The sequence below is a fragment of the Lathyrus oleraceus genome, chromosome 7 (assembly GCF_024323335.1).
Source record: "Lathyrus oleraceus cultivar Zhongwan6 chromosome 7, CAAS_Psat_ZW6_1.0, whole genome shotgun sequence".
Taxonomy (NCBI): Eukaryota; Viridiplantae; Streptophyta; class Magnoliopsida; order Fabales; family Fabaceae; genus Lathyrus; species Lathyrus oleraceus.
This window is the reverse complement of record NC_066585.1, coordinates 280,432,014-280,504,102: the sequence shown is the minus strand read 5'-3', so window position 1 is coordinate 280,504,102 and position 72,089 is coordinate 280,432,014. Positions and strand designations below refer to the sequence as shown.

General features: G+C 34.5%; 3 protein-coding genes across 3 annotated transcripts; 1 reads left to right on the top strand and 2 right to left on the bottom strand.

The window, feature by feature from the left end:
• Positions 1-27,698: 27,698 nt before the first annotated feature.
• Positions 27,699-28,471, bottom strand: LOC127106725 (auxin-responsive protein SAUR50). The gene has a single exon (XM_051044027.1). It carries the CDS (start codon positions 28,375-28,377, stop codon positions 28,060-28,062), a length of 318 nt encoding a protein of 105 aa, XP_050899984.1. The 5' UTR covers positions 28,378-28,471; the 3' UTR covers positions 27,699-28,059.
• Positions 28,472-32,043: 3,572 nt separating this feature from the next.
• On the top strand, positions 32,044-33,363 carry LOC127103442 (uncharacterized). Its single transcript, XM_051040700.1, has one exon. The coding sequence runs from the start codon at positions 32,044-32,046 to the stop codon at positions 33,361-33,363; it is 1,320 nt and encodes a 439-aa protein (XP_050896657.1).
• A 20,907-nt stretch (positions 33,364-54,270) lies between these two features.
• On the bottom strand, positions 54,271-59,160 carry LOC127106218 (transcription initiation factor TFIID subunit 14b). The gene is made up of 6 exons (XM_051043515.1): positions 58,911-59,160; positions 58,613-58,701; positions 58,299-58,520; positions 57,383-57,570; positions 57,114-57,235; positions 54,271-54,618 (listed from the first exon to the last, which is right to left on the bottom strand). The coding sequence occupies exons 1-6, from the start codon at positions 59,022-59,024 to the stop codon at positions 54,523-54,525; spliced, it is 831 nt and encodes a 276-aa protein (XP_050899472.1). The 5' UTR covers positions 59,025-59,160; the 3' UTR covers positions 54,271-54,522.
• Between the last annotated feature and the right edge of the window lie 12,929 nt (positions 59,161-72,089).

The window sequence follows — 72,089 nt, the reverse complement described above, 5'->3', positions numbered from 1 at the left end:
AGGAATGTCACAAAAGTTATTTGTGGCTAGGCATTACTATCTCTGATTTGGGGTCCGAGAAGCTGAGGACCATAGAACATTTAACCCCTCTTGGCCTATTTAGGACGTGGTGCGGAGTCTGTTCAAGTGTAGACTTGATAATAGTTGTTATGTGATACTACACTCAGACGAGTTTCTCTTGAGAATATTATGGATGGATGAGTCAGTCATCCTAACCTTTAATATCTGATAGATGGAATTAAGACTCTGGGAACTTTTTAGAACATGATCTACAGGTTTTTATCCTTAGTTCACTCCTTTGGGATGGTTCTTACCCAGACTTCATGCTCGTGACTCACAATAAACCCTTGATTCTTGGTTAATCCAATCAAGTCTTGTCAATATCAATGGAACTTGGGTGGTGATGAGGTGTAAACCATAATCCACCAAAATGGATGATTGATCTTGACAATGACTTGATTCATCCCTTGACCTTTGTTTATTTGCCTTGTGTGTGATCCCTTATCTGTGATTGTTGCATTCATGCATTCATGCGCATCATAACATTCATCACACGAAAATTTCAAGGAACTGAGGTATTATTTGCAAATATTTTCAGACCATGGATTATGGACGAAGGAACACTAAGAAGTACGGTTTCAGATGTCCCGACTTGAAAGAGTTAAGAAAGCTAGCATCTTTTGTATTAGATCCCTTAGACTTCAAGCAACATCATGGGAAGCTTCTATCTATTTTTTCTGATGATGTAGTTGAAGGACTCTTAAGTGTGTTGGTTCAGTTTTATGACCCTCTCTATTGTTGCTTCACTTTTCCGGATTATCATCTTGTGCCTACATCGGAGGAGTATGCCCATCTCGTGGGAATACCTGTTTCTAACAAAGTGCCTTTTAATGGATTGGAAGAGATTCCTAGATCTCATCTTATTGCTGAAGCTCTTCACTTAAAGAAGTCCGAGATATAGGCTCATTGGGTGAAGAAAGGGGGGGTTGTTTGGATTGACTTCTGAGTTCCTCATCAAGGAAGCTACTTCCTTTGCTCAAGCCGGTAGTGTGGATTCTTTCGAAGCTATCTTTGTCTTGCTCATCTATGGGTTGGCTTTTTTCCATAACATTGACGGTTTTGTTGATGTTAACACCATTAGAATTTTCTTGATTAGGAATCATGTGCCTACCCTGTTAGGTGATATGTACTTCTCTTTGCATTTAAGAAATTCTAAGGGTGGTGGAACTATTGTCTGTTGCATTCCTCTTCTGTACAAGTGGTTTATTTCGCACTTTCCTCAGACACCTGCTTTTGTGGAGAACAAACAATATCTAAGGTGGTCTTAGAGACTCATGTCTCTCACTAATGATGATATAGTTTGGTATGATCCTTCTTTGAGCAGTTTGGAGATTATTGATCGTTGTGGTGAATTCTCTAATGTGCCTTTCATTGGTACACAAGGAGGAATTAACTACAACCCTGCTTTGGCTCGTCATCAACTTGGGTTCCCCTTGAGAGACAAACCTAATAACACTTTGTTAGAAGGTCTTTTCTATAAAGAGGGTAAAGATCCCTAACATTTGAAGTAGAAGGTTGTGCATGCTTTGCATAATGTGCATAGGAAAGGAAGATCCGAGCTTGGTCCATGCAATTGTGTAGCTTTGGAAGCTTACGCTCTTTGGGTGAAGAAGAGAGCTTTGGACTTGAAGATGCCTTATGCTTGTGAAAGACCTATGTCGGTGGTTATGACTGAGCCATTAACTCTCCCTAACCAAGATGTAGAGGAGTTAGAAGACGCGCTCGGGAAGATGAAACAAGAGAAGGATATGTGGGAAGAGTGTTTCCATGCCTTAAGCAGAAAGCATGAGGAGTTGCAGCTTGAGTCTAAGGACAAAGATGCACTTATTGAGATACTTGTAGATCGAGTGACGAAAAGACAGAGAGAGCTAGAGGTTTCATCTTCCTCTAGTATGCCTTAGCCTTCCGTTGCTTTGAAGAAGATTGTTGATCAGCTTGTCCTCGAGAAGACTCAGATGAAGGCTTCTTTTGAGACCGATATCTGATGCATTCGAAGGAAGTACGCGCCTCCAACCAGATCTTCTGATGTTGTTATTAGGGATCCTTAGGATGACTAGTCTCCTTTTCTCATGTATTTTTTTATTTGGTTTCTGAAATTGTACTCAGTGTAATCCTTTCAATTATATAAATAAAAGAGATTTTTTATGGACATATCAAATTGTTGCAATTATTGTTAAATATATATATTTGCAAATAATATAGTAAGTTCCTTGAAAATAAAAATAATCAAGCATTACATTTCATGCATAATTCGCATAAGCAGGTTTCTCTTTCCCCAGATGTCTCATTGGTGTTTCTTTTATGCTTCAGCCAAGTTGACTCATTGATACAATACTCGCGCCAATCACTCAAGGATTATGGAGCATCTTGAACAAGAGAACAGGGACCTGAAGGATGAGATTTCCCGTTTGACTGCCATGATGGACTCAGTCCCAACTGCTCAGAGCCAGTCTTTTCCAACACCTGCAACTCCTCCTCCTCAGAGGACTGTTATTTACGAGGTGGCTACCTCTACCATTCCTGCAACTGCTGCTCACTTTGCACCCAACATGCCTGCCGGATTCCCGTGGGGAATGCCGCCTAATTTTGTGCTTGAAGGTTTTGCGCCTATGTTTGCTTCCATGCAGGCCTCTAGCCCGGTCATGTCTGTGCCACCACCCATTGTGCATAATCTACCCCGTGTGGAAGACACCATCTATCATTTTGAGCCGTCTGAGGGCCCTGATGTGTATGAGAAGATGGATGAGATGAAAGACCAATTTGTTGAGTTGTGCAAGGAATTGAAAACTTTGAGGGGTAAGGATTTGTTTGGGAAGAGTGCTATGGAACTTTGTTTGGTTCCAAATGTCAAGATTCTGGTGAAGTTCAAAGTGCCTGACTTTGAAAAATACAAAGGAAATACCTGTCCACTCAATCATTTGGTGATGTACGCCAGAAAGATGTCTACTCAAACCGATAATGATCAGCTTTTGATCCATTATTTTCAACATAGTCTGACCGGTGCTACTCTGAAGTGGTACATGGGATTGGATAGTGCGAGCATCCGCACGTTCAATGATTTGGGCGAAGCATTCGTGAAGTAGTACAAATATAATATCAATATGGATCTAGATAGAGACCAGTTAAGATCATTGTCTCATAAGGATAAGGATACATTCAAGGAGTATGCGCAAAGATAGAGAGAGCTTGCCGCTCAGATTACTCTTCCTTTAGAGGAAAATGAGATAACCAAGATATTTCTCAAGACCCTGATCTCATTTTACTATGAGCAGATGATTGTTAGTGCCCTCAGTGACTTTACCGAGATGGTAAACATGGGGATGAGGCTCGAAGAAGGTGTCCGACAGGGACGGTTATCTAGAGAGGAGGTGTCATCCAGCAAGAGGTATGGCAACAATTTCGGAAAGAAGAAGGAGAGTGAAGCTAATGTAATTTCAGTTGGGAGGCAAAGGAGGCCTCGGGTAGGAAGAAGTCAACCACCCCGTCAACACCATCATCAAGTATCATCAGTAATCCCAGTATTTTTAACAAATCAGTCAACACCAATTCAACAACAACAACGTCAACAACAAAAACCACAACAACGAACAAACACCTACAATAACAACAATACCAACAATCATCAACAATCCAATTTTGAAAGGAATACGGTCTCTTTTGACCCAATTCCGATGACATATGCAGAGCTATATCCGTCTTTGGTTCTCAAGAACTTGTTACAACCAAGAAATCCTCCGCAAATCCCTGAACCACTTCCATGGTGGTACAAACCAGAACTCCACTATGCTTTTCATCAAGGGCCCCCCGGACATGATATAGAGAATTGTTACCCCCTCAAGTATGAAGTTCAGAAGTTGGTAAAAAAATGGAATGGTGTCCTTTGAGGAATGTGCGCCGAACGTCAAAGCAAACCCACTACCTGCCCATGGAAATTCATCTGTTAATATGGTGGACGGTTGTCCAAGGGAGTTCAAGGTATTCGATGTCCGCTTTATTAAAAGGTCCTTGGTGACGATTCACAAAGATATTTGCTTGGTTAGCGATTGTGAGCATGACCATGATGGTTGTGCTATCTGCAGTGTCAATCCTAGAGGTTGTATAGTTGTGAAGAGGGACATCCAACAATTGATGGATGAAGGTCTGATTCAGATTGTTCAATCCCGTCACATAGATGATGATGTCAATGTTATAGTACCAGTTTTCAAAACTCCTGAGAGAGTAGTTATTCAGTATGACAGCATCAACAGTAACAGCATCAGCAATCGATCGGTATTGTCATTGGTAATACGGTTAGCGGGCCCAGTCTTGTATGCATCCGATAAAGCTATTTTGTATCAATATAATGCAACCATGTTGGAGAAGGGTCAAGAGGTTCCTTTACCTACGACCAGTTCCTTTGTGAGCATAGTTGATGTTACCAAGGTGACCCACAATGGTCGTGTGTTTGGGTTGGTGTTCCCAAAGAATGTGGAGGATATATCTGTTAATAAGAAGGTGGAAGTGCCTGAAGTAGATCCTACTAGCGCTCCAAAGTGTCAGCCTGGTGAGCTCAACAGTTTGAAGCCTAGTGATGATGATAAGGTACTTAAACTGATCAAGAAAAGTAAATTCAACTTAGTGAAGCAATTGCTCCAAACCCCCTCGAAGATCTCAATATTGTCTTCGTTAATGAACTCAGAAGCGCATAGAGAAGCACTGCAAAAAGTTCTTGAGCAAGCGTATGTGGAACATGATGTTACGGTGGATCAATTTGATCATATTGTGGCTAACTTCACTTCTTGCAATAATCTCAGTTTCTGTGATGAAGAAATCCCTGAAGAGGGAAGGAATTATTATTTGGCACTACATATCTCGATGAATTGCAAAGACGATGCTCTGTCGAATGTGCTAGTAGACACCGATTCCTCATTGAATGTACTTCCAAAGTCGATTTTGTCCAGGTTCTCATACCAAGGAGCGCCTATGAGATATAATGGCGTGATCGTCAAAGCTTTTGATGCTTCATGCAAGACTGTGATTCGAGAAGTGGACCTTCTAGTAAAGATAGGTCTGAGTGACTTCCAAATTACTTTTCAAGTAATGGATATCCACCCGGCCTACAGTTGTTTATTGGGAAGGCCATGGATTCATGAGGCAGGAGCCGTTACTTCAACATTGCACCAGAACCTGAAGTTTGTCAAGAATGGGAAGCTTGTTATTGTTGGCGGGGAGAAGGCGTTGTTAGTCAGCCACCTGTTATCTTTATCTTATGTTGAAGCTAAGGATGAGGTTGGAACTCCATTCCAAGCCTTATCTATTGCTGAAGAAAAGAGAGTTAGGGCACCCATGTCCTCATTCAAAGATGCATTGAAGATTGTTGAAGAGGGTCAGTCAGACCAGTGGGGGCAGATGGTAGAGGTCTCCGACAACAAGAGAAGAGCCGGATTGGGTTTCCAACGAGGTTCACCAGTAGTTAGATCTGAAGATATACAACTCAGTTTCCGTAGCGGAGGGTTCATTCATGGTAATGAACAACACTTAGTTGCTGTGCTAGAGGATGATGAAGAGAAAGACTGCACCAATTTTGTGACGCATGGAAAGGCTTGTGACAATTGGACCGATGTTGATATTCCTGTTATTATGCGTCGATCTAAGTAATTGCTTTTATTTGTTTTTGAAAATCCTTCTCCTATGCCTAAGGGGGAAGTGAACATGGTTGGGCATTTCAATTTGATCATCAATAAAATATAATTCTATTCATCCACATCTATGATGTTTTGTTTTTGCTTTTTGCTTTATTCTGAAAATGGTAATCACAAAAAACATAAATAAATAATTGTCCATCTGCATAATATTTGGTCACGAATTCACTTCTCTAAAATCAAAATATCAAATCATTATGCAGGTTGGTTTCTAACCCCATTGAATACAATGATCCTTATCCTTCTCCAAATTTTAAATTTCCTGTGTTTGAGGTTGAGGAGGAAAGCGATGAAGAAGTAAGTGATGAATTATCTCGTCTTCTTGAGCATGAAGGAAGAGCCATTCAGTCGTTCGAAGAGCATATTGAGTTAGTCAACTTGGGTTCCGAAGATGATGTGATGGAAGTCAAGATTGGGTCTCGACTGTGTCTTGATGTTAAGAAGGGGTTGATTGATCTTCTTCGAGAGTATTCAGATGTGTTTGCTTGGTCCTATCAAGACATGCCTGGGTTGGATTCTGAGATTGTGGAGCATATATTGTCGTTGAATCCAGGATGCTCGCCAGTCAAGCAGAAGTTGAGAAGAACTCATCCTGATATGGCAATGAAGATTAAAGAAGAAGCGTAAAAGCAGATTGATGCTGGTTTCCTTGTGACTGTTGAGTATCTGCAGTGGGTGGCCAATATTGTGCCTGTTCCGAAGAAGGATGGAAAAATTCATATGTGCGTTGATTACAGAGATTTGAATAAACCCAGTCCAACAGATGATTTCCCCTTGCCACGCATTGATATGTTGGTAGACAATACAGCTAAATTCAAAGTCTTTCCGTTTATGGACGGATTTTCCTGATATAATCAGATCAAGATGGCACCTGAAGATATGGAGAATACCACATTCATTACACCTTGGGGAACATTCTGTTATAGAGTGATGCCTTTTGGTTTAAAGAATGCTGGTGCAACTTACCAAAGAGCAATGACTACTCTTTTTAATGATATGGTGCATAAAGAGATCGAAGTTTATGTTAATGACATAATTGCTAAATCCATTGATGAAAAGGAACATGTTGAGCATTTGTTAAAGCTATTCCAGCGTTTGAGGAAGTATAAACTCCGCTTGAGTCCCAATAAGTGTACTTTTGATGTTTGTTCTGATAGGTTGTTGGGCTTTATTGTAAGCAAGAAGGGTATTGAAGTTGATCCTGCCAAGGTCAAAGCAGTACAAGAGATGCAGGCGCCCAAGACTGAGAAGCAAGTCAGAGGTTTTCTCGGCCGCTTGAATTATATCTCAAGATTTATTTCACACATGACTGCCACATGTGCGCCTACATTCAAGCTTCTTCGGAAAGATTAGTCTTGTGATTGGACTGAAGATTGCGATAAATCTTTTGATAGTATCAAAGAGTATCTGCTTGAAGCTCCAATTCTGTCTTCACCTGTTGAAGGAAGACCGTTGATCATGTATTTGACTGTGCTTGAAGAGAGTATGGGTTGTGTTCTAGGTCAGTAACATGAGACTGGAAAGAAAGAGTATGTTATTTACTACCTCAGTAAGAAATTCACCGATTGTGAGACTCGGTATTCTATGCTAGAGAAGACTTGTTGCGCATTGGCTTGGGCTGCTAAGCGTTTGCGTCAATATATGTTGAATCATACTACTTGGTTGATATCCAAAATGGATCAAATCAAGTACATTTTTGAGAAGCCTGCTTTAACTGGGAGGATTGCCCGTTGGCAGATGTTGTTATCAGAGTATGATATCGAATACCGATCTCAGAAGGAAATTAAAGGTAGTGTCTTGGCTGACCATTTGGCTCACTAACCGATTGAAGATTACCAGTCAGTGCAGTATGATTTTCCTGATGAAGAGATCTTATACTTGAAGATGAAAGATTATGATGAACCATTGATTGAAGAAGGGCCAGAACCTGGTTCCCGTTGGGGCATGGTATTTGATGGAGTTATAAATTAGTATGGTAATGGAATTGGGGCAGTGATTATTACTCGTCAAGGCATGCATTTTCCGTTTATGGACAAATAGAATTTCAAGTGTACAAATAATATGGCAATATATGAAGCTTGCATTATGGGGCTTGAAGAGGCCATTGATCTCAGAATCAAGTATTTGGACGTCTATGGAGATTCAGCTTTGGTGGTGAATCAAATCAAGGGTGAATGGGAGACGAATCAGCCCGGTTTGATACCATATAGAGATTATGTGAGGAGCATTTCAACTTTATTTACAAAGGTTGAATTCCATCATATCCCTCGAGATGAAAACCGGATGGCAGGCGCTCTTGCAACATTGGCTTCAATGGTCGTAGTGAAATATTGGAATGAAGTTCCTAACTTGACTGTGATGCGTCTTGATAGGCCATCTCATGTGTTTGCTATTGAAGAGATCAAGGATGAAAAGCCTTGGTATTTTGATATCAAGTGTTTCCTCCAAAGTCAGATTTACCTGTCTGGGGCATCTTTGAGAGATAAGAAGACTTTGAGAAGATTAGCCGACAATTTCTACCTAAATGGTGATGTACTATATAAGATAAACTTTGATATGGTTTTGCTCAGATACGTGGATAGACACGAAGCAGACCTGTTGATGATTGAAGTCCATGAAGGTTCCTTTGGTACTCATTCCAATGGACATGCAATGGCGAAGAAGATGTTGCGAGCAGGTTACTATTGGCTGACAATGGAATCTGACTGTTGCAAGTTGTGAAGAAATGCCAGTAGTCTCAAGTATATACAGATAAGATTCATGTCCCTCCGACACTATTGAACGTCATTTCCTCCCCACGGCCCTTCTCCATGTGGGGAATCGATATGATTGGCATGATTGAGCCCAAAGCGTCGAATGGACATCGTTTCATTTTGGTGGTTATTGACTACTTCACAAAATGGGTTGAAGCGGCATCGTATGCAAACCTAACCAAGCAAGTTGTTATAAGGTTTATCAAGAATCAGATCATATGTCGTTATGGTGTGCCGAGTAAGATCATTAGTGATAATGGATCAAACTTGAATAACAATATGGTGGAAGCTCTTTGCAAGGACTTCAAGGTTGCACATCATAATTCTTCTCCCTACATACCTAAGATGAATGGGTTTGTTGAAGCTGCAAACAAGAACATCAAGAAGATTATTCAGAAGATGGTTGTAACATATAAGGATTGGCATGAGATGCTCTCATTTGATTTGCACGGGTATCGTACATCCATCCGCACTTCAATAGGGGCAACCCCTTTCTCTCTTGTATATGGTATGGAAATTGTGCTCCCCATAGAGGTCGAGATCCCATCATTGCGTGTGCTAATGGAAGCCAAGTTGACTGAAGCTGAATGGTGTCAGACCAGGTTTGATCAGTTGAATTTGATTAAAGAGAAGAGGTTGACTGCCACGTGTCATGGTTAGTTATACCAACAAAGAATGAAGAAGGCATTTTATAAGAAGGTCTGACCTCGTGTGTTCCGAGAAGGTGACCTTGTGCTCAAGAAGATTCTATCTTTCAAACCAGATTCTATGGGCAAATTGACTCCTAATTATGAAGGCTCATATGTTGTTAAGAGAGCCTTTTCAGGCGGCGCTTTAATTCTTACAGCTATGGATGGTGAAGAGTTCACGCGTCTTGTGAACGCAAATGCAGTCAAGAAATACTTCGCCTAAAAAAGGAAATAATAGCTCGCTAAGTTGAAAACCCGAAAGGGCGGCTTAGGCAAAAATGAGCGTCTCGGTGGATTGAAAACCCGAAAGGACGATCCAGGCAAAAATTAGAGACATAAAACAGAAAGAATTATCCCGATAAATTGAGTATCCCACCTTGGGGAAATTTATGCAAAAATTAGGGATTATGGCAAGTAACTGCATCCTGCTGATCTTTGATTTTGAAGACGTTCTTGAGCACAACGGCCGATTTTGATTCATCGTCCCTGGTATAGCAACAGTCAAGAGCACCGTGAATATCAAGAGGCGGTAGAAGGATTAGTGATCATTGTATTTAATGTAGCCCTTTTCCATGTAAATTTCCATTTTCAACTTTGTAAAGATCTATGGAGTCTTGTCATTTACAGACTACCATTCTATTAAATAAAGTTGAGATTTTATCCAATTATTTCTAGTCTTATTTAATTTAGCCAAATAGTTTTAAATTTTATTATGATCGTTTTAAAAATTAAAGTTTTAATCAAAATCATGTGTTCTTAAACATATAAAAGCATTAATCTTAAGCAATCGATTTCATTTAAAAGGAATATCAACAATGGTTCGAAAGCAGTAAGCCCTAAGTGTAGAGGATTATTGGTTCCCCCCAAGCAGTAGGCGCAATTTCGCTTTCATCTCCAGCAGCATTATTCAGCACCCGGTATTTGTGGATTTCCCCAAGCAGTTAATTCTCCGTTGTCCCCAACTGAGTTGGTGTTGACTCCCAACCGACTTTATATTTGTTCTCTAACAGAGTGCAGATATTTTGTTGCAGCAGTTCGCATGATTCCGGCAGAACTTTGGTTCCTCGCAAGTCGTCGTCAGATTCGCTCCCAGTCAGAATTTCCTCCTGGTTTCGGAGCAGCTATCTGCATTTGTTTCCCTGCAGGGTTGTCTCCCATTTGATATGACCTAAAATTCCCCGCAGAGGTGGTAGCAGTTTCCTCAGCAGATCTCCTCCTTTCTTCCCCAGCTAGGGTTAAGCCGTTGGGATGTTGATCTCTCTTTTCTCCAGCAGTTGTTTCCCTCTTTTGGGGATTGGCCGAGAATTGTATCGATGATTCAAATCTGCGACATCCGTGTATCCTTTGAGATCGTTTTGTCAGCATAATCATCATATATACATAAACATATACATATACATTTATATTTTTCATTATTGCATCATTGCACTTGTTGACCCATTCTTGTGATTCTTATTCTCTGTTATGGTGGTACTTTATCCCCATACGGGTTTGGTGAGTCTGTCCTTCTTTCAATTGTAGAGTGTTAGCCCCATAAACAGAAAGACTTTAACCTTTCTCCTTAACCCACTGAATTGTTTCCTCGTGGATGATTATTATTTCAGCTTCCTCCCCAGTTGATTATCTGGGTGGAACCATCCCCTTGAGTTATGTCTTTATCGAGTTGAGTCTTGATTGACTTTTTCTTTCTAGATCTTACCTAGATAGATGCTTTTGGTCCCATGAGAGTTTATTACCTAGTAACTTGTGATATCCTTCTTAGTTGGTAGTTTGTTACTTCTTGCCCAATACCCGACAAAAGTAACCCTTTCTCTCCCTAGTGGATGCGTTTTCACGTTTCCCCATGAAGTATATCCTTGATATGTTCATCCTAATCGGTGACGAATATTTTCTTCCCCTGCTTTGAGTCTATCCTTGATATGTTCATCCTAACCGGTGATGGATATTCTCATCTTTGGTTTTCTACCCAGTAAAAAGGTAGTTGTAATCCCTATTTTGTTTCCCAAAGAGTTAATCCTTGATATGTTCATCCTAATCGATGACGGGTTTCCTTCTCTTTACGGTCTTCTGCCCAGTAACCGATAGTTGTAAACCTTGCTCTTCTCCCCTTGCAGAGTTTATCCTTGATATGTTCACTTTAACCGGTGACGGATATCCTCTTTGTGGTATTCTATCCAATAATTGATAGATGTAATTCCTATTCTTCCCCTCGGAGTCTATCCTTGATATGTTCATCTTAACCGATGACGAATATTCTCCTTGATGGTATTCTATCCAGTATTCGATAGATGTAATTCCTACTTTTTGTTCAGGTAGTTTATCCTTGATATGTTCATCTTAACCGATGACGGGTATCCTCCTTAACATCCCCAGGCAAGTTTATCCTTGATATGTTCATCCTAATCGGTGACGGATTTTCTTTCCTTTGAGTCTATCCTTGATATGTTCACTTTAACCAACTATGGATATTCTTTCCTTTTGGTCTTCTGCCCAGTAACCGGTAGTTGTAAATCCTATTTTTAGTTTTCCCCAGCAAGTCTATTCTTACCCAGTAATCGGTAATGAATACATCCCCTGGCGGCCCTCGGAGAGTCATCCTTGATATGTTTACCCTAACTGGTAACAAATGTCCTCTCTGTCAGATTTTTATCATCTCCTTACCCAGTAGCAGGTAGTGGATAATATATTTATGCTCCTCCTGTGTTGAAGTCTATTTCTTCCCCAGTTGAGTTGAGTGTGTATTTCCTTAGTGAAATCTCTTTTCCTGCATGGTTCGAGTACTTCAGTTTTATTCTGATCTACCCGTGTCCCCTGCAGGCATTCCTTGGTTTCCCCGGTTGAGTCTTTCCATTTTCATGGAATTTCTCTAGTCCCCCAATAATTTTTAAGTCGTAGCCTGGCCTACACATAACCCTTTATCCCCCGGAGTCTATATCTCCCCAGTGAGTTTTCCTTATGGAATGCATTACCCTCCTGCGGCCTTTCGGTCTCTCTGATTTCTTTTCCTTTGTGGCAATATTTCCCCATAAAGAGTTTATTTCAGCATTCATATCATATGCATCATGAGGTCTCTTAGGGACCAAAATTTGTTTCTATATGTTGTTATTTAAGCACATTCTACTGAGTCGATAATCGGCCATCATTTACACTCAGTTTTCATCATCTATCCAGCATGGAATCTTCATGAATTGGTAACTTTTGCGTTTTATTTTAGTGATTTCTTCAGTTTATTGCATTGTATGAATTTTCGTTTGTTTTATGTTTCATTAGTAGTTTTTCGCATTTTGTCGCATTTTATGCGTTTCTGTGTAGAATGTTGGTTTCCAGGTTTGATTAAAAGTTCTAAAGTGTGTACCGGAAGAAAGGAGGTTAGAGACTTAAGTAAAAGCGAAAAATGGACAAAACAGGGGGCTGACACGGTTGCCCGTGTCACCTGACACGGCCCGTGTCAGCATGTGCAGAACAGCCAGCAGGAACCCAGTAAAACAGTGGGCTGACACGGGTGCCCGTGTCACCTGACCCGGCCCGTGTCACCATGTGCAGAACAGCCAGCAGGAACCCAGTAAAACAGTGGGCTGACACGGGTGCCCGTGTCACCTGACACGGCCCGTGTCAGCATGGCGTGCTTGTGAGCCTACAGAGGAGCCAACACGGGCAGCAGTGTCACCTGACACGGCCTGTGTTGGCCATTTCGCTCAAAATTCTGATTTTTCTAATTTTTACTCCTGTGGACATCCGGAGGGCATTTTGGGCATTTGGCATCATTTTTAGTTGTTTGGAAACTATTTAGTTGGATGGGAAGCACCGAGAAAGGGACACTTTTTGATCGTGAAAAGAAAAGATACGAAAAGAGGAAGCAACCTTGCAAGGTTTGGAGAAGAGAAGAGATCTTCAAGATCGGAAGAAATTGAAGATCAACTTTCATCAACAACAACTTGTAATGTCTTTAATTTGTAATCTTTTGTCTTTGAATATTATGAGAGGCTAAACCCCCCAATGCTAGGGGGTGTCCCTGAATTGCTACTGTATGAATATTTTATCCATGTTCTTATAATGATTGATGTTTTCGTAATTCAAATTATTATACAACGTGCTTAATGCTTAATTTTATCAGACAAATGAAATTCTGATTTCTGGTTAAGGTTTAGGTCGGACAAACCGCCTTATCACGTGTTGTATAATAAAACCCGCGTTTAATCACTTAGGAATGAGGATCAAACTGTGGTTACCGTAAATTCTTGATAAAATAAATATTTCTTAACAGCAATTTGATTAACTAAGGAATTAGGAGTGAAATTTCCTGTTAAATGGTTTTGGCTAAGGAATTAGAGAAAACTACTCTGGAGAAACTGTTTTGAATTATAATAGCATCGATGTTATATGATATGGAAAAAATGGAATACACAACAATTCATACACCTGGCCTTAGCAATATTTCTTATATCGACTAAAAGAGTTTTATACGCTTTATATTTTTATTCCTTATCAATTGCGGAAACAATCATCCAACCCCATATGAACTTTTGTTTAATTGAATTATTATAAAAATTGATACTTTCTACGCAGTCCTCGAGACCGATACTCGGGATAACTCCCTTTTTATTACTACATTGGTGCAAATAGTACACTTGCTATTTTACCGAACCAGTCGATACAAAGATTTTAACCATCTCCTCCTCAGTTAGAATGTCCTTAAATAGGGGCAGCTGTAAGACCCCAATTTTGACCCTAAGATCCCTCATGATATCCTCATCATATGCATTGGCATTGGGATCATACCTAGGCTTTCTCCTTACCCCTTATTCATTGGGTTTGTTTTGGGAGAGATCACTAAGCACCATTTGATTGTATCATACTTTGTATTTTATCATTTTTTTACTAACCAAAATACCAAAAATATGTCTTTGCATAATCTAACTCTTTTGTAGGTAGGGTACATCCTCACCTTTGATCTATCAAGCTCACATCTAGAGTTTAAGACCCTCAGTGCAAGAAGTTCAATCAAGGAATGATCCACAATGGCTCTAAGCATCATATATGATTCCCCATTAACTTCACATGATATTTTGATCAAGAATTCATCAAGAGTTTGGAATTGGTTTGCCTTGGAAACCTTAGTTCATCTGAGTAGCTTGAGTAACCTCTTCAACAAGCTTCTTCATCGAAGGATCAAATATTTCAAGGGACACTTCAAATTTCATCATCTTATCCATATATGATCTTGCGTGAGTCCAAAAAGTCAAGAGAACTGCAAGTTAGCAAGGTGGTTGATGGTGGTTGACCAGAGGAATTCATTTGATCAAAACTGGGTTCCCCTAGACCCTATCTCATACAATTTTCATCATATGAAAATGATTCCAAGATCAAAGTTACTCTTCATGACATTCCAAACAACTTTCATGTTGAGTTCTAGATCTAGTTTTTCTTGGAAAGTCATTTTTTATGTTGAAAGATTATAGGTCATTTTGTCTAAACCCTAATTTGAAAGTCAACTTTACAAGGCCATAACTTGCTTAATTTTTATGATATGAAAGGTTTCTAAGTTTCACAATCAAATTCAAGGTGTCTACTTCAACGTTTATGTCTGGAGGAAGAGCTAACTCAACTTTTATGAGCATGTGATATGAGGATACATTATAGGTCTTTTTGGACCAATACCATTGAACAATTGATTTTCCTCAACTTCAAAAATGCATAACTCATTCATCCCAAATCCAAATAAGGTCAAATTTGTGACCGTTTTGAAGGTTTTTGAAAGAGATACAACTTTGATTAAGACAATTTTCTCATTTTAAGCTCACATAAAAAGTTAGCCAAGGTGGAATAATTGAACATATGGCTTAACACTTAGAAAATATTTTGACATGTTGAATTATCCAAACTTCCACATCAAAATTCATCATGATACAAGCTCCAAACGGAAAAGTGTTTAACATAAGAGTTGTTTCTATTGATCTAATCTTTCCAAATAATCCAAATTCATCCATTTTGGACAAAGTTTGAGGGGTTTGCGCATTGTCTAAACATGGCTGTATCAGTTGGCAAGAATCATTCTTCAAACATCAATACACTTTTGCCTTGCATCACAATTCTCGTTCATACTCAATCTCACTTGCATTTGGACCTAATTGAGTTGCTTCATGTGCCTATAAATGCCCATGCAAGCATGCACTTTACATTGCCAAATTTGGAAGAATTTCCAAAGGTGCAAATAACACTTGGAATTGTTATAAATAGAGGTTCATTGCATCAGTTTTGAGGACCCTTGCGCGCCAGCTTTGCATCCCATATTTGATACCCTCACAATTAAAAGGAAAACCTGAGAAATTTAACTTGAAATTTGAGTTTGAATCTCATTGTTTGGAGATTCAAAAACTCCAGGATCCAAAGCCTTGTACCATTCCTAACCTACTTTTACAAGCTCCATAAGCAAGATCAAACACGAATTGAAGTAAGAGAGATCAAGTTCTGCAGAGTATTGAAGGTATTTTTCCAGATTTTTCTTCTCTTCGATTCTCTCTCAAATAGTTGTGAATTCTACATAAGTCCAATTATGACTGCCTAACATAGCACTAAATTTTGACACAAAAGGCATAGTATTCTAATTAGTGAGATTGTAAGTCTCCCCTCTTTCATGGTATTGTGTGGAAACTTGGCCTTTTTTTCTTTCTTTGGAAGATGTCTTGGTTCAAGGATTCATGCTTGTGATAAGTGGGTTGTGTGTTCTCCAAAGAATGACTTAAACAAAAGCAACGCAAAAGCAATACTAACTTCTAATTCACTAACAACTAACATTTAATTTCAAGTCATTTATTTTTAATGCACTTTAATTTTTTAAGCCTTATTCATTTGCCATTATTCATACCATTCAAGTTGTTTACTTTAATGTCATTTTCACTTTGTCCATTTGGACCATATTTTGTGATATTTTGTGTTTGTATATATTTATTTGTTTATGTGGTCTTTTGACCTTAATGTACATAATAAGAACAAAAAACCTAAAAAACATCTTGTGTGGACTGTTGGTTTGATCTGAGACTATTGGACTTAGAATTTAGGCAACACTCCCTATGCAAAGGACTTGGCCAATGCCAACTTTTATGAAACCAAGTGCTTGTGAAGTGAACATTTATCTAATACAATATTGAAGATCCATTTGAGTTCATCTGCAACATGATCATTGTGAAGTTGTTATTTTAAACCTGTGCCTTATGCCATCTTTGAAGTCATTTGCTACATGGGCAAATTTTGAAGAAGATCATGAAGTTTCTAAGCTTGGATGAACCTATCTTTATTTGATGTCTTGCTCTTCAACTTGCTATCTGTGTATTGTTTATTGCTTAATTCTAGAGTTCAAGGGAAATTTGGGTTTCTATATGACATTCTTGTTTATTGGAATGCAGCCTATTGGTCAGATCTTTTCAACTCTTAACTTCTAAGTTAGTGCTTAGGATTAGTATCTTCTTCTCCTCCCCACTTCTTTAATTTCAAAATCTCTCCCTTTTTTTAAATCTTCTTTGCTTGTGTCTGTTTTTTTCTAAACTTTGACCTTATTGCAAACTAGAAACTTTGACCTTATGTCATTGCATTTTTTTAAAACCTTTTCTTAATCAAACTTTTAAATAAATTTAACTATACTTGACTTAAAATTTCAAAAGCCTAAAGAACTAACACTCATTCAAACCATTTTAGGCCGTTGTGCCTGTTAAACTTAAAACTTTGTTAAAAGCAATATACTCACTTTGAAATTGTTACCACGAACTACGAGGTTTTGATCCCTCATTTCTATGTTGGTACGTAGGCACAAGTTCAAAGGTCTTGTCAAAAACAAAAATATAATTAATGAGCTCTTTTCTCATCCCTCCATTCTATTTATTACAAACATCATTTGTACAAAAACACATATGGACACAAAAAAGGGCTCCCTAGGAGTACATTGGACACTTTGGGTGCTAACACCTTCCCTCTGTGTAACCACCCCCCTTACCTGTAATCTCTGGCATTTTATTAGTTTTGATTTGAAAACTTCTTACTTTGGGGTTTTTTTCATACTTTTCCCTTTTCCCTTGGAAACAACAAAAGCGCGGTGGCGACTCTGGTTTTATTGACGTCTAGCTTATCCATAGTTTGATGATCATGAATTTACCGCTACACTCGGATCATGTTTATATATATATATATATATATATATATGCATGTCCATTCCGTGATTCATAAGTGAGGGCTATATGAGGGCATTTGTCGTCTATCACTATTGGAGGAAATATCGTTCATATCCATTTGACCTATATTGATCAATTATGTATGTATATATACTTGTTAAGTTTTGATATTCATGATTGATTGATTGATTGATTTGAACTAGGTGGTTATCCACTTCTATGCTTGAATTATGCTTGAACTTGCTTAGGTATCTCATTTATCATGCACTCTGTGTTAAGAAAATTAGTTTGAATCTTATATCATCTAACTAGTAACACGGGTCCCAACAGGTCGACTGGTGAGTCGACTCATCAATATCTGTGTTTTCCTTGGGTCCCAACAAGTCAACTTGTGAGTCGACTCATCAATTTATGCGTTGTCCTCGGGTCCCAACAGGTCGGCCTATGTGTCGACTCATCAATCTCTATTTTTTCTTCGGGACCCAACAGGTCGACCCATGTGTAGACCCATCATATAGAACTCAATCCCAGTATTTTCCTCGGGTCCCAACAGGTTGACCTATGCGTCGACTCATCACTATCCATATCTACTTTTTGGATTTCAAACATCAGTGTGTCGACTCATCATACGTGTGAGTCGACTCTTCGCTGCCCAACACAGAGACTTCATTTATTTCGGGTCCAACTACGTCGACCCATGAGTCGACTCTTCGTTGCTGGACATAACACATATATCTCTCCATCTGGTCGACTCAGTTATCAAGAACTCACTTTTTTTGTATCATTAATTCAGTTGTTTACTCAATCTTCTCCCTTTCTCTATCTCTTTCCTTCATACAAAAACCCTAAGATCTTCTTACCAACAACACTCCAATGGCTTCAAAAGCATCTGGAAAAAGATCTGCTAGAGGACCATTTTCTCACACCGGGAATGCACCATCTCAATCACATGTTTCGGTAACCGCTCTATCCTTACTCTCTGATGATCTTGCTGAAATTTATGATAAGAAGTTCAAAAATAGAACTATTATAAAGCAATTCGTTTACTCACCGTTAGAGGCTGGACACATGCATATTCCAAACCTTGTTGAACATATTAGTTTTCAAGGAATTGATTTATTCTTAAACTGCATCACTGAGTATAATCAGGATTTAGTCAAATTGTTTTATACCGGCATGGCTGAAAAATTCGAGGGCTTTAGATTTACATGCAACATTGGTAATAATGTTGTTGAAGTGAATGATGACATGTGGAAATCTCTATTTGAGCTCTCTCCACTATCGTCTCCAAATGACCTCAAGATTACCGACAGTGTATGCTCCCGACTATGATTTTAGGACTGCCTTAAACCAAATGCTGAGGAAACCGTTTTCTTCAAAAGTTGTTCAGAGCACTCTATTCCCTATTAATGTGACTACGGGTCAGTTGAAGCCTCTTGACAGAATTTTGCACTGGATTGTGACGCATATTTTGCGTCCTAAACAAGGCGGTTACTCCCGAGTGGACAAGGCCAAAGTACACCTGGTTTATGTACTGAAACACAAAATAAAAGTAAATTGGTCGCACTACGTTGCAAGTAGGATCTTTGCTCTGAAAGAGTCAGGTAGAGGCACTGCTCTTTGCTATCCCTCATTTATTCAAAGTATACTTCATAGAGCAAATATTTCAGTTTAAGGAATTCCATACAAATCCATAACTGTACATCAAGAATTTTGTCATAAAACTTTGAGTCTAATGGGCTACACTTGGGATCACTCAGTGCGACTATACAAAACCCGTCAACCAGTTCTAGACACAAATGCTCGGCCTATGGAAGAATGACGATGATGATGATGATGATGATGATGATGATGATGATGATGATGATGATGATGATGATGATGATAATGATGATGATGATGATGATGAAGGTGAATAAGAGGAAGAAAATAATGAAGACAACTCTCAACCTATGGATCCCGACCATCAAGTCACTGACCATGGTGATTGGCTTGGTCCTACTCCCGGACAACATCCATCCATTAAACAAGGATGGGGTGAATGGCAACATACAGGATGGACCAGCAATCGTTCATCCTATATGCCTACACCCTTCTCCCAACCCAAAAACTCTGAAGTAATGGAAATGTTGAGAACTATGCAAATCCAACAGCAAAACTTCACTACACTTCAAGAGGAGAGGTTCACAGCCTTGCAGGAGCAAATTCATATTCAAGGTGACAATTTTGCATCTTTTGCTTCCATCCAAGAGGAACGATATGCGAACCTAAGGAGTCAATACCAAACTCACAGTGACATCCTTAACTCCTTTTCCTCTACCATCCTACAAAGGATTGATGGCTCAAATCGCGTTCTCGCAGGCTCCGTAATCACACTGAACATGAACGTCATTGAATTAACCAGCCTCTATGAAGAAGAAAGACTTGCGCATCCACCTTCCGGTTATAGAGGCAGACATGAACCGTTCTATGGACGACGACCTTAGATGATTGCTCAAATTCAACGCATTTCTATTTTCTTATGTGTGCATGTTATTCTAGTCACTTATTTGTCTTAATGTATCCATTGAACACTTACTGTAATATTATTTCCTTATTATGTTTTTCTCCATGAGAAAATTATGCCTATACTTCTTCCATTGACTGCGTGTTATCTGCATGGTTGTTGGTGATTATATGTTGCAAAGTCATTGTCTAAGTGATTCTGAATATTTTTATTTCATGTTGACCGTCTCATTGTCTCTTTTTGATGTTGTCAAAGGGGGATAAGCAATGGAAACAAACAAAACAACAGATTTAGCAGATGGATAATAGCTTAAGGTTCAAAGGAATGCATAAAATCATGGGGAGAATATCCATCAAAGTACGCGTTTGTGCCACGGTTTGCCATCATAAAAAAGGGGGAGTATGTGAGGGCAAATATGCCTAGTCCTTATTTTAATGATGTCAAACCTCTCTAGTTGCCCACAACGTGTATTTGGATAATATCATCATAGAATAGAAAGCATTCATCCTTTAACATGTTCAAAATATAGGTTCCGTGTGTCCAAGCATATAGGAGCATATCTTATATGTGAATTATGCACTTAATCATAGTAAATATCCTAGGTTCATAGGAGATCGGTTTAAATTGGTCATTATATGTTGCAAAACTTTTTTTTTGAAGTTTAAGCTCTGTGAGTCGACTCATGACTCGGAGCAAAACCTTCGGGTCCGAACAGGTCGAGTCACAGGTCGACTCATTCTTGGAATACCTGAATGATTCGATCATCCACTCCTTACGTCGACTCATTTCCCACTTTCATGTGAACCATATTTCCACGGGTCCGAACAAGTCGAGTCATAGGTCGACTCAACCTTGAAATAAACTTTGTTTGAGTTGACTGATCCCCTGTTTGAGTCGACTCATCGCCTGTTTTACTTAACTTTCTATTGTGTAACTTTGCAAAATATTTCTGTTCTGTTAGTTATTTGTCCATGCATCATATAAATATTCAAATGTCTCTTCTTCAGCAAAACAACAAGAAAAGTGAAAGATATACCCCAAAGTGCTCATCAACTTCATTCTTCATTGCATTTCTCAATATCACACACGATAATCTTTGTTGAGCATTGTGCATTGCAGCTGTATTAACGTTCAACTAAGATTGGATTATCTTAGTTTGGGTTGAGACTTTGTGTGGGTTTTTCTTGAATAAAACCCTTAAGGTTTTGTCCTCCAAGAATCGGGGTTTTTTGCACTAACCTTTGCTTCGCAGATTCATCCGAGTGAAACGTTTGAAGAACGGAAGGTTCGGTCAAACAAGTAGCGGTAAACGGATGATTCTAAAGAAAGCTTAGGGTTCAAGCGACTTGCATTCGAAATCAGCCGAGCTGAAGGTTTAGAGAACGTAGCGTTCTTGCAATAAGGTAGCGGTAACCGGAGGTTTGTTCGAAGCGCTTGAAGAATTTGGTTCAACTCGAATCAAGGGGAGAGAATAGAATAGGATCTGCAACAACTCTAAGGGTTTATTAATGGTGATCATTTGTTCTCTTGTATTGACTTTGCAACGTGTTAATAAAAACATCTCAATTCTAGATTTAGAATTGAGGGCAGACGTACCCTAAGCGAGGACGATAGGGGAACTGCCTCGACAAATCTGGTCTTGTTCTCTCTATCTCTTAACTCTTTAAATTCTGCATTAATTACGTTTTATGTGAAATTAATTGTAAAATCAATATCACTTGATTGGTGTGCATAGCAACTGTTTGATAAATTATTGTAATCACTTTGATTGCAACTGAGTAAAATTCTGCACATTCAATCTGAGTGAAATTGAAACTTGGTATGAAATGCACACCAAGTGTTCCATAAAATTAATCTCACACAAACTTAGTAATATTTTCCTTGATCTCTTATTGTATTAAGCATTATTAGAGGTAACGATATCAAGGATCATAGTGGTTAATCGATTGATTTAGATACGGGTTGATATTCTCTATCTTAAGTAATTCCATTCGGTTTCACGTATATCCGATCTTTTCATTAATGAATCGTTTAAACGATTACTATCTATGGTGCTTCCGCAACCGTTGAAAACATTTTTAAAAGCGCTAAAGTTTAAAACTGATATATTCAACCCGCCTTCTAGATCAGTACTATCATCTAACATAATGCAGTAGACATGCATCGAAGGAGGATCCTGCCAGCCATTATCAATGTTTTTATAGGCACTCACAATTGATGGGTGTCTGTCTGAGATCAAACATAAGTTAGGCTAAGGAGCAACGTGCAATTGGATATTTTTAGGAAAAAAAATCCATCCCCCAGTAGTCTCCCCCTTCAACTAGTGCAAAGGCGATTGGAAAAATGTTGTTGTTGCCATCTTGTGCCACTGCCATCAATAACGTTCCTTTATATTTCATCGCATATAACTGAGAGTTGTGTTTGCGATGGTCATGCATTGGGTTTGTGATTAAGAATGTGTGAACTGGACCCATATAACCTATCTCCCAAGAATCAATCATCTTCTGGTAAGATGGTGACAATCGGAATAGGCAGAGCTCATTTTGACAATAAATTTTATACCTCATTGCATTAGTTCAATCAACCCTATGATCAGTCGATAAGTCCATGTGATACTTTTTAATGGCTATGACACAGTCTTCTTTTGTGTGAAATATGTCTCCTTCTTTCAATGATCCTTGAATTTGCACATAAGGATTGTAAAATATATCTGACGAAGGTTCATTTGCACCCAAATTCAAGCTTGTCATGTGTTGAGGTGGAAAATATATATGACTAGATGGTAATGGCTCTTGCTGGTGGTCGACATTTTCATTGTTCACCATTTCATCAACCAATAATTCGTATTCTTCCTCCTCGTCAACAACATCGACTTCAGCTTGTTCTTCGTCATCACTTTCACAAAACACTTGTGACAAATCAACAAACTGAGACAATTGATTTTGTTGTGTTAAAATATATAACTCAATATCATTGAACCCATATTGTTCATGATTGAGAAACATATGGTAAACATCGTTATCATCTCGAATCTTCAATTGATAAAACTTAACTTGGTTGTTTGTAAAAAATACCATATTTTTGTAGATGATTTATCGCACTTGATTACACTACAATTTCTTTTCTATTCTTTGTTGCAAATGTGAAAATTTTGGTCGTCTATTTATTGTAAACCGAGTAACTTTTGTGTTACGAAAACAAAAACTGAATAACTCGCATTCAAATATTTCACCATCGGTATGGGCATTGAACATGTAATGTGGTGATAAAGCCATTTTTGTAAGACGCAAGTTTAGTGTTTAGTGGTGACTACATTGTTCACGTATTAGCATGCAGTTAAATAGGATAAATGGTGAATATCCATAAATCAAGGTATGCCCCAAAGGGTGTGGCGCATGCTATATGGTTTTAACTTAGACGCCATTTATAGTGGCTTATACAAAGAATCTTGCATGCATAAGCCTAGGGTTCAAACTACAACGAATCTCTTCCATGATTCCCTGCATGATTCCATTTTCACTGTCCAACGTATGTGCCCTTACCAATGGCGCATGGTCTTAGAAAATAATGCATGCGCCATAACAAGACAAGGCATGCACCCTGCATGATTCCATGCATGGTTTCCCTGCCCTAAAAGGACAAACACATGTGCACTTACCAATGGTGCATGCCCTAAAAATACATTCATGTGTCCTTACCAATGGCGTGTGTTCACATACATCACATGCAAAAGAAACTTTCACGTGAATGCAACTTACCCTCAACCTTACACTTAACCTACTTTCACATCTATATATACTGATGTTTATCAGCCTTTTCTGCAACACTCAATCTATCTACAACACTCAACCTATCAGCAACAGATACTCAAACACATCCAACAAAATGTCTTTATTGACCATGGATGATGAACATCGAGGAACAATCGACAATATTGCGACATTTGTATGTTATTACTTATTCTATATTGTTTATTACTTATTCTTATTTCTAACAAAATGTTTATATTGTTTATTACTTATTCTTACTTATTTCTTAATTATCTTTTGTTAGGACCCAAAGAGATTTTGATGTCGTGTACATGAATATGTACCATACGACCCTTTGATAGAACCATATCTACGAGGATGCGGTTTTGGTAATCTACTCAACATATTCTCATAATCAGTTGACTATAAATTTATTCTTGGTTTGTTAGAAAGATGGAGACCCGAGACCCACACATTTCACTTTAGGTCTACCTATCGATGGTAAGACTGTAAATGGTAGAGTTAACCAAGATAACTGTATATACGAGGAATTATTGGGTGCCCCTTTGTGTGAAGACAGAACTACAGGACAGACTTTGGGTCAACCTAGGGGTCAAGGTATTAATTGAAAATATCTTAAATAGGTATTCAAGTATAACATTAAACGAAGAATCTACTGAGTATGAAAAGATAATTAAAGCTCGCTGTTATATTATGATTCTATTTAGTAATTTTTTATTTCCTGAAAGTACATGTAATACGGTAAATATTATGTATTTGTCGTTGTTACGAAACATAAATAAAGTAGGCACATATAGTTAGGGTTCAACTATTTTATCCCGTCTATATAGTTCATTGTGTAAAAATGTCAAAATAAAATACTTGTACGTTTTATTCTTACTCTTATTTGCTACAAGCATGGGGTTGGTCAAGAACGTCGTCAATCGCCCCGATCAACGAGAAGTCATTCACATTCCCCTATGCAACAAAGTTAGTTTATCTAAAAATTTCTAATTTGTTAGATAGTTTACTACGATTGTAACTAATATATTTTCAATCTTTTCAATCTAGGTGGTCAGTTAAGGGGATGAACTACAAGAGGTATCCCAAACACGATGTAGTAGTCTATCGCGTTCTTTTAGACCATATTGGATCAGACGATGTATTACTACTAAACAACTCTACTTTTGATTTAAAAAAATTATACAATTACATATCCTTTAATCATGTCAAATTCTTATACAATTTATTTGAAGGTCGTATCTAGGTCTTGACCATCAAGTTAACCATTATGATGTTTCAATTTGGATAATAAAAACACCAATCATCCGGTTCACTACTATGGAGATGCACCAGAGTGACCATGTGAAAATACAGTTTGGCATACAACAATAAATTCCAGAACCTCGGATGTGTTTGGGAGATTGGCATTAATAAAGAGTCGATGGCCAATGGAAATATTCCGATTGGAGAGACTTCGCAAAAGAGACGTGTCATCATTGGAGGAATCGAAGGCAACACATCTTAAACGAACCAATCATACATGGTGCTAGACCAACTCAACATTATATGGTATGGTTTAGGTCGGTTACGACGCCACGGTTTGTGTTTGAGCCACGGTATTTGATTGATCCACGTCGACGAGTTTCGTCATCATACGCCCAACAACAAATCCCCGCCCAAGAACAATGTCAACCCACCCAAACCCAACAACCAACCTCATACCATCACCCTACCATATACACCTAACCACCAAACACCCAACCTTACAACCAATTCATATCACACACCCAAACTCAAAACCAGGAACCAAACCCTAACCACCAACAACCATACGTAACCACCACATCTGTCTATAGCCCGGATGATTCATACGATTCAATTTTATGCCATCATAGCCCCCACTTATGAACACTCAAACATCTCATCGCCACAACACCCAACCATTGTTTGACTTTATTACACCACATGAACCATTGCTTCATTTTCAAAACGATCCAATATCCCAATTCGGGCAACCATACCGTCCACAAACAACCTAACCACAACGACCGAACTACGACAACATGGGCACGAACTCAATTATGGCAGCGCCGTTGGTGGCAACACCCCGAGCTATTGGGGAGAAATGATGACAAATTTATCAAATACTAATGGACCTTCCACCGGATCTTCACACCAACCACCATTGCATCATGTCAACACTCAAAGACCCTAAACACCTCAGGAAAATCGTGGGAGACCTCGAAGGCAGACTAATGCACCAGGATGTGGAACAAGGGGGTGTTTCAATCGAGCGTGTCATTGATTATCTTGTCAATTGTTATGTATTTTAACTTGATATCATAATATTAATAATTATTTTTTATTTACCTATTTATTTTATTTATTTTATTTATTTATAAGTATAACATATAAAATTTTAAAAAAACATAAAATATAAAGCATGTTTCACATGCAATGATGCATACACTTGATATAATTAAGTATGCGCCAATTGCATTGACTTTACTTGCAAGCATCCGCCAACACCCTTGGCGCCTATGTTAAAAACCAAATTGGATGCGTCAGTCTAACTGGCGCATGCTTTAGAGGTGTACATGAAACAAATTATATTGGTAAATAACCTGAAATAATGGTTATTTAGGAAATTAAGTTGAAAAACTAGGTTATTTTTAAAAAAATGCCCTGAATTAACATAAATTCGATGTGTTTTTTTGCATATCATTCTAACTTTATTTAGTCAAATTTTTGAAAAAAAATTATATGAAAACTCAAATTAGGAGTATAATCGATTCGGTTTAAACAATTTTTTTGTCATAAATGTTCGAACAAATGATATCTCTATCAATTTGATTTGACTCGATTATTAATGTTTCTCAAAAATGGAATTTAACTAAAGTAATCGATTTGGTTCAGTTTGGTTAAACATTTTATAACATGTTTTATTTAAACATTGTATTCATTTGTGTATTCTTCAATATCATTTTTTCTTTCTTGTATTTTTTACTACTATTTTTTAAAATATGATATTTTATATAATCGATTTCATGTTCTACTTTTCAAACAACTTATAAATTGTACTTAATTCATGCAAAACAATGATATAATTTTCATTGTATCATGAGAGCAAATTTGTGTGACTTAACGTTTAGTTATTGGCTGTGTTTTTGGTTGCGTAAACAAAGATGGAGAAGAGTTTGATTGATGTAAAATTTGTACTTAATAATGTGTTGAATAAAAGATTGAGTGGGTAATTATAGTCATCGATTCAGTTTATCGACTTAACGGCTTCTAAAAATTAAAATCGAGTACCGAACCAAACCATCTCATTTTTCATCGGTTAGATTTGATTTTAAACGTACCTAACCAAGACAAATCAGTTTTTTTTTTCGATTTTGCTTGATTTATCGATTTTTTCGGATCCACTTACATCTCTATCTTAAACTTGTAGGTTTGTGTTTTTGAAGTGAATTGATTAACAATTTTTTATTAACTGTTAACAAAAAGAAAATTAATGATTTATCTAATATTTTATTCAAAATTTAAAATTTTAACTATATTTAACTTTTTTACAAGTATTTAACTTATTTCTATTTACGGATATTTAACCAGCAAAAGTCTTTTAATTCTTTTGACAGTAAATTTTAATAAATTATATGTATTTAATATCTTTATTTTAAAATTATCTTTGTATTAATTATTAAATTTTATTAATAGAAGATAATTTAATTGATGATATATTAATAATTGTGTTATATCTCTCTCATTAAATTAAAAAAATAAATATATTTAACTATATATTTTAATAAATATGATTTTTTTTTATAAATCAGATAATATTTTTTCAATCACTTTAAAATTACTTTTTTTTTCTTTTAAATAATATTGATGAGAGGAAATAAAAATAACTATCTACCCTGAAGATTAACTTTCAAAAAATAATAAAAATTATTAACAACTTTATTATATATTATACTATTAACAATGTAAATCTTTGTGTAACAAATTTTTCCAGGTTTGATAGTCTTTAACGATAAATAGTAATGGAAAGAAACACCAGAGCCAAGAACATAACAGAACAGAAACACAAGATCAGAACCTTAATTTCCTTGATTCACATTCAACAAACATCTCTCACAGGGTACCCACTACACAGAACCTCTGTAAGGAAGAAACCTTTTTACAATTTTCAACCCATGAAATAATCACAGGTAAAAAGTCAGTGTTACATAGTAACAACATTAAAAATAAAAATAAAAAACCACCAAAAATAAATAGGTTGTTGAAAATGAAACATCACTCCCAAAAATTAAAAAAGAATGAGAAGCCACCCAAATGGGTATGAAAAAATGGAGATTAAAAAAAGAGAATTTCTTCATCTTTGGTGATCTCATGGATCGATCGACCTTCTCCAAATTATCATAACCATATATATCAAACATTTTGTTCTTGTTCTTCATCTTATCATGGATGTTAGTGACTGAAAAACAACTTCTTGACAAGGAATGGTAAGACCCATATCATGGTCGAATCCAAATTCTTCTTCAGCTTGACGAAGAAGAGATTGAAACTCGGGGTGAGTTAAGAAAGAGATTGGAACAATATATCTACTACGGTTTTCACCAACGTAAACAGGGAAATGACCTTTTGGTACATCAATGGGGTATTCATTATCGTCGTACTCGTTTTTCTTCCCTAGGCTTGAACATCTTTTGAGGATTTGTTTCAAAACTGCATGTTGAGGAAGTTTGTTAGAGTATTTCTTAATAGCCATTGTTTAGAGAGAAGGATGAAGTAGTTGTGGTGTTGTGAAGTGTTGTGATGGAGAATGTGGAGGGTGGTGATGAAGTAGTATTTAGGGGGTGTATTTATGGAGAGTTTTGAAGAAAGTGTCATGTGGAGTGTGGGGACAAGTAAGGAAAGAAAGGACAGACCACGGGTGTATTGGGGTTTGTGCATTGTAACGTACGAAGGACATGGTGGGACCCAGTCCTATTGGTTATACTATTCTATGTTTCTCTTCCTTATGCCAACATGGACCTACTTTTTTTCTCACCGATTTTTCTTTCTTTCAATTTTTTTCCTTCAAAAGGGTAATTATTTTTGGGCTCTTAGTTAGGCTTAAAGGACATAACAAATAATCAACCTTTTTAAAATCTTTTATTGTTTTCTTTTGACTAAATTTTAGATAACATTCTATATTAGTATTTTATTATTATGGGGGGGGTTCTTTGTCAATGAGATTGATGATTTAAGTTAGTCTTCAAAGCTCCTTAAAGAAATATAGTTAAACATAAAAAATATTTTTTTTATAATTAATATGTTTTCATATAATTTATTTTTGATATATGGTTACCGTGAATCTTTATACAATTAATATGTTAGTATACATTATAATATAGTGTCTTTGGTTAATAAATATAATTTTAAAAATGATTAATTTTTTCATCTAAAAAGGAGTAATAATATAGACTAAGCTTATTCTTCATTTGCATTTATTTATTTATGTATAATATTTATTATACATACAAAATTTTATTAGTATAAAAGAAAGTTGATCATTTGTTATCTTTACTTTGTGGACTTAGATGGCCTACTTTTGCAATTTCATGCAAATGGCCAAGTCAATATACAATTTGTCCAATTTGTAAATTTGTCAAATCAATTATTTATTGTCACGAGTTGTTATTATGAGTATAATTTTTCAAAGGGAGAGCTCATTCTAAAAAGAGAGACTCCTTGGATTTATATTATAGACTATACTTTTTTAGGTTAGATTTTTTTAATATGGAGTTCATAGAAAAATAGTACTGTAATTCATTATATTCACTTTTTGGTGATAGAAAATCCATTTCCCTACTTGCTTAATGTTTCCGTACAATTTTAAAGTTCTCATCCATGTTATTATGCTTAAAAAGTTAAAACCACTCCTAAATAAAGTGTGGCCTATATAGTATAGGCTCTCATCATCTAATTCAATAGGTAGGGACAATTAACAAACTTATAATTGTTGTATGAAAAGAGAGTTTGTTAAAGGTATAAATATTACTCTATCTGTTTTTTTTTTAAGCGTCATTTTTTTGGTTTTTTACATCTATCAATTAATCATAATCATTATGGTTGTTTATTTAACAACAATTATGTTTTTATCTATAATATCATTTAACTATTTATTACATTTATTTTATTTTATTTTATTTTATATAATAATTATCTATAAATAATTTTGACAAAATACAATTAATACTATCTTGAATTTTGTAACTGATAATTAAAAAGCAACAATTATTTTTAACAAAAGAGACTTAAAATGAAATGATGGGTGAATTAAAGAGAATCTAATTGAAATGACTCAAGTTAATTATAACTAGCTAACATTTACTCTTTCTGTTTTAAAATGCATGAAGTTTAACATTTTTAGGCGTAGATTAAGAAATACAATAATATTATCTTAAAATATTGCATTTTTACTAAATTAATCTTATTAATGTGTCTAAAACTGTGTACAAAATAATAATTAAATGACAAAAAAATAACAATTATTTTTATATTAAAAAATAAGAATCACTACAAGAATAACTTTGTGCAGCCACGTGATTTAGTGACGTGAAATGCACGTGGCAAAAAATGCCAATTACGACGTGAATTTCACGTGGCTAAAAGAAAAATATAATAAAAAAATGGAATGACAACTTTTCAGGTTGGGGGGAAATGAAAATAATTAAAATTTGGTAGTGACATGCAGATCACGTCGCTATTTTAAATTTAAAATTCAAATAATGTTTTGTGAAATGTAATTCACGTCGCAACTAGTGACGTGCTGATCACGTGGGTACATGTGGGTACAGATGACCGTTGAAGGCTTTGTGGCGTGTAAATCACGTCGCAAATAGCGACGTGCTGATCACGTGGGTACATGTGACCGTTGAATGGTTTGTGGCGTGTAAATCACGTCGCAAATAGCGACGTGTTTACCACGTGGGAACATTTCCTTTACCTTCCCTCTTCTCTCCCTCTTCCCTTCACCGTTTCATTCTTCTTCTTCTTCGTTTCCTCTTCCCTTCCACCTTCTGCAGACCCATTTCTCTCCCTAAACCCATTTTCCCCTTCAACCCATTTCTCTCCTTCAAGCTTCAAGCTTCAAATCCATTTCTCTCCTTAAAGGTAAATACTTTTATTATTTCAACTTAAACCCATTTCTGTTTAATATATATGAATTTTATTTTAATTATTGTATTTTTTTTTTAAGAAATAGCTAAGAGTGAATTATTCATTCAAGAATTTGGAGCAAACAGATTCAAAGTCTTCATCAAGGTATATTCAAAATTGTGAAATTTAATTTTTTTTTTAATTATTTTCAGATTAGTTAAATGTATTGAGTTTGGACTGGATTATGTGTTGTACTTATTATGTATTAAAATCGAATTTGTTTGGACTGGATTTTGTTTTTGTGCACATTATGTATTAAAATAGAATTTGTTTAGAAATTTAATGTATTATATATTTAGAATTTGTTTAGAATTTGTTTATAAAACATATACCCTAATGTATTATTAAAACAGAATTTGTTTAGAATTTGTTTAGAAATATAATATATAATAGTTTTAAAAAAACAGAATATTTAATGTATTATATATTTAATGTATTATACAAAAAAAACAGAATATTTTATGTATTAAATTTTTATAGTTTAGAAATAGATTTTATATAATATACTATTAATACCAATACTATCCTCTCTATTAATACCCTATTTATAAAATCATTTTTAATTATTTCTAGAGAAATTATAAATTTCAAAAGAAAATCATGTCAAGCTTGGAAATATTAAAACTTTGATATTACTTTGTTTAGAAACTATTTAATGCCTTTATATATGTGCACATTATATTTTTTAGAAATATAATATATAATTTTTTTTAAACAAAATATTAAAACAGAATAATATTTATAAAAAAAAACGAAATATTTTGTTTATTAGAAAAAGTAATATGAATCATGTCTAAAAATAGAAGTTGTATTATTATTTAGATAATATGGTTAGTTTAAAAAATATAATAGATTAGTGTTTTGAGTAAAAATTGATAAGTGTGTATATATATTATTTAGATAACTAAATAAATAGAAGTTGTATTATTAATATTATGTTTAAAATAATGTATAAAAAAACAAAACATTAATTTCATATATATTAGGGTATATGTCTAAAATGTTTTTTTTTTAAATAACACATATTAGGGTATATGTTTTATAAATATATGTTTAGTTTAAACAATAAAGTATGTAATAGTTATATTATATATTTATTAATAGTATAATATAATTTTTTTAAATTGTACGTAATAATTAGTTGGATGTACGATAGAACGATTTTTAAATTGGACGATAGAGGAATATCACTTTTGAAATTAAAATAGTAACGATTTTGTAAATGTGCAGTATGGAATATTTTCATTACTATCGTAGTTGGATGTACGATAGAACGTATCCAGGAAGACGTGGACTTAAACCGAACTTTGAGGAAGGAGTTAAAGGGTTTATCACATGGGCTTTCGCTCAAGAATGTTGTCTAAGCGAAGGAGGAGTAAGATGTCCTTGTCTAAAATGTGAATGTAGACCTATAATTAGTGACCCGGAGGAAGTAGAACGTCATTTGAAGAGAAGGGGTTTCATTAAAAATTACTGGGTTTGGACATATAATGGAGAACAGTTGCCGAGTAATGTACAAAGGACTACGACTACACATGCTTCTAGCAGTCGATCACATATGGAACACCGGGAAGAATTTAGTTTGATCAGTGACATGGTTGGCGATGCTTTTGGGGTTAACGTGACCTATGATGAACCTCAAGACTTCGATCAGGAAGAGTTGCCGAATGAGGAAGCTCAAAAATTTTATCAATTGTTGCAAGAAATGAATACGCCGTTGTTTGAAGGGTCGTCAGACTCAAAATTATCGATGTGTGTGAGATTATTGGCCGCCAAGTCCAATTGGAATGTTCCTGACCAGTGTTTGGAATTCTTTGCAAAAATGATGTTGGACGCAACTCCTACGAAAGACAACCTTCCCACAAGTTTTTATGATGCAAAGAGGTTGGTGTCGAAATTGGGTTTAGAGGTAAGAAAGATTGACTGTTGCACTAATGGTTGCATGTTGTTTTACGATAATGAGTTTGGTACTAATGATGGATCGTTGGAGGAATGTAAGTTTTGTAAGAGTCCGAGATACAAAGTTCGCAGTAAAGCCATTAACCGTAAGCAAAAACATGTGGCAGTGAAGTCCATGTTTTATCTGCCGATCATACCAAGGTTAAAAAGAATGTTTGCTTCAATGCATAGTGCAAGTCAAATGACATGGCATCATACAAACCAAACAAGTTCGGGCACAATGCGACATCCATCTGATGGTGCGGCATGGAAGCACTTCGATATGATACATCCTGATTTTGCAGCAGAACCTAGAAATGTCAGACTTGGACTATGCTCTGATGGTTTTACTCCATATGTCCAAGCGTCTGGAAGTGGATATTCTTGTTGGCCAGTTATTGTTACCCCTTACAACCTCCCTCCTGAGATGTGCATGACAAAACCATACATGTTTTTGACTTGCCTCATTCCAGGTCCAAAGAGTCCAAAAGCTGGAATAGATGTGTATTTACAACCTTTAATTGATGATTTGAAGAGGTTATGGATTGGAGAATGGACTTATGATATATCTTGCAAGGTTAAACCGAATGGCAGTGATGGATGTTCAAGGTAAAACAAAGGATAATGAGAAGGCTAGAAAGGACATGGAGATTTTGTGTAATCGAAAGGAGTTGGAGTTGAAGGTTAAACCGAATGGGAAGTTACTAAAACCCAAGGCTAATTACAGTCTAACTTCCGAAGAAGCTAAAGCGATTTGTCGATGGTTAAACGAATTGAGAATGCCTGATGGTTATGCGTCAAATTTAGCAAGGTGTGCTGACTCTAGCACCGGAAAGTTGCATGGAATGAAAAGCCATGATTGCCATGTTTTCATGGAACGATTGCTTCCAATTGCGTTCTCTTCACTACCTAAACATGTGCTTAATCCACTCACGGAAATTAGTCAATTTTTTAGAGATATCTGTGCATCAAAATTAAGAGTGGATGACATCGTTAAGTTGGACAAAAATATTCCAGTTATTCTCTGTAAGTTGGAACAAGTGTTTCCGCCTGGTTTTTTTGACTCTATGGAACATCTACCTGTGCATCTTGCACGCATCATGGGGGATCTCGCACCCCACACCCACCACGTGCCACAGATATACCCGTGCCTGAGGAGCAGGAGGAGCAGGATGACCAGGAGCAGCAGGATGACCATGTTTTAGAGCAACCAACTGCAAATCCCACAGAGTATGAGATGATTGATGGCAGATATTTTATTGAGCCATGTGGAAAATCGTAAGTATCTAATTTATAAATTTTATTTAGTATACATGTTTCCATGTTTCCATGTTTATAATTAACACTTATTCAAATTGTTGTTTAGTTTCTCTCCGAGTAGGCCAGCTGCACAGTGTGTAAAACATGTGATTCAACAAATGTATAAAAAAGCTTGGAAGTCATTCAAAGAACTTTCCAAGGATGAGAAAGATGAATGGTTTGATAAATTTAAGGTAAAATAAATTTTATTGTTGTTATTTTAATTAGTTATTTTATTGTAATATATTATCTAACACTTATCTAACAATTTTTTTGAATGTCATACAACATTGTAGGAAAAGTGTACGTGGAATGTAATGGATGAATATATGATTAGAAAAAATTATCGGGGAAGAACATCTGTCCGACTTTCTGACATGCTTAGGCGTGTCAGACTTGATTGGAAAGAACGAAATATTCGTCCCAACTGGATAGGCAAGGAAGTATTTGACGAACTTCTTGCCTATTGGGCTACCGATAATTTTAAAGCTAAATCTCAAAAAGCAAAAGACATGAGAGCATCCGAAAGGGGGGGTTGCCTTAATGCTACAGGAAGTATAAGCATTGGAGAACATGCAAAACGAATGGTAAAAATTATAACTACGGTTTAAAATTATATTTTGATTTATTATGTGTTTAATTAAATTTATTTATATTAATCAGACACAGGCACAAGGAAGACCCCCCCGACTTAATGAGTTGTTTGTGAAGACCCGTACAAAAAAATCGGGGGATTTGGTTGATGATCGGTCGAGAAGAACTATAGTAAGTTGTTTCTATTTTATTTTTTTTTGTTAAAATTCTATCAATTTTGTGGCGTGAATTTCACGTGGTAATAATGTTTGTGGCATGAATTTCATGTGGCAACAATATATGTGGGATTCTTTTCATGTCACAACTGTATCTAATTATTTTATTTGTTGTATGTGTAGGAGGAGTATCAAAGATTGCTCACACAATTTCTAGTTGAAAATCCTCAATATACACCTGTTGGTTCTAATCCGCTTGATCCACGCGTGGATATGTATATCTGGAGCTTAGTCACTGGAGGGAAGGGACGTAATGGGTGTTTTTTTGGTGTTGGTCCTTTGGCTGGCAACTACAGAACCGGAGATAGAACTTTATTTGATAGAGTTGCAAGTGGGGAAGGAACGTCCCGTCCAACACAATTGACACCTGAAATGATGGAAACGGTGAGGCAACTGGCTCTAACAGAGGCTAGACGAGAGACGGCGGAGCGTGAGGCGGCGTTAAAGGCCGAATTAGAGGAAATGAAAAAAAGACAACACGATATGGAGGAGCAAATGAGACAATTTATGCAGTCCATGAGTAGAAATCAAAATCAAAGAACAAGTGAAGACGATGTAGATGACGACGAATTTGATGTGTAATATTTATTTAGTTTTAAATATTAATTTTTGTATAAATAATTACTTTGCTATTTTTATAATACATTTTCATATGTGTAATTTTAATTTAAAAATATTTCACTTAATTATTAATTATTCTATATTTTATTATTTATTAATTATTTTATCTTTTATTAATAATATAATTTAATAATAACAATATATTTTATCTTTTATTTTAATTTTGTTTTTAAGTTGTGAAGTGTAAATCACGTGGGTAATTTGCCACGTGATTTTCATGTGGCAACATACCATCCATTTTCAAATGTTGTGACGTGATATTCATGTGGCAAAGTTGTGTCATGAATATCACGTGGCAAAGTTTAAGCGCAGAAGGAAGTAAATTTCAAATGTTGCGACGTGATTTGCCTTTGGCAAATTAGCGACGTGTTTATCACGTCACAAAAAGTTGCCACACGCGTTCCAGCGACGTGAATCAACACGTCGCTATTTTTGACTAGTGAAGTGATTTTCACCTTTGCCACGTGATAATCATGTGGCAGGGGGGAGTTTTTCTTGTAGTGAATAACATTAATTTTAAAAATTTGTTTTTTTAAAACGACCATCGTTTTGAAACTAAAGGAGTATAATTTTTAGACAGAGTCAATATAAGTAATTCTAATACTCTTCTTCAAGTTTGAGTATAAATTACTTAATGTCAAATTTAGAAACTATTCCGAAAGAATGGGATTTAGAGATTTGGTGAGCAAATCACCAAGGTGATGAACTTTTTATTGTTGTTTCTTACTTGAATGAGTTACTCTACAGGTAAATAAACTTAGTAAGGATTTAAGATCTTTCCATAAATGCTTGAGATCGGTATAGAAGGTACTTAACGATTTATCATCGTGATGCACTGAATGAAGTTATTGAAAAAGATCATACATGCAAAAATGGTCATCTTAGAAGAAATGATTATTGATTTTGATTCAAAGGATTTGATAGTTTCAATGTGCGAAAAAGATATGAAATATCGATAAAAATCGAAGCATTAATTGATCTAAGAAACTACAATGTTTTTGAATCGTTCCCACATGTCGAAGAGGTTGTCATCTTCAGAGGGAGTTGAAATATTTTCATTGAAGAACTTGAGTTTATTCTTTAAGGAGTGCAATGCATGATTACGACTTCTTGTTTGACAATTGTTTTCATTCAAGGGAGGATTCACAAGTTTACAACCAACATTTCTCTAGAGCAAAGATAGTAGTGACATGATTGATTGAGAATTGGACCTTGAGGTCGTGGTCATTGTTAACAATGTACGCAAAATTTGTATTAGACTTCTGTTATCATGTTCTCCATTATTGTGGTCATTGTTTCTTGAGAGTTGATGTAGCATTTTTAAAAACAAGCATTTTTGCATGTTAGGCGAAAATATATACTTCATATTTTGCTTGAAACAAGTAAGTCTGGACGAAAATCTACAAGTATTCACATTGAATCAAATCATAAAAGGGATTATGAGGAGGAAAATGTCAAAGTTGACAAAGTATAATAATAGAGTTAAGTAGAGAAGTTGTTTTACTTATCACCACACATTTGGCTGAATTTAGATTATATTGTTACTCTAGTTTGGTGAGTCAACTCATACATGATCTAACGGTAAAACATTTGCAAGTTGTATATCAAGTTTTATAATATATCAATGTCACTTCAAAGAGAAGACTCCTACTTACAATAAGGTGGAAGTCTAACTATAGAGACATATGTTAATGTTGAATATGTAAGTTCATGAAGTGACCAAAGATGTCCTATGACTATTATACTTTATTATGTAGAAACATTGTTACTTGGAGAGTTAAGAAATAAATTTTAGTGAATTGATCAAGAGCTGAAGAGAATTTTAGAGCTATGACCTGAGAAATTGTGAATGTTAGATGATTTGATGATAAATTATGAAGGTCATATTTAACTCTTTTGTAACGATGAATAAGTTATTCGTATTGTACAGAATTTTGTTCTACATGACTAGAAACCACATTGAGATTTACAAACATTTCATTATAGAGAAGTTGGATAATGGAGTGATAAATACAACCTATATTCCTTTAGGTGTCTAATGACATGTGTGTTAATATAAGGTTTACCAACCGAACAGATCAAGCATGTTACTTGCAAGTTTCTAAGGATTTATATTTATTCGAGAGAGAGAGAGAGTATGTGTAGGATGTAAGTAATATTATGTAAATAATAATATTTGTAGTTATTTAGCTGTTTTGTAAAAAAAACACTAAGTTGAGGTACGATGCTGGGGAGGTTTATGTATTTGATAGCCATGATCCTGACTTTTGGTCCTATTTTGAATTGTTTGACCTAATTAAGGGGCTTGACTTAGAGTTTGAAGTTGATTATGTGAAACTTTGGTGGAAATATAAGAGTGGTAGTTTGAAAGAAGACCTAAAGCCATTTATGAAAGATGGTTATGCAATGCTATTATCTAATTTTATTTTGGGAACTAAGTGTGATGTGGAAATATACACTAAACATCATTCCTCTACATGTGATTCCAAATTTATGAATCATGTAAGAGAGAGAAAGCAAGGAAAAGGAATTTATTGAGGAGGTTGATCACTCGAGTGATGGTATAAGTGATGAATCAAGTGATGAATTCATTATAGGTGTATGATGATAGTGAAGAAGACACAATGAATGAATTTAATGAATGTTTTGATAAAGGGTTTGGTGAAGGAATATGTGTTGGTGTGGAAGTAGGTGAACCTGAAAATACATTAAGTTTTGATGGTGCTTCCTCCACCAGTGAACCACCATTCATAGCTTTATTACACTAGAAATGGGAAATGAACATGTCATAGAAGAAAAGTGTCTCACTAATGAACTTGATATTGGGGTAGATGATGATAGTTGTGAGGATATTCCTAATGTGATTAGGTTCAATAAAGATGATGCAATGACTAAGGATTTTAATTTTAATATTGGAATGGAATTTTTTTCACTGAGGGAGTTCAAAGAGGCTTTATTAGAGGATAATTTGTTGAATGGTAAGGAAGTTATATTTTCAAAAAATGATGCAAGGATGTGTAGGGTGGTTTTTAAGCATAAGAAGTGTAATTACACCGTATTGTGCAATAAGGTTGTAAAAACCACAACATATATGGTTTAGACATTATTTCCCGGACACAAATATTGAATACATATATTCAATAAAAGTGCCAAGGCAGATTGGGTTGCAAAAATGATTATTGATAAGTTTTGGAACAATACCAAGATAAGATTATCTGAGGTGGTGGTAGGTGTGAGGCTCATGCATGCAACTGAGATCACCGACTGTAGGGCTTTAAAATCTAGGCATCTTGCTAAAAAAAGTTGTTAAATGGGAATATAACAAGAAATATAGTTTCCTATAGTTATATGATGGTGAATTGAGAAAGGCTTCACCAAAAAATACTTTCAAGTTAGACATTGAATGTTCTAGACAAGATTTGCAACCATGGTTTGAAAGGTGCTACATTTGTTTTTATTTGTTTTTATGTGTTTTTTTTGCCAAAGACATGTACACCATCTATAGGATTATATGAATGTCATATTAAGGATAAATATGATAGAATATTGTTGATTGTTGTTTGGTGATTCAAATGATCAATATTTACCTATAGCTTTTGGAGTTATTGAAACTGAAAGCAAAAACTCTCAGAGTTAGTTTATTAACCTACTTTTTGAAGTCACTGATGACTATAGGTGGTGTTTCATTTCTTACCAACAAAAGAACAAAAGGTATGTCTTAGCGTTATTTTCTCAATTCCGTTATTTGAACAATCCTAATTTAAACTTTTGATCAAATGGTGAAGACATGTGTGATTGCATGCAATGATATTGCATTTCTTTTAAGTGACATATATATATATATATATATATATATATATATATATATATATATATATATATATATATATATATATATATATATATATATATATATATATATATATATATATAATTACAAAAGTTATCTTCTAAAAGAAGAAAAAATTGAAATCTTCGAACACCAAAGTTCTAAGCAGACCAAAAAAACTAAAGCAATACAAAAACTATAAATACAAAAAAAAAACAATTGAAAAGATTCTCGTGAATAATAACAAGATCAAAACTCCTAAAATAAGTCAAGCGAGCATAAACACACTCAACCTAAAAGATAACAAATGCACATATCTTCGGCCAAACCATCACTTACATAAATTTACATAAGTTTGTTAGACAAATCTTTAAATTTCTATAATAGGCAGAGACAAGTTCCACAAGTCATTCTATCAAAAAAATCTTATCAAAATACAATTTTAAATAATAAAATTATTTATATCCACCAATTTATCCAAAGTTGCTTATTTTATAAAGAAAAAAATTATTATGGGATTTTTAAATAGTCCAAATAATAGGGTGTCAAACCAAAGTAAAATAAACTTTAAACCTCGTAGTTAATTTCAATGGATCTAAAAATCTAAAATAAAGAATCTAGACCTTTTGTCATACCTAATATCAGCTTACAAGTAACAAAAAGATCATTTATATATTATATGGTACTTTGACGCGATACATATTAGATTCATTTGGATTTGTTATCACTCCACATCTAAAAAAGTTCTCTCAAAAAAGCATCTTATCTTGGAGTAACTATCAAGAGAAAACTATAATCTTAGATAAAAACTAATTATTTCAAATCAGAGATAAAATCATACAAATTCCACTAAAAAAACATCATTGTGAAGAGTGTGATCTAATATAGTTAAGTAGGTTATTTGACTAAGAACACTCCATTTATTGGAAAGGTTTTTGTTAGGGGGATTGAACATTGTAAGACTTCTTTTTTAAAAGTAACATTTTTGAGAGAGACACACCACATACTCACTCAAAATCTTAAGGTTATATGTGGGTAGGTTGTCTCATCTATAAATGCCCAAGTCTCCATATTTTCAACAATGTGGGATTATTACACACACTATTCATACTTACTACATTCTCAACACTCTCCTTCAAGTGTGAGTCCACAAGGCTCTCCCCAAGTGAAAACTCTTCTTACTTCCACAAACTGATGTACCGCATGAAATGTTTCTTACTCACCACCTTTTTGGCGCCGTTGACACCCTTCAAAGGAACGTTTCTTATTCACTACCCTTGTGACGTCGTTGACTTTCAATACAAATAAGTTGGTCCATTTCTCAAATCAAAGGTTTGTGATACCACGTGTTGGGTCATTAGGAGGAACATCAGAAATATTGTGAGACTTCTTCTTTTAGAGTAACACATTTTTTAAAGACACATCACATACTCATTCAACATATTAACGTAATAGGTGGGTTAAAAGGAGCATCAGGAACATTGAAAATTCTCCCACTTATAAATATTCAAATCTCCACACCATCATCACTGTGACACCACGATCGAAAAAACTAATTATAACTTCCTCCTCCATGTGTCAATTTACTCATTAATTAATATTGTGTGTCCCTCAAAATGTGTGGAAGTTCAAATTGTAATTTCTCCTATTCAAGGCCGCGTTTTCTCTCTCGCCAATGTACTCGATCGTTTGTACAACCAGTTGGTAATGGTTTGGCTTTTGTGATTGTTGGAGTTATGATACTCTGATGAGCCACACATGGAATGTAACAGAACCCCATGTGTCTCTTACACTTTACTCGTACTTTCAACCTTTTTAACCTTAGTGTAAATCATTTACCTCCAAAATTCAAATTCAACACCCTCCACACATAAACTGAAGTACTGATTATAGTTCATAAGAACAATAATTAACATACATATATATCTTCTATTATAATGATATTTGACATGCTGATTATAGTGGTTTATAAGAACAAAACCATAAGCAAGCATGCTAAGCTGTCGAGGAAGTTTGAATATAAACCCGAAGAGGTCACATTCAACAGAATGATTGGTCGGTTGGTGTTTTCCTAGTAAGACATTCGCATTAACTGTTCAAATGGAAAACCAAATACAACTATAAAAGGATAGGCTTAAATGTTTCACCAAATTATCATAAATTCAACTATATTTTGTGACTCATGTCACATTGATAAGTACTAAGTAACGTGGATTTAAATTTATGAAGATGCATTTCAGTAAGTAAAAAAAAATGTAAAATTTAATCTAGTTTTTTAATAAATAAAAGTATTATTTAATTTTTGAGAAAAATAAATTTAAATAATTTTGTTCATATTTATTTGACGAAAAAAATTATATAGAAGAAAATTAAGTTTCGTTAAGTGTATCAATAAAATAACATAAATATATTTAATTTACAATTAAATATGATAAAGTTATTTTAAAGATTTAAAATAATAACTTCATTAGAATTAGTAAAATATTAAAACTATAACAAGAAGAAATTATTTCATAATGATTTATTTTTAGTTTAATCAATTATAAAGATTTATTTATCACTAAAAGATACATATAAAAGAAAGCTTTTACACATTTAGATATTATGAGTAATAAAATAACAACGTTAATAGATAAAAAAATCAAATAAATATATATAATTAACTATTAATGAATGAGGACAATTGTTGTTTATGTGAAATAATTTTTTTCATATTCATTATATTTTATTTGATGAAGAGAATATATAGGAAACGAATGAAAGAAAAATGATGATTATTTAATTTTTTGATATTAGAGACATAAAGTAAAAGATGAGAGGAAACTATTATGTGCATTTATAAAATAATAAATATTTTTCAAATACAATTAAATATGATAAAGTTAATGATTTATTTAGTAAGTTTTTTTAAATAAAAAATATTTTGCAATGATTTATTTTAATTTAATCAATTGTAAATATTTATTTATAAGTACAAGATACACAGAAAACTTTATGCATTTAGATATTATGAATAACAAAATAACAATTTTAATAGATAAAAACAATATAAATATATATAATTAACTATTAATGAATGAAGACAATTGTTGTTTGTCTAAATTTTTTTCATCTATTTCTTCATTTTCATCTCAAATAAAAAAAGAATTTATTTTTATATTGGATTCGACATTTGACCATAATAGAATATAAATTTATCAGAGAAAAGATATGTGTTTATAAAAAAATGTAAATGTTTTAATAAATATTAATTAAAAAACATACTTAATCATCAACAAATATTAAAATAAAAAATCATAATAATAAATATTTTTTTCTTTCAATTTAGTCAATTACAAATACTAATTATCGGAATGTTATTTGACAATAATCACATTTTTTCTCATGTTTGTCTATTTTGTGGTCTCTTTGGGCATTTTGTCCTAAAGTGTTTAGGCATGTTGTTTAATCTTAAAGTGGTGAAAAGTAACCCTAAAGATATATCACATTCGGTATTACTCCAACTATGGTGAACATATCATCTTATAAATTTCAAAATATTTTCGTTGAGATTTAAACCAAGGACCAAACATTTTTCACCTCAGTCAGTATTCTAACACTAGTGAAAAGTGATGTGATTTTTAAGACGCCCTTCGTAACCAGATATGTTCAACCGTTGTGAAACCCTTTTAACAACCGTGATGATAAATAGTATTGTAGTAGTGACGGTACACAAAAATAAACTAAATGGTATTTTTTTTTTGGAGTAGTCATCTTTGTTGGAGTAATTCTCCTTATAGTTGGCCCAACTACATTCTATGTTGTAATTAGTCTGGTAGTTTGACATGGGGATACACCAGATGTTGGTGTCCTCCTAATACTCAACTTCTTTACCCTTCCTTAACTTGATTGAGATTACTAACACACTTGATTGTCCTGAATTATGGGACTAGCCTGAGTTTGTTGTTAGCTTGACTGCCATGAGTTTGTTTAATAACTTCACTGTCCTGAGTGGATTGAGTAGTTAGTTTCATCTTACAAGTAGGTTTGTTGTGACCTACTGCACTTACTGCACTTAACAATTAATCCAAATATTCTCATTTTACGATTAAATCCATCAAATTCGCGTTGCTAAAGATTCCTTCTCTTCTTTGGTCTTCCAGAAATTTTTTTATATTTTAATGGTTGAACATCTGCCTATTATATCCTAACCCACAAATTTAATCCATTTATAGGATAAATGACATGATTCTACATCTCCATATTATATCCTAACCCACAAATTTTTCATTGATGTTATTACATTAACACATAGCAGGGCTATGAACTCCCATTTTCTACATGAGCATATCAGTTTCTTAAAGTTGAGTGAAAAAATTTCTCTTGCAATTTCAATGTGTCTTAACTTAAATATGAGTTCAGTTGACATCTTACATTATATTACACTGAATTAGTTTACATTAACAAATCCTACATTATATTACACTGAATTAGTTTACATTAACAAATGAAGACAAACATTGAAATATTACCTTACAATCCATAATTTGATGCATGTGCCTTTTAATGTGGGTAAAATATCCTTATTAAGTTTAGAAATCTCATCCTATTACTTGTCTATCTTTCCATCATGTAAGTTTTAAATATGCGAATGAAGATGCATTTATTTTCGATACAAAAACGAAGATGCATTTTAGTATGTGAAAAATATTGTAAGATTTAATTTAGTTTTTAAATAAATAAAGGTAATATTTAGTTTTTGAGAAAAATAAGTTGTAACTTTATTCATATTTATTTATATTTTATTTCATGAAGAAAATATATAAAATAATTACTTTTTAATAGTTTGATATTAGAGAAAACAAAAGTAAAAGATTAGAGGAAACAAGCTAATAGATTAATTATTTAATTAATCATAGATTATCATAATTAATTATTAATAAATTATATTATGACCAAATATTATTAAAACTTAATTATAAATGAACTATTTTGATTGAGTTTTATGTTTGAATGAACTGTGATGGGTCGTACCATTCACTTAAGTTCAATAAGAGCTCTTTATCCTCAGCCATTTAATTATTTAAGTAATATATAATTAGACGATTAAATACATTATGAAAACCCTAAACAACATTTAGAGTAGTAATTTTCTCATATTTACCAATCAATAATCGTCTCTTCATTCCTATAAGAAATACGTATTTATTATTCTTGATTGTTTTTTAATTAATTGAATAATATACTATAATTTGTGTCTACCCTATTCTATTTATAAATCTATCATAAACTACGTGTATTCCTAAAGTAACATAAATATTTTTAAGTTACAATTAAATATGATAAAGTTATTTAAAAAATTTAAATCATAATTTCCTTACAATAAATAAAATATTAAAAACAATAAGAAAATAAAAAATATTTTGTAATAATTTATTTTTAATTTAATCAATTATATATATATATATATATATATATATATATATATATATATATATATATATATATATATATATATATATATATATATATATATATATATATATATATATATATATATATATATATATATATATATATATATATTAGTGAATTTTTTTCTTCATTTTAATATCTTTTATTAAATAAATACTATTATTTGGTAATAGTTAAAATAGACTTAAATAGTCTCTTCGTCCCTGTAAGTTAGCGTGATTTTGAATTTGGTCCCTATATTTTTTTTTAGTCCCTATACCTCACTTTCTCTCGGCGTTAGTCTCTGAGGTTAGATTTCTGTTAAAAAAAGGTGTATGGAGAAACGGCGCATACGTGGAATTATTTTATATGTTTTATATTCAACAAATTATATATGTGGATATTCTTTTATTTCCCACCAAAAATGCAATGTTGTTCAGAAAATATATTTTTCTTTTAGTCCCTGTAAATTAGGATTTTGTTTGTTGGAAGAAAACAGAAACTCATGTTGTGGGAGGGAGGAGACGAAGCAACGAAGATGACGAAATGCAAATTTCATGACCTAGTAACACACGATCGCATCTCTGGAACTCAATCTCATCTATAATATCTTCTTTCTTCCTTCTATCAGTGAGTCAGCTCTATTCATTGTGTCTTCTTGAAACTTGCATGTTATGGAGTTCAGTTTAATTTTTCATTACGGGGGTAAATTAGATAGGGATTGTTTAGCGTATTACACAGGGGGAAATGAGCATGTTGTAGAAATAGATCCAGATAGGTGGAGCTTATTTGAAGCAACATGGATCGTGAAAGAGTTAACTGAACTTGAGCATTCAGAGTATTGGCTATGGTGGTATAATAGTGATGCTGATAAGTATAATAGAATGATTAGTGATAGTGATGCTGATAAGGTATATCAATATGCCCTGGTAATGAAATATGCAGTTCACATATATGTTGAACATAAAGGTAACGACAATACTGAAGAAGCTGGTGTAGGTGATTTTCAAGAAGAAAATATTGGTGGTGTGGAACAGGTTGGAGAAGACAATGTTGGTGGTGTGGAACAGGTTGAAGAAGACAATGTTGGTGGTGGTGAACATGTTGAAGAAGCTAATGTTGGTGATGTTGAACAGGTTGAAGAAGCTAATGTTGGTGGTGTTGAATAGGTTGAAGACACGGAGGATAGTGAGGATAGTGAGTTTGAACCTGATGGTTTATCATTTGATGATAGTGAGGATGAGAGGGATCTTGGGTTGGACAATTGCTTTGATTTTATTGAAAATCAAGTTGAAGAAAAGGGCAAAATAGGTAGGATAAAAGTTGCACAAGAAAGCACAAGCATACTCCAAAGAAGGTACCAATTGGTGTTGATAATTTGGGGTCATCTAGTGGTGTGGATAATGAGATGATCATCAACTATGCTAGTGATGAGCTTGGTAGTAGTGACCCTGATGCTTCTGATGGGAAGAAGGAACCAAAATATTCAAGGTTTAAGATGCACGATTTGGACAAGAATTGCAAATTCAAAGTGGGATTGGAGTTTGTATCACTTGAAGAATTTAAAGAAGCGATAATTGAATGGTCGATATTAAATGGGAGACAAATAAAGTATGTGAAAAATGACAAAGTTAGAGTAAGGGAAAATGTGGGTTTTTAGCACTTGTAAGTAAAGTTGGGAATAGGCACACACATAAAATGAAGAAATGGATTGGAACATACACATGTGGTAGGGTATTGAATAATAGTTATGGCACTTCAAAGTGGGTTGCAAAAACGGTGGCGGCTAGGATGGCATCTTCAGATGGTGTTAAGATTCGTGATATAATCTTTGAGATTATGAGTAACTTGTATGTTGGTATAACTATGAGCAGGGCATGGAAGGCCAAACAAATTGCCAAAAATCTTATTGAAGGTGATGTAGTAAAATAATATAACCTTCTGTGGAGATACTCTGCAAATTTAAGGAGAGTCAATTCTAGGAACACTTGTAAAATTAATCTGACAAGAGTTGGACAAACAATACAACCAAGGTTTAGCAGCTTTTATTTTTGCTTAGATGGGCTTAAGAAAGACTTCACAACATCTTGTAGGCCATTCATTGGAGTTAATGGATGTCATCTTAAGAATAAGTTTGGAGGGACTCTTCTTATTGCAGTTGGTAGAGATCCAAATGACCAATAATATCCCATAGATTTTGGTGTATGTGAAACTGAAACAAAGGAGTCATGGAGGTGGTTTCTTACCTTGCTTTTGGAGGACATTGGTAAAGAAAAGAGGTGGGTTTTCATATTTGACCAACAAAAGGTACTTTCATAACTGTAATGTTTTTTGGACTTATCCCTAATTATATAATATGTTTTAGTTTTCATACCTAACTATGTTAATTGTTTTTGGTTTTCATCCCTAATTTTGCAGGGTTTGATCCATGTCTTTGAAGAATTGTTTGAGAGGGTAGAACACAGACATTGTCTTAGGCACTTATATGCCAATTTGAAAAATAAGTTTGGTGGAGGGACACAGATCAGAGACCTAATGATGACAGGTGCAAAAGCCACGTATATCCAAGCTTGGGATGCTAAGATGAAAGAATTGAAGGAGCTCAATGTGAAAGCTTGGGAGTGGCTGTCAGGCATACCTACCAAAGCATGGTGTAAGCATGCATTTTCTTTTTATCCTAGATGTGATGTTCTTATGAATAATGTATCTGAGGCATTTAATAGAACTATATTAGTGGCAAGAGATAAACCAAAATTAACTATGTGTGAATGGATACGAAATTATCTCATGAATAGGAATGTCAACTTAAGAGAAAGGGTTTATAGATGGAATCATAGGATAATGCCTAGACCTAGACTTAGGTTAGATAAGGAAGTGGAACATGCATAGAATTGGATCCCTAACTGGTCTGGTGACACATTATGACAAGTTGAACATACCCATATCAGGAATAGTTTCATTGTGGATACATCAAAGAAAACATGCACATGTAACTTTTGGGAACTAGTGGGCATTCCTTATAGACATGTCGTCGCTGCATTAGGTTTTAGGAACCAATCCCCTGAAGATTTTGTTGATGACTATTATTCAAAAGATACTTATTAGAAATGTTATGGTTATAATGTAAGTCATATTAATTGACAAGACATGTGGCCGGAGGTTGACATGGAAGAGATGTTGCCTCCATCATATAAAAGAGGACATGGACGACCAAAGAAGTTGAGGAGGAGGGAACCTGATAAAGACCCTAATAAGATAATAACACAAACAACTTATTGTTGCTCAAGATGTGGTATACATGGTCATAATGCAAGAAGTTGTACAAGTCAAGTAGTTGACCCTGAAGCTCAAAAAAGAAAGGTATTGAACTCTCTAGAATTGATATGTTATTAATGTAATTGATATGTTACTAATGTTCTGACTTGATTGTCCAGAGAAAGCCAAAGAAAACAACAACAGGACAAGGACCAACTCAAACTGCAACACAAGAACAAACTCAACCTATTGAAGTTGAAACTGCAACCCAGGAACAACCATAACCAATTGAAACTCAAATTAATGTTGACCCTGAGTTTTAAATGCTTGTTGCAAATCATGCAATAGTATTTGAGGCAACTCAAACTCAACTAAATCTTGTTGTTAATGGACCAGTTGCATCTGCACCAAGTCATAGTGCACCAGTTACATCAGCTCAAGGTGAACATGTTCCATCTTCACAAACTGATGATGTACCTGACTATATTTTGAGTGCACCTATTTTAACAACTGATGATGTACCTGTTGCACTTGCTTATACCACCCCAAGAGTTCTTAAACCAGTTGAGTTTAATATACCATTTCACAATGATTTGGAATTATTCTGTTGATGTCTTGCACCTATAATATTCTATATTTTACAAAAAAAGAAGACATATAAACCAAAAGTTGCAAGAAAATTGGAGTTGAGGAGAAGTGACGGGACAAGGGTCCTAAGATGCAAAAACCTGAAAGGAGAAGGAAGTAATCAATCACAATCTATGGATATGGACAAGGCTCCATAAGCATCTTGTTGGTGTCTTGTACCTTTATTGTATTTTGAGACTAAAGTCTATACCCTTTGGCTTTATATAATTATGAGACATATAACATCATTATGGTTTATTTATGGTGTGTCTTTGTTGTACTTTGAGACAAAATTATTTGCCTTTTCCCTTTATATAATTCTTCTTTGTGGTTTATGTATGGTGTGTCATTGTTCTATTTTGAGACAACTTTATGTCTTTATGTTCTACAATATTAAGTAAACGCGTGAAATACAGTGATGACAAAGAAACATAACATTAAAAAACAGGGATATAATAAAAAAAGATACAAATATATAGGGACAAAAAATTAAAAATTTTAAACGTTCTGATTCATTCAATAATTTATCCTTATAGAAACGAAATTTAACAACTACCCTTCTTTTAGGGACTAAAACCAAAAATAAATTATAGACACCTTGAACATGACAACAAAAGCTTAAGCATTTTGGTCTTCTTCCTTTCGTTTTCCAACTTCAATTTCGTCTTATCCTTTTTCCTAGCTTCAAGATCTTTAATGATGCAACTTAACTCCTGAACAAACTCTGAGCAATTGCATCTGATTGAGTTTTTGTATTCCGTTGATGTGCTACGTTCGACTTCATCATCCCATATGAAAAGCGAGCAACCTAATCCCGAATTAGAACACTTCCAGAATCTTCTTTTAGGGTGTTTAGTTGAATTTGAGATAAACATCCTCATTGCTTTATTGCAACCACAAACTGGGATTTCAGACACAGAGAAATTACCTACAGATGATGTTGTCATGGTTGAATCTGCACTAGGTTTGAAGGTTTGAATAGAGTGACAAGAGAGGAAGAAATGACGAAGATTTGAAGAGAAGAAGAAGAGATGCAAAATTGTGTCTTTTTTTGGATTTAGTCCTTCTTTTTAATTCCCCTCCACTTGGTTTTCCACGTATTATCCCCATAAAATTATAAAATAATTTCATGTATGTGTCGTTTGCCCAAGCACCTTTTTTGTAACAGAAATCTAATCCCAGGGACTAACGCCAACAGAAAAGTGACATATAGGGACTCAGAAAAAAAAAGATACAAATACCAAATTCAAAAACACACTAACTTACACGGACGAAGAGACTATTTAAGTCTTTTCTTATATTTACCAATCAATAATCGTCTCTCCATTCCTATAAGAAATACACTTTTATTATTCTTTATTATTTTTTAATTAATTAAATAATATGCTATAATTTGGGTCTACCCTATTCTATTTATAAATCTACCATAAACTACGGGTATTCCTAAAGTAACATAAATATTTTTAAGTTACAATTAAATATGATAAAGTTATTTAAAAATTTTAAAGCATAATTTCATTACAATAAATAAAATATTAAAAACAATAAGAAAATAAAAAATATTTTGTAATAACTTATTTTTAATTTAATCAATTATATATATATATATATATATATATATATATATATATATATATATATATATATATATATATATATATATATATATATATATATATATATATATATATGTGTGTGTGTGTGTGTGAATTCTTATTTATCAAACACCAAAAATTAGGTTACCTTTAATATTTATTTTATTTTTTTGAATAAAGGATAATATATTAAAAAAAAGATTATAAAAAGGTGGGGGATTAGCCAAATCTCACTCAAAAGTATCAAAATCTATATAAAAAAAAGGCCAAATCTAGTATACTTTTTTATAAGTCATTTCTAATACCAATTAGTATAGAGTTAAAATAAGGGAAAGTCATAGTTGTGCGACCTAGATTAGAAAAAAAAATTGAACCACTATTTTCTTCTCAGAAAGTATGAGAAATTATGAAAGACATATCCATTAAAACTTTGATGTAAGAACACCACCTATTACGGAGATGCCAAGGAACCCAGTCAAAGTTAGCAAAAGAGAAAGTTTTGACCACAATCATAGAATCAAATTTCAACCAAAGATACTTCCAATCTTTATCTCTAGCGATCTCGATGCTATGAAGGACACCATAAAATTCAAGGAGCGAAGAGTTTCTCTAAGTGAGAGGTTTTGCAAAGGCTAAAATGAAGAGGCCGACATTTGACCTAAAAATTTCACCACACCTATAGAACCATGAGTAAAAGAGAATGCCCCATCAACAGCTTCCTTCTCCATCTTTTTCTTCCTCTGAAATCTTATCAATTGAGTTCTTGACATCGGGTTTTTCCTCTTATAATTACTAGGACCATAAGAGTGCCTTTCTGATACCTGAAAAAAAAATTGATAGGTCATTGAAGAGTCTCGACCTGTTTCGACATTCCTCCCCCTCTAATTCCCAAATTGCTCATTTCCAACATGCCTCGACCACCTCCCTTAGGGAGTATTCGACGTTGGCACGTAAGTGCGAGGTTTGCCTCTTTGATGGTTAGGAAACTGCTCCTTTTTCCGAGGGACTACCTCTTGTCTAAATAGAATTCAGACTTAATCACTATATCTAAATTTGTTTTTCTGTTTTTTATCAATTAATTCAGGATATAATCGATATATATATATATATATATATATATATATATATATATATATATATATATATATATATATATATATATATATATATATATATATATATATATATATATATATATATATATATATATATATATATATAAAGATCAAATGACACAAAAGTGTCAAATTTAATAACATGACATCTTCGATAACTCTTTAGCACACACTCGTATAACTAAATCTATCATTGGATTGAAAGCTATTATCAAAAGTTTTAAATAAAAATAACATCTCCGATAACTCTTACAAAATTTTAACAAAACCGTTAATTTTGATCTTTTTTTAACGTATCAAATGATTTTCAATTGATATTAAATTTTATAGAGATGATCTATATAATATCTTTCAATCTAATGGTGTATTTTATTATACAAAATGCAGTAAAGAATTATCGGATGTATAATGTTATTAAGTTTGATACATGGTGTCATTTGATCATGATTATATATATATATATATATATATATATATATATATATATATATATATATATATATATATATATATATATATATAAACGATGGTAAATGCCCACAGAATTAGATTTTCAACCGGACATAGCTTCCCATGGGGTCCTTTCTGAATCACAAGCACTAGGTACCAAAAGCAAAACAACACATCATTAAATGCAAAGCAATTTCACACCACTATATATTGTTACTCTGCAGTAACATGTTTAAATTTCCAAAGCTCACAACAGAAACTTAGAAAGTGATCCCATAAGAATAAATTCTGTGACTCTGATAAAAACAAAGGTAAAAAACAAAAGGATAGTTATAACAAGAGGCTCTTGAGATTGTAGGACATTACAAATTTGTAACATATTACAATGTAAGGTACACAAATAAAACCAGATAATTTGTACGTCGTATTCCTAGAATAGACTCATCATGTTCTGTGAATAAGATTAGTTGGAGAAAGAGATCAATTTAGAATATGAGATAGAGTTTTATGGCCCACAAATTTTACCAAAATATAGTCTTGTTATGATCAAATAAAGGAAAGGATGTTCTTTTAAGTTGATTGTGACTTAACCTTTATTTGGCACATGAAGGCCATGTTACTCTTGCCTCCCAAAATTGACCTGTTAAGATTTGATCATTCCAACAATATGAAAACACCTATGTCTAGTCTACTCTATCTTTCTAGTGTAATGTGAAAATGTAAAATGTGTTATGAGTTTCTGTTTTTGTTATTTTCTGTTGGTGTTATCTGAAAACATGTTGAATCAAATTTGGAGTGTTTAAAGCAACACATGAAGGTTTTTCTATAATTGGATGGAGTTCTTGCTAGTGATATGGTGGGGATGTAATGTAAAGATGGAAATGTTTACAACCAATTGTCACATGTGATTGTTAACAATGCCTCAATCTCAATAGTTTAAAAGATAAAGATATTAGTCTGCAAATCTTAATCCTACCTCAACTGATAGAAGTCGGTATTGTTATGTTAAATTTAACGTCATATTCGAACCTTGATATTTCTAGTGATTATTATGACATCGGGTACATCAATTTATTCTCAAATTGAAAAGTGTATATGATATTCAATTTCCATTGAAAAGTGTATATGATATTCAATTTCCATTTCTATAATTATTCAAAGTATCTTTCAAGTTCTTTCATAACATAACCTTAGTATTAGTTCAATTGTTTCGTCTAATGCCGACCGACTCTTTATATTGAAAATGTTCACAACAATCTTAGTTAGACTATGTGTCCTATTGTTGACAAGGTTGTTAAAATCGAGATTTTATGAAGAAACTCGAACTATTTCATCTAAAAAGTCGGTATTAGTTTGTAGCTTCTCCTTTTCACACCATTTCAAGAAATTGAACAGCAACAAATTTCTATCAGTCTATAAATTCTATCCATGCAATCTTCATCAAGACATTTTCCCATCTCTTTCAGCCAATTCTTGTGTTACTGAGTTCTTTAAAAAAGTGCATTATGAAGACTTTTCATGAGATCATTCAAGTTAGTACTACTCTGACTATGATTAACAATAATTGAGTTATAATTAAGAAGATGGTAGTTGCCTCTATTATATTTTTGTCTGTTTCAGACTTTCAGTTTTGTTAAGACTCATCCCTATCCAATTAACTTAAGCCTCTGTCACTAAATTATTTAAGCAGCAAACAACAATTTCCATAGAGTGCTTTCTTCTTTTGGTTTATAACCAAAAATATTAATGTATAATAAGTCGAAACGTCCTTCACAACAAATGCAGAACATAAGCCAAGCTCAATTTTAAATCGGGTTTCACGCCGATTGGAAGGTATAACTGACGTGAATTCAAAAACTTTTCCCACCGTCAAACATAAGTTGAGTTTCCCGCAATAAAGGAATCTTAATCGTACAATTGTAACGAACATTTCCCACAGTCAAACATAAGTCGAGTTTTCCACAATAAAAGAGTCTTAATCGTACAATTGGAAGTGTTGTAACTGACGTGAAATCAAAAACTTTTTCCACCGTCAAACACAAGTGGTGTCCTTCAAAATTACACTTTAAGAATGGTTTCTGCAAACGTTACGATAAGTTAGCCCAATTAATAGCTATGGTGGAGATTCGAACTCAGATCAATAGACTACTAGACCTAAAAAAATGTGTGGCCTACAAGTTAACTTCCAAAACTACAGGAGGTTTTTAAGAGAGGTTGGAAAGTAGGTCCCTTCATTATTATTCCAAGTACTAGCCAGAGTACTAAAGGGCCTTTCCTGAATTCACTCCTTGCCTCAATTAAAAGGGCCCTTCCTTGGTGAACAATTAACATCCATACATCGTTGTACCTACTGTCTACTTGTATATCTTGGTCTACTCATTGCACCTACATAGAAGAACCTCAACATATGAACCTTACTTGTGGAATTACAAAACTCACCAACATTAAACGGCTGAAAATAATGGTACTTTACTTACTTCAAACTACTATCTCAACCACTAGTATATTTATTACTCATTTCATGTCAATATGATATAACAGCTATACTGAATGTATATTTATAGTCAACAAAATAGACAAATTGAACTTGTTAATCTTATTTGGCAAAGGGGCGGAAAAAATGAAATGAATTACTACATTACAACTGAAGAAACAGCTTGCTGATGAGGATGATTTAATCAACCATTCAACAGCATTCTGAGTAATTAGCAAATAAACCTCAAAGTCCTAATTGTATATCTATTGGTCAGAAGAAGATTTAAGCTGCTGCTGCTGCTTATGTTGTCCATCTATCAGAGTTATCTGTCGTTTGAGTTTCGAAATATGAGTTTGAACCTGTGTCATGGAAAGTATGAAATAACTATCAGTTGGCAACACAATTTTGTTACAAGGTTAAGATGATATGAATATTCAAAGTCTTGCAAAAAAGTAAAGCATATTCCCAATTTTAGCAACAAAGTGCTGTCAATTGTGGATTGTTATAGCAGCAATTTGACCACATTTTACTAAATAGCATATTGCAGAACAATGGTTGTTTGTAGGAATTCCGCTACGCTTGCTATAGCAGATATTTAACAACAGCCAACAAGAAAGTAGGATTCGGCATCTCGCAACTTAGAATAATGGGGATACGTAAGTGACACTAAGTAGCTTATTTGGGCTTTATCTTATGACATAAACCCTTGTGTAAGTGTTTGAGGTAACTCATGAAAAATAGTTTATGACATCCATAAACTATTTTCAACTTATTTCAACAAGATACACATAATAGCTTATGAAAACAGCTTACACCTTATATGAAAGTTAGTTTAACCAACTCTCTTCTTTATATAAATAACTTATACATAAGTGCTTATATTACATTGTCTACCCAAATGCACCATAACTCGAGCAATCAACGACGCATTGATAAAATACAAGGAAAACGATATCACAAAGAGTTTAGCAGCTTATTGACAATGGTCAATGATTTGGAGAAATGAAAATAAGTTCCTCTACATAGCGTGATAAAAAAAATTAGAAATTAAAAAGCAAGTGTATGTTTGGTTCCACTTTTGAAAGGGACAAAAGTGACTTTATACATGTTGTACTGATACTGACATGTTTCATTTCCTTTGAATAGAATTGATTCTGCTTGAAACTAAGATTTGTAACTTTTGAGTCTAACGGTAATACTTATATTGAAATTCACTATTCAACCTCACTTTTGCCTGAATTTACCCAAACATAATTCACTTTATCTTCAACTCAATTTTAACCATAATCAATTCATACAAAATCAATTTTCATCACCACATAACTAAACATTTTCGATATGATAAGAATTCGGAATATTCATACCCCGCCTGCCCGGCATAGAAATTATTAGAACAAACATCACTGACCCACAGGTGATAATAATGGATGTGAGAAGCAAATCATTTCATAATGAAGAAGCACGGGTGATATAGTACGGTATTACATAAAACTGGAATAAATCATGTTAATTTGCATATACAAAATATTTCATGTCTCCTTTCTTAAAAAGAAAATCCTTAAATGAAAAACAAGCACAAGTGAGGTGGTAGTACAAGAAATCTGTATTAAATAAAACTGGAATAAAGCTCATTTGCATATAAAGCATCTTTTCTATCTTCTCCCTGATCGCCCCTCGTTCTTTAGAAATAGAACTAAATTATTTAGTTACAAACAAGAATCCATGCATGCACAGGTTAGTATAACCAAACCAATAGTCTTATTTGAGATTTGAGAACAGTTTGTAATAATAACTCAAAAACAATTCTAACTTTTCACCCTTATTAAAGCTAACTTATTAATATACATTTTGGTTTATATAAAAAAATATTATTTAAATTTTAAATAAAAAACAAATAGGTACTATATGTTAAAGTGAGATGGAATTGTGTCACTGTCAGCCACCTCACCACTTAAACGGATGGATTCTAAACAGAAAAGCATAAATAGAATTTCTTGATATAGAAGTTAACAATTTTTGTAGGGAATAAAACTGTAAAGCCTCTATTCCCGTACCGTACGGAGACCAAATTTTTTTAAGCGCATTTATTAGTTTAAAATTGCATTACAATACAGTCTTAATGTTCATGCCCTACATAGAAAATTATTAGAACTACCTAATCCACAACAAATTGATGATAATTGATGCCATAAACAAATCCTTTAAAGATCAACAAGCACAAGTGATAATACAAGATAACTATGAAATATTTTGAATAAAACCATTTAGTCACAAGAAAGAATCCTTTACATACACAGGTCAGCACAACCAATAATCATACTTAAGAAAAATAGGGTGCATTCTATTCTAATAATACAAAAGAATAATTCTTTTAAGTTAACTACTAATCACAAAAGTGGGCCAAACACACATCGTGCAAACGAAAAATACATTCAAGTATAGAACAGAAGTTTTGAATTTTTTAATGACGACTCTTGATTATATGTTTTGAAATGTAGAGAAAATACTTAGAAAAGAGCGCGTGATACAAATATACAAAATGTTTTTGATAAACGATAACCATGGATCAAAACCATAAAACTTGATTTTGTCAAATTTCTCTACAACGAGACTAATTAACAGTAACAGGTACACATATATAAATATTTCTAGGATGGTAACTACAAACAGCAAACAGGTGCACATGTATGACACAAACTTCATTATTAGTAAGGATGCAAACAAATATTTGTTGTAAATTGTTGGTTCAGATTCAAATAAATGCATCATCAGGGCCTCCACAACAACTTTGACATCCAAAAAAGTTATATACTTTAAAGTTTTTGAATAAGATATTAAATTATATCATCTGTACCTGCTGACGAGCTGCTGCAAGCTGTAAGAGTTCATCTGCTTCTGAGAAATTCAGGAACCATTGGCTTAAGGGATTATCTTTGGTATCGCCTTTCCTCCTTTTACTTGCATCTTCAACTGGAACTGCATTTATATATTATAACACTAATAATTAGGAGGAGGTAAGGTAAGCCCAGGAGGTAATTATAACACTAATAATTAGTGACTAATTAAAATCAAATGTGGAAAATGAAAGCTGTGGATGACTATGGTAATTGCAAAGTAACATACTAGGAGGAGGTAAGGTAAGCCCAGGAGGTAATCTTGGCAAGTTCACAACTGGGTGATTCTGCAGACGAGCTAAGAAAGCTTCAGAGGGATCGGGGAAAACTACCTCATCATAAGATTCCACAACAACAGGCTTCTTTGTGGACATGGAACTGTTTTCATCCTCTGGATACAACTTCAAGTGATGATATCTGTATATATATTACACTTCAATAAAACACAAGATTCAGAAATTATTTTGACATTGACAAAATATGGTTTGCAATCTGCATGATAAATAACAGTTAATGCCAGATATATGATCATGTAGTATACATGTATCATATGATTCGTATCATTAAAAGACATTAAACATTCTAGCATTGGAATCACGTAGCTCCAAGCTCTAATGAAATATAGCACAATACACATTATTTGTATAATCATCTAAGCTTATATGATTCCATTGCTTGAATGTTAAGGAGTGGAACCATTACAATATTGAGGGTTCTATCCCCACCCACAACACCAACACTAACATTTACTAGCAGACTAACAATTGCCACAACAAAAACAACCAAGCCTCATCCCACTAAGTGGGATCGGCTACATGGATCAATTTCCACCCTAGTTTTCTATCCAGGACCATACTTCTATCCAAACTACTGTGTCTATCTAACTGAACTAAGCAGGGCATAGAGCCACAGTCCACACTACCGCGGTATTTTAAAACTAAAGCACATTGTTGATGATATGTCATCTGTTGAAACATACTATATTTGAGACTTTCTCTACCCTTAATAGTACTTTTGATTTTGAGCATACTTTTAACATCTACACTGAATCAAGAGATCAAACAAAAGGCTAAAGCAACTCGGTTTTCCCCATAAAGAGGCAACCAAACCAGCTACTAAATCAAAAGCAACATCAAACGACTCACAAGTTCAAAGGCTTGTCACAAACATCACTGTGGAAATAAAGTGTGATTGCAATTTCAAATTCTCCCCATCCTGCCTCCGACAACTCAAAAGGAGGTGCATCCACAACCCTTGTGGGATTATTGAAACTAGTATGCAACTGAAAAACAGCACGCTTTACAATAACCCCCAGGTCCTCGTTGGATGCTCCACGAACATATATAGTCCATTTATGTGATTGATACCTTAAATAAACATAAACATTGTCACCTCAGTACTTCATTTGCGAAGAAAAAACCAACAATTGAAGGCTGCATTGTATTTGTAGGATACTTACTCACTAGCTTTTTTGCCAAGCCAAAATGCTATGTTTCCATACACTATTGGAACACTTATTTCTACATCTTTGACTTTCTTACTTGAATTCTACACAAAACCCAGAAATGGTTAACGCTTATATAATCAAAATTAGGCTAATTCATTTTCCCTTATACTTCACATTCTTAAATCATTAACAAAAGTTAACACTCTGCACAGTCATTTTAGAGATTGTTCCAAATTAAAGCTTCGAATTTTAATAAAGCTGCAAGCTTTACTTGAATAATGGGATTTCATCTGAACCGAAACAAGGTTACCTTCTTATCGTTGTCTTCGGATTTGCCCATTTTGGTTCGGAGAGATATAGGGATGGGACCACTAAATTCAGGCTGATCTTGACCGTGCTTTTTCGAGGATGAACTGTTGGGCATATCAATTTGTGAATTCGTCACGGAAATCGAATGTGAATCTGAGTATCTGGTTCTAGGGTTCGTCTGTGTTTGCGAAAATTACACAGAACAGTTCGTGTGTTTTACGATGTCGTTTAACACGTGTTTGTGATCATAGCCTAACGGGCTGAGCCCAAATATGGGCTTATTGTAATCCTAAATTTTCGAATCTCTTTTTTAATTTTACATTAGTGACATTATCGGGTTTTTTATCCAAATAATCCACTTTTTCAAGGAAAATCCCAAAATATCCTGGTTTCAAAAAAAATCCCAAAATACCTCACTTTTAGGAGGAGTCGCCAATTGAATTGGAGACTCCTCTTAAAACTTGAATGGAGGCGCCAGTTGGATTGGCTAGGGCAGGTGCCCTAGCCAATCCAATCGGCGCCTATGTGTAGATTTTAAGAGGAGTCGCCAATTCAATTTGAGACTCCTCCTAAAATGCATTTTTTTTGTTTTTTATGGTATAAGTGAAAGATAAATTCGATATAATACGATTTGATATTAATAAAGTTTGGAGTTTACACAAAGAAATCTAATGGTGATGACCGAGATCACCTAACTGACCTCCGGTCCCAGATCCTCTAGCTACCCTAACCCTTGGCCCTAACCCACGTTGACGATTCTGCACCGGTGTTTGATCATCTGAGGGGCCAGGAGCGTCACTACCAACTACAGGAGAAGGTCCGTTGAGGTATTCAGACAAGTCAGCATAGTCTTCAGTATGCATTGATGGTGTACCGCCGTAGCTGAGCTCATGACTCATGCCAGAGAAGTTGGGATGTGGTTGACTCATGGATGGGCGATTGGGACGGTTGAAGGGAGACATGGGTGTGAATGATGCGTCGAGGAAAGGTTGGAAAGGTTGTTGGGGTGTTTGGTAGAGATAGGGTTGTTGGATGTTTTGGTTTTGTGATGTTTGGGCTTCTTGGCTACGGTAGGAGGAGGGGTGGTTGGTGTTTTGGCTAAGGCGACTTTGGTAGGGTGATGGTGTGGGTGCGAAGCGATGTTGGGTCTCAGGTTGATGGTCAATTTGTTGGTGGTGGTATGAGGTATGCTCTTGGTATTGGGGTTGGGTGAATGGTATGTTTTGGTTGTATGTTTGTGTGTGTGTGGAACAGAAAGTTTTACGGATAGGGGGTTGTGAGTAACCGGGCTGAGAATGTTGTTGGGGGTTAGATGTTGATCTTTCTTGTGTGTAAGTTGCCTGGCATGGGTCGTATAGGTACATATCTTCGGCGATGAATTGAAAACCAACCGATATGTACCAAGCCATATAAGTACGACTTGGTTTTACCTCAGCTGGCATGACTGCGTCAGTTAAGACATGGTCATGACGGTGCTTCCATTTGCGACACTCCGATCTTGCGAAGCTTTTCCATGGATTGAAGTTCCATTGGTCGTTAACTTTACGCATATGCCATTCTCCTAGGCTAACTGGGGGATCTGGAATATTCTGGACCATACCGAACTGCAGCTTCACACGATCGGTATTGTGCATCTCTACAGTTGTGAACCGTATTATCGGTGTGTATGCAGTCCATACGGCTGCGTCTTCAGCGTTGACCTCATGGTCATGATCCAAATTAAGGTATGGACGCCAAATGAACCGAAATGTTAAAGAAGATAGGATTATAATGAATGTAGAAAAAGTTAACAAAATATAACGAAATAATTAAGTTATTTTGCTTACGTCTGTCGGTCGAAGGTGATCCAACAGGTTGCGATACTGAGTAATACAATGTCTCAGACATTTGTTGTAACTCATACCACGTACCGACCATCTACATCAAAAAGTCAAAAAAAATTAGTTTGAGGTAATAAACTTTAAGGAAGTAAGTAAAGATATAGTAATTTAAACAACTTACTTTTGTGCATATGGAAAAGTGAAAGGGTTGTTATTGATCGGTGCTAGAGACGGTAGTCTTGACCAACCCCATGCTTGTAGCAAAACAGCACATCCAGAAAATGTAGATGTGTCTTTGTGGGAGTTTTTGCACAAGGAGCTATAGAGATAGGCTAGACAAGCAGATCCCCAACTGTAACTTCCTATTCTATCTACATGTCTAAGTAGAGGTAAGTACATAATATGCATGCTAGAACCACTACCTTCGGGAAATAAAAACGATCCAATTAACAGCATAATGTAACACCTAGTTTTTATTATTCGAGCATCTTCGATAGAATGCTCATCTAAGTATAAACTATTATAATATGACTTTAGGTGTAAGAGTAGTATACCTTGACCTCTAGCATTATCATCTAACAAATCAGTGTCTAAGAGCTCCATGCAAATTGAATTTGCGTAGTTGGTCTTACCATTAACAGCCTTGCCTTCAATAGGTAGTTCTAAAAGCATGTAGACATCTTCTAACGTCACGGTACACTCACCGGTTGGGAACCAAAATGTGTGTGTCTCTGGTCTCCATCTTTCGCATAAGGCTAGAATGAATTTTTTATCTATAGACCAAGACAAAATCTTGCTAATATGACCAAAACCGGCGAGTTCAACATAAGGTTGAATCATCGGGTCCATATGGACATATTCGTGGACCCGAGTTCGAAACCTTGATACATCCTATAAAAGAAAGAATAAAACACTTGACTAAGTTGGTATGTCAAAATAAAATGGGGTTGGTGAAGATGAAAGATAAAAAGTTAACAAAAGAAAAAACTTACATATGTTGTGATGTTTGCAACCGTTCCTCTATGTGCTTCGCTCATTGTGAGTAAAGACATTTTGTTGGGGGGTTGGTGTAGATGAAACTAGAAGATGTTGTTGAAGATGAAATTGTATAAGAAGTATTGTAGAGGAAGTAGTGAGAGTGATGGTGTGGAAGAAGTGTTGATGAAGTGGATGTATTTATAGGCAAATGGATGGGAGCATGAAAAGTTGTGCTTGCATGGTGTCTCCATTTGAATTGGTGACCATGTACAACCTTTAAGAGGGGTCGCCATTCAAATTGGCGCCTCCATAGGGACATGCATGCAAGACCTAGGTCTGATTGCTTGGTTTCGAGGTCTGAATGCATGGTGTCTCCACTTGAATTGGCGACCATGTACAAGGAATAAGTGGAGGCGCCAATCCATTTAGAGTGTGTGTCTACATGTCTGACACGTGGCTGTCTTGTCTCCTGCATGCTGAACAAGTCATTTCTTGATAGCTTGCATGGTTGACACATCATCTCAGAGTATCTTGCATGTCCGACACGTCATTTCGGACTAGCTTGCATGTCCGACACGTCACTCTGAACTAGCTAGCATGTGAGACACTTCACTCATCTATTTAAGTGTCTTACTATCAACATCCAAGACACTACACTCACATTCATCTGCAGTAAGAAAATAGTTTTCATCTGCACAATGTCATCTTCATCATTATACAGTGTCAACGTTCACTGCAACAGTGAAACATATGAGTCTGAGCTACATGGTTTTTGTTTTCGAAACATTGATACCATTAGAATCACGATCAAGAGAAATGCAACCTTCTTGCATTTGAAAAAAAGAATACAATCCTTTATAGGATCGGGTATTGTGTCAAAGATCACATATCAAAATCCAATATTTTTTTTAGAATGGTCAATGCAAGTATTTCCCCCTTAAGGTACGAGACGATGAAGATGTTGAATACATGTTTGTTAGTCATGAACATTCAGGCTGCAACTGTATTGAGTTGTACATTACTCTTCAACCATGTATATCATCTCAACAATCTCAACTAACCGGTGAGGATGAATCTGGTGAAGATGATCGTCAATGGTCAGATGACGTCAACCCAGAAGCAGAAGCAGAAGTGGATGTCGTTCATGAAGAAGAAGAGGATACCGAGATACAGGTTGATCACATGCTGAACAACGACGATGAAGATGATGATCAACCACCACCAATACCTCATAGTCATGTCTACAATCCGCCTCAACATATGACAAATATGGATCTTCACGATGATGAAACATCCAACAGTGTTTTCTATAATCCGTATCCGAGATCAGAAGGCGAATTAAAGGTGGGAGACATGTTTCGTACCAAAGAAGAATGTGTTCTGGCAATCAAAAAAATCCACATGAACAACTCTGCTGACTTTACAGTGAAACGCACTGATTCTAGAAGGTATATTATCGAATGTCGTAACATGCTTTGTAAGTTTCTTTTGGCTGCATCTTACAAGAAGAAAAACGACTCTTGGGAGATCGCTTTAATAGACCCACCGCCCAGTTGCATTGCAACTAACGTTGAACAAGATCACCGTAAACTAAGCGCAGCTTTGATATGTCAAGACATTCGGCCGTTGGTTAATAAAGACCCATCAGTGAAGGTGAGTATAATTATATCCCATATCAGAACAACATATAATTATACTCCATCTTACAAGAAAGCCTGGATTGCGAGGACAAAGGCTGTTGAACAGGTTTTCGGCAACTGGGAGGATTCATTCAAGGAATTGCCACGGTTTTTATGGGCACTAAAAACATATGTCCCAGGAACTGTGGAAATTATGGAGATAGTGCCAGCAATGATGCCAGACGGAACCTGTGCTACAGGTAATAGAATATTTCACAGTCTCTTTTGGGCATTTGACCCGTGCATCAAAGGTTTCGCATTCTGCAAACTTATTATTCAAATTGATGGCACTTGGTTATACGGAAAATACAAGGGTACTTTGCTCATGGTGGTTGCACAAGACGGAAACAACAATGTATATCCCATTGCCTTTGCTCTTGTTGAAGGTGAAACGGCTGGTGGATGGGGTTTCTTTCTTCAACATCTCAGAACGCATGTGGCTCCACAAGTCAATCTCTGTTTGATTTCTGATAGACATGCTGCCATTGAGAGTGCCTACAACAACCATGACAACGGATGGCATGATCCTCCTTCTACACATGTCTATTGTATCAGACACATTGCACAAAACTTCATGCATGCTATAAAAGATAAGAATCTTCACAAGAAGGTGGTGAATGCTGGGTATGCTTTAAGTCAACCGTCATTTCAATATTATCGTGATGAAATTAGATTGTCTAATGAAGATGCAGGGAGATGGATAAATAACATACCAGTAGAGCAGTGGACAAGGGCATTTGACAGAGGTTGTCGATGGGGCCACATGACAACAAACATTGTGGAATGTATGAACGGGGTTTTCAAAGGAATTCGAAATCTGCCGATAACCGCCTTGGTAAGACCAACCTATTATAGGTTGGCTTCTATGTTCGCAACCAGAGGTGAAAGATGGAGTGCAGTGTTAATGTCCGGGAAAGTATTCAGTGAGTGTTGCATGAAGGTCATGAAAGAGGAGAGCATCAAAGCTAGCACACACGTTGTAACAGTCTTTGACCGTCATAGACAAAATTTCAGCGTCCAGGAAACAATGGGCAACAACAAGGGGAGACCAAATTTAGCCTACGCTGTTAGACTAAACAGAAGTTGGTGCGATTGTGGAAAATTCCAGGCCTTCCGCATACCTTGCTCCCATGTCATAGCAGCATGCGCTTATACTCGTCAAGACGCTTACAACCATTTATCGGATGTGTATAAGGCCAACACCATCATGAATGTATATAGTCAAAGCTTCTCAGTACTACCAATGGAGGATTACTGGCCTCCATATGAAAGAGATATTGTTTGGCACAATGACAAGATGCGTAGAAAGAAGAAAAGAAGGCCAAACAGCACACGTATAAGAACAGAGATGGATTCCACAGATAAAATGATAAGATTATGTAGTATCTGTCGTCAACCAGGACACAACAAGAACAACTGTCCCAATCGAGGAGCATCATCTAGGTCTTAAGCTTTTTGTAACATTGTATTTCTGTAACATTCAATCATTATATATCATTAAGTTCTTGTTACAACGAGGTTCACAACAAACATCTGAAAACATTAATATTTCTAACTGATTACAACAATCAAATTGATGTCGTCTCGACCGAACATCATTTCCCTAGCATCCTTATCAGTATTCATTCGCACCCAACCAAAGATACTATCAAGTCTCTCAATACTTCTGATTTTTTCTCCTTCTGGTATTTTCCCATCTAACCAATGAACCAGCTCCCTCTTCAGTTGATCGAACGTGGTGATGTTCCAAAATAGCATAAGCATTTGAGGTCTGTCTCTCGCATAAATCACCTTTCCGTATCGGCGACGAACACCAAACATGATAGCCAAATGATTATATGAGATGTGGAACAATTAGTCACACAACGCATCTATTTATAAGACAAAAAATGCATTTTATGAGGAGTCTCCAATTGAATTGGCGACTCCTCTTAAAACCTACACATAGGCGCCAATTGGATTGGCTAGGGCACCTGCCCTAGCCAATCCAATTGGCGCCTCCATTCAAGTTTTAAGAGGAGTCACCAATTCAATTGGAGACTCCTCCTAAAAGTGGGGTATTTTGGGAATTTTTTTGAAACTATGGGTATTTTGGGAATTTCCTTGAAAAAGTGGGTTATTTTTGTAAAAAAACCGACATTATCAGCATTTTAAAAAAAATTCATTGTGTGACAAATTTTTATTGATTTTTCCAAAAACTTTAGGGAATATCGGATTTTTCCAAAAGTCTGAATGTGTTCATTTTCAATGGTTGAGATTTTACCAACATTTTTATATGATTGTGATTGCATCAACAGTTTTGTGTAGTCTGTAATGATTTAAAACTTGTATAAATAATTAAATATGCATCATATGTTGTTAGCAAAAAAACACTTCACATTGTCTCAATTTCGGTATCTCACATTTGTGTACGTCAATGTTGTGAATCCTCTTGTAGACTTTAGGGTCACAAAGGACATCTTTTTTTACTGTTTTGAAATCCAAACAGGATAATCTCTTATACTACACCAACAACAGAAAGATGGTTAAGATCGAGTATCGTTCATCATCAATTGATACTGAAGAAAAGGTGAAGTTCAATAACGTTGAGTGAATATCGATGAAGATTTTAAGATTATGTTGAGCACATATCACTGATATGAAATAAAGAGTCTGATCGAGGTGGATAAGACAACTGTGAGATCTGTTGACGATATTATTAAGATGTTGAGACGTCTCAGATCATCTAATATTGTTTAAGTTTTATGCATGTTATTTTCTTGTTAAGTTATGTTAAGTAATGCTCGCGTTAAGTCATATTCATCATGCAGTAATATAATGTTAATTTCCATCTGATGAAATGTTAAGTTAAAATGTCAATAATATACTAATAATTCATTACAAAACCAAAATAATGTCAAGAACAACAATAAAATAAACAAACTAATAAAATCTACTAAGGTCCGCCATGGGCAATGTGTGCCATCTCAGACATCCCAATATAGATCTCATTATTTGGGTTTACCAAACCTATGAAGTTATCTAAAATAAGTGTTATCATCTACATTCTTTGATGATCAGTCATATAAGGTGGTCGCAATTCATTTGAAGGTCGTCCATCAAAGGAAGGTTTAACATCATATATATGCCAAACAAGTGGGATGATGTGAGGATGTGATACTATAAAGTACCACTTTAAGTAACCATCCAGATATTCTCCAGAAGAATACACCCTGACTGCATTTTCTATAATAGCAGTGGTGCTACTAATAATGTTAGACTTAAACCATATATTAGTGCCCTTAGATTGCACAACAGAGACTAGTCTATATATGCCCTGAAGATACTCAAACTAACGCAAACACCTCTCAGGTTAATATCTAGCCACATAACTCTCCTATCGTAGATAACCCGAAAAAGAGCAGTGTCGTTAAAACTTCTGATGCACTATGTGGCCTAAGTAGGGTGTCCTTATAACATCGTCAATAATCAGAGCATCAATTTTCCACATGTACTCTTGAAGACTGCCAGAATAAGAATGTCTAACCCTCCATTTGGTGGCATGTCATCTAGTGGCCCGTGGAAATCCATCAGTGATAGAATCACGATCACGCATGTCACAAATGGAAGGGAAATGCTCGTATATCCAACACTACACAAGAAGAAGAAATTGCATATATAAGATTATATAATCGGCAAGCAATCACATCTAAAAAATAGTCTACTCTCAATGGGTAGTATATAATATCGTCAAAGAAGCACACCCTCATGCTTAGTCAAGATGCTCAAACTCAGCAAACAAAGATATATATTTGGAATCAATTTATCTATGAGACTTACACACTAAGATAATACATCCTACAAGATGCAACATGTATAACCTAGCGGCCACCTCATACATAGAGTGTTGCACCAGTGTCTGATACGTATCCCAGAGCCAAGAGAGCCAAAAGTGAGAACCCGTGTTAGCCTTAAACTCCTATAAGAGTATCCCCATTATAAGCCTGTGAACTCCTTAACCATAATATATGTGAGCTACTGGTTAATGACAAGAATGGTGAAGAAGTTGCATGCAAGGGAGAAATGGAATAGGCTATAAACATCATCCAATTTAATTATCATATCACCGAATAGAAGATAAAAAGGGGGTGTCGCCTTATGCCACCGCTAAACAAAAGTCGACTCAAACTAACTGACTCTTAGAGTGATTTGATTCATTGTGCTCTTGAGGTGTCTTGCCCCAATATGAGCCATTGAAAACATTTGTCCTTGACTAACCGACTCTTTGAGTGGTTAGCTTTATTGTGCTCTTGAGGTGGCTTACCCAAATATGAGTCTTGAAGTAATTTGCCCCTGATCAATCGCGTCTTTATGGGACTACCTTCATATGATCAAGTTCCTCAACTGACTGCACATTATTGGAATTTCCTTGATGCTAGATGCCGACTTGCAGATAAAGTTGTTCCTTCAAAATGGTAATTCTAATGCAATGCTCATGCAGGCTTTGAAATCAAAATCATTATTGAGATGATGTTGTAATAAACAGTGAATGAGTCAGTGATTGGAACACAATGTGTATCTAGACGTTCGAAGTTTGAAAGATAATGATATAAATACAGATGATTAGAAAATATCTATGAGCCAGTTTAACGCAATCTTATTGTAGTATGCTTTCAAAATAAACCATACTTTAATTAGGTCTTTTGACGATTTTAATGTAATCTGGTACATAGTTTTTGAAACAAAAGGATATAAGAAAATTTTGATGATCTTCAGTCCTACATTCAATTAATTTGATACACACATTCGATTTCCAAGATAATTTTAACGATGTAAAGGTGATGATATGATGGCTCAAGAACCAATGGGGTTTTTGGCTTGAGGTGGCAGTCACCTAGTTTTGTTTGGTAGTCACAAAATTTTGTTTTTGTCAACAATTTTGGTGACTGTTTGATTATTGATATGATGGTCTCCTAATCTTGTTTTTTGATGAGGATTTAAGTGACCTCCTTTAATTTCTCCTTTTATCTTTATTTTATCCATAATTTTTTCCTGGGTCGCTTCTTTGAAGCTTTCAATCCACCAGGATGCCCTAATTCTTGCCTAAGTCGCATATTCTGGTGTTCGACTTATCAGACTTTTTTCTTTCTTTGTTTTTTATTTTATTTTGTTCAAAGGTTATGACTACCTTATTAATGGTTGCTTAAGGAACAACCGATACAATTTTTTTCACGACCTCTTTAACACTTTATGATGTGTGAATAAGAGCATGTGATTGAACCTGTTATTGGATGGTGTATAGATGGACTGATTCTCTTGAATGTTGAATGCACAATCAAACTATTTGAACAAAACTACTATGCCCCTGGTTAAGTTGAAGGGTTTTTTAATTCCGAAAGAAATACCAACTTCTAGGCTCAAAGTGGTTAACTATGGATTAACTCCTTAACTCCTTGGTGTTTGGGGATTTAAACAATGTCTTACATCATCAGCAAAAGTTTTACCCAAAAGCATACCGTCGACAATTTTGGGTATTTTATTTTCATCATTCTCCCTTCAATCTTTGCTAAAACAATAGTTTAATAAAAAATAAGGTGGAGAAATATCGATATTGTTCTTTCGTTGTTGTGCAATAAAATGAGCGAATACAAAAGGATTAATTCAAAATATGCATCATCATTTTATTAATCCTACCATTAAAAAAAAGCAAGTTTAAGAGCAAATAAGTTCTCAAATTTGATTTAGACTTAAGTTTTTATAATTAATAAAAACTATAATTTATTAAAAGTATATATGCATTCCAAAGATCTTGCTATATAGTTTATAAAAAAATAAAATAAAAATAGCATGATATGTTAATGGATTGGGTTCGTGAGTTCACAAATTTAAACTTTCAAGCTCGTTATTTGAATCAAATATCAATATGTTAAAATGGATTGATTTGGGTTGGACCGTACATGATTGGTTTGAGTACAAATAAGGATTGTGTTGGTGAGAGGGTTCGCGGGTTGACCCAGACTCATGAACGCCCATACTACCTACAAGTCAAAATATATTAGCATGATATTGTAATTATAACAGATGCAGAAAGTTCACTTCTAATCCATACACTTCTATAATCCGCAAACTAAAAGTATGTACCATCACTTTTATAATCTCCATTAACGCTTTCTTGAACATACACTTTTATAATCAATAAAAGTTACTTCTATAATCTCCATTAACGCTTTCTTAAACAAACAACATGTTAACCTGATTTAGAAACATAAACTATTGATCCAATAGATAAAAAATATAAACTTGTAACGTAGCAAATACCATGAAAGAAGCTTTGGAGAAATAAGAAGTCTTGTGAAGCCTAACCTATAACGTAACAATTTCTTAAGATTTGATGGAGTTAAACCACATGTCGCAAGCTTTTATGCAACAAAGATGACCCTTTAAAGAAGACGGGTTTGTTGCATGCAGGTTTTCAAGGTCAAGGAAAATGAGTTTGGTGTTTCCACCTATGATGTTTGTGAATAAATGGTGTGGAAACGTTAATGGAGATTATGATAAGGCGTGAGAGATATGTTATAATTTTGATTTGAAAAAGACGATTGTTATGTGTTGAAGCGAGATATATATATATATATATATATATATATATATATATATATATATATATATATATATATATATATATATATATTTCACGGGGTTGATAATAAAAATCGAAATGAAATATGAGTATATTTCATAATGGTTTCTAGTATTAAGAGTGGTGAAATAAGAACAAATTCTCCTTATAATGAAAAGTAAAAAATTATGAGATTCAAAACCTGTCATTTCAAGTACATTTTGCAGCAGTTGTTAATATCTTTTAGTAAAAAAAAAATCCAAAAATAACCGTGCATGTTATTTTTTGCCATGTAATATATAATTTGATGTGTCGCATTCCAAAATCATTTTCAATTCTCATTCTCTTATTTCATCTCAGAAGACATATTTTCATTCTTATTCTCTATTCTTTTATTTCAGATACTGTTAAGAGTCCCACATCGGATAATATATGGCCTGAACATGACTTTATAAGTGGGGACATCCCTCACTCTACCAACCAGTTTTGTAGGGTTAAGTTAGGTCCAACCACATTTCTTAACATGGTATCAGAGTCTGGTTTAAGAACCGGTGGGCGTTATGTCATGCATATCATTCATAATTTTATTTAAAAAAATAATTCATTAAACTTTCACGATTAATTAATCAAATTTTTATTTTATAAAAAAATCACATTCACGTTTTGTAAATGAGATTAATTACTATACACTGTCAATGTAAAAAGTTTTACACTGTCGGTTCATCACCATCACTCGTTTGTATTACTTTATAGATTTTAAAAATAAAAGTCAAACTTCTTTTAATATCCAACGTCTATAAGTAACTGACGGTGTAAAACCCTTTTACACTCTCAGTGTATTTCAATTAATCTCTTTGTAAATTACATGGTGTGCGTGAAAATAAATTAACCTCCTACTTTTTAAAAAAATATTTAAAATTGATAAAAATGATTTTAAAGAGATATTTTTGTAAAAAAAAATAATTAGTTTTTATTAGGATAAAATATTTTAAAATGAATAATAAAATTTTTATATGCTAAAATTGCTCTTTTAATTTGTAAAATCTAAGTTCAAAATAACTTCTAATATTTTTTAGTAAATTAACATTTATATTTTATATATAATATAAATATGTATTTTAAAATCTACAAAAATAAATAATTTGCATATCTTATAGTCTTGCCTTCATTAAAATTATAGTTATATTCCAACTACTTTTTTATTTTAATTATTTAATATTTATTATTTTTCTTGACTTTGATTTTATATATATATATATATATATATATATATATATATATATATATATATATATATATATATATATATATATATATATATATATATATATAAACTTTTATCATTTAATTAAAATTCAAAAGAAATTATAATTTATTGTGATTTTTCTTCTTCATAAATATGCATCTTACTCTCGATATATATTTAAAAGTATATTTTATTTCATTATTATTATTATTATTATTGTACAGATTAAAAAGTACAGGTGTGCGTGTTCCCCTTAGAAGAGCAGAGAGACTCAGATGTCTTTGTAAGTGTATAACATATTTTGGTAGTGAGAGCTTACTCACGGCGGCGAGAAACCTTTTGCGGTGGTTTTTAAGGTTGTTTAAGGGAACGACTCACGTGAGGTGAGAGACCCTGCTGATGACATGTGTTGTTGGGTTGCAGACGAGCGGTTAGATTAATTGTGTGTTGTGGTTATGGGAGTGTGATGCTTTTTGAGTTATGGAGGATGCATATGACTTAGAGTTTGTCGTTCTTTCATTGAGGGGAAAAGTTTTTATAAAGGCCTCTTGGGCCTAGGTTAAGGGTAGTTATTTTCCCCATTACTAGATCATGGAGAGGAAGGCGTTATTCCTCCTTTGACTCATTCCTCCAATTTGTTATAATGGAACATGTGATCTCCCATGCTTACTAGGCAAGTAGGAAAGAGTCTGGATGGACTAAGCCTAATTGGGCGAACGACTACTAAGATATGGGTGGCCTCATGGCCCATTTTTTGGTAGTCGGTGGCTTCCTTGGGTGCCTCGCCCATCACCACCTTGTTAGCCTTCCTCACTTTTACCTAAGATACCCCTTATTAGGGCCCAATAAAATATAACAC

Coding starts and splice junctions, on each gene's coding strand:
- LOC127103442 (XM_051040700.1), top strand. CDS start 32,044: ATGGAATATTTTCATTACTATCGTAGTTGGATGTACGATAGAACGTAT.
- LOC127106218 (XM_051043515.1), bottom strand. CDS start 59,024: ATGCCCAACAGTTCATCCTCGAAAAAGCACGGTCAAGATCAGCCTGAA. Junction 58,702..58,910: donor CCGAAGACAACGATAAGAAG/GTAACCTTGTTT, acceptor GGTTTTGTGTAG/AATTCAAGTAAGAAAGTCAA. Junction 54,619..57,113: donor TTGCAGCAGCTCGTCAGCAG/GTACAGATGATA, acceptor TCCATGACACAG/GTTCAAACTCATATTTCGAA.
- LOC127106725 (XM_051044027.1), bottom strand. CDS start 28,377: ATGGCTATTAAGAAATACTCTAACAAACTTCCTCAACATGCAGTTTTG.